The sequence below is a fragment of the Peromyscus californicus genome, unplaced genomic scaffold (assembly GCF_007827085.1).
Source record: "Peromyscus californicus insignis strain IS unplaced genomic scaffold, ASM782708v3 Scaffold_4__1_contigs__length_199733344, whole genome shotgun sequence".
NCBI classification, from domain to species: domain Eukaryota; kingdom Metazoa; phylum Chordata; class Mammalia; order Rodentia; family Cricetidae; genus Peromyscus; species Peromyscus californicus.
The window spans coordinates 173,345,516-173,406,477 of NW_026294562.1; the positions used below are offsets into that span (position 1 = coordinate 173,345,516).

Below are 60,962 nucleotides of genomic sequence, written 5' to 3' on the forward strand. Positions count from 1 at the left end.
GTGGCAGCAATCCCAATTTCCTGTTACCCCTTGGTTGTTAAAAGATCACCCATCTGTATCATTGGTGTAGTCATTTATATCTAGTTTTTGAGACAAGGTCATCCTACTTTTCCCAGGTTAATCTCAAACTCATGATCCTCCTTCAAGTTTTATTTAACATTTAATCTGATCTGTGTATTGATAGTTCATTGTTGCTTAAGTTTCCAAGTTGTGACCCGGCCTAAAAACATGAGTAGGTCAATATCAAATTTGTGTAGAGGTTTTCCTTAGCATTGTCCCCTAAACTACACTGGACACTGACCGTTTTCATAGCCTTTCATTTCTATTAGCTGCATTGTAATCTAGAGTGAGTTAAAGGTTATGAGAGGACGATGTGGATTATGTGCAAACACTGCACCATCTCTTAAGGGCTTTCAGCACTTGAGGGTTGTAGTATTCCTGGGATCAATTCCCTGAAGATGCCCAGATGGTTGCATTGTCAGGTATTTTCCAACTGTGTGTGCTGTAGTCATGACTCACATTCAGTTCTACCATCAGGTGACTAGCACTTTCCCTTCCCATGTAACCCAGTGGGTGAATCAGGACCATTCTCTAGATGTTGTCAGAAGGCACCAAACAGGTTGTCACTGGGTCACAGGAAGCATGGTTCAGCTGGCCAGACTGGAGGGTGTGGGCATGGAGCCACATGTATAGCTGAATCCATAACTATATATTTTTAGAGACAGAATTTTATGTAGCTGAGGCTGGCTTCCAAATGGATGTGTAGCAAAGGATGACTAGTGATTCTCTGGCGTCTGCCTCTACATTGCTTGATTATAAACGTGAGTTGCCCTTCCTCCCTACTCTACAGTACTGCTGTACTGATCAGGAAGCCCAACCAATCAATGCAGACCCTGACTGTGTGTGGAATTAAGCCTTCTATCTTAGGTTCCTAGAAGGGAAAGGGTGGCTGTATGAGAGGTTCCTATTTTCCATTCTGTATGTGTTTTCATAGTGTAACATCATCATCTGCACTGACTAACAACCCTGGTGCCCTTATGTTTGGCAGTTTCGAGAAAAATATGGAGATGTGTTCACAGTGCACCTGGGACCAAGGCCCGTGGTCATGCTGTATGGGACAGAGGCCATAAGGGAGGCGCTGGTGGACCAAGCTGAGGCTTTCTCTGGCCGGGGCACAGTTGCTGTGGTTGAGCCATTTCTACAGGGATATGGTGAGATATGGGACAGGGTGGCATGGAGGATGTGGTCCAGGAAGGTGGAGCCAGAGCTGTGTTGAAGGACTCAGGTTCTCCGACCTTCCAGTGTAACCTACCCATACATCCCCTACTTTCTAAGGTGTGATGTTTGCCAATGGGGAATGCTGGAAAGTCCTTAGGCGATTCTCTGTGGCCACCATGAAGGACTTTGGGATGGGGAAGCGGAGTGTGGAGGAGCGGATAAAGGAGGAGGCCCGATGTCTGGTGGAGGAGCTCCGGAAATCCCAGGGTGAGTCTCTGAGAATGGGCATAAAGGAAGATGACGATACAGAGACCTGAGTGCACAACCAAAGAAAGAGAAAGAGACATATAGGGGTAGATAAAAAGGCAGACAAACTGACAGACCAACACACACACACACACACACACACACACACACACACACACACACACACACACACACAAACACAGACACACAGAGTATGGGGAGGATGAGGTATGGACATAGGTGGAAAGAGAGAAAAAATGCAAGGGCAGGGAAGAAACATGAGGTATATTGTGTCCAAAATAACTCAGAAACTGATACTGATAATAGCTGCAGTGTTTCTCCAGAAAATCAGTCTGTGAATTAGCTTTGTTTGCCTTTTGGGTATGATTGGTGCATACTTGTCCTCTCAGAATTCAGAAAGTGAGGCAAGATGCTCAGGAGTTCAAGGCTGGTCCTATCTACATTGTGAGGCTCTCTTTTTGATATGACTGTGGCTGAGTGAAGGTTGCTTCCAGCACCACATACATGGGGCACGGTCCTACACGTTTATAATCCCAGCACTCTAGGGGTGGAGGCAGGAGGCTGAGATTTCCAAGGTCATCTTCTACTGCATATAGAGGTCAAGACTTAGCCTTTGTCACTGTCACCCATCATGGTCTTATCAAAGACAAACGCAGACCCTAGGTAACTGAGAGGGACGGGGGCAGGAGGAACTGCAGACACGTTCTCAGCAGGGAACTGTGTTTTCTTCCTTGTGGTTGTGCTGGTGAGCAGCAGTGAGCACAGAGGCTGATGGGAGTTTGACTCTGGGTGAACTCAGAGGCACTTCTGGGGACTGGAGGGGTCTTTACATCAAGGGCGTATTGGTGACATGACTGTTGTTTGTACCTCCATTTCTATACACGGGACATTTGCCATCCCTTATTGACCTTTCTCTGGAGATCTGAGAGGTCAGGGCAGAGGCAGGAGGGAAGAAAGGTGCAGAGGCTTGGAAGAATGACTGGAGAAAGCAGTCTAGATGGAGGGACCCAAAGGAGGAGAAGTGAGCTCTAAGGCTGAGAGTGAAGGTGATGAGCCCCAGGGAAGGATCTATATCTCTGTCTGTAGACCAGGCTCCAGGCAGCTTCAGACTCAAATGGAAATTCACAGTGTCAGCACACTGGACTTTTTTTATCTGAGGAGGTTAGGGGAAAAGACACTCACACACCTTCTTGATGGTTTCCTTTCCTCTTCCTCTTCCTCTTCCTCTTCCTCTTCCTCTTCCTCTTCCTCTTCTTCTTCTTCTTCTTCTTCTTCTTCTTCTTCTTCTTCTTCTTCTTCTTCTCTCTCCTCCTCCTCCTCCTCCTCCTCCTCCTCCTCCTCCTTCTCCTCCTCCTCCTCCTTCTGCTCTCCTCCTTCTCTTTACCCTCCTTTTCCTCCTCCTCCTGCTCATCCTCCTTCTTTTTGCCTCTACAACTTATATTCCTCAACAAAGTCTTTTAAGCAATACAAGCTTCACAACGTGGTTACATTCAAATTTTCAAGTGAATGATTATAATGAATATAGGTAAAAACATGTTTTCAACTCCCTTACATGATTAAAAACAGAGTCACCCTAATAACTCACATACATACATTATAACATCTAAGCAACTTGTTAAGATTAATAGAATATGAGAAAACAAGGACCATTTCATCTCTTCAAACTCTTTTGTTGGCAGGCTGCATATTGCTGTTACAAAAAAAAGAACCAACCACTTTATTATCTATTTTGAATGGTAATCTTATAAGGAATTTTAAAGAGGTCGTAAACCCAAACTTTTATACATAAAAACCAATCAGTTAGCTGATCTTTGAATCCTCAGAGTACATACTGATTTATCAATAATATCTAATATCAGAAAATTAAGGTCAGGAGTGGGTGAAAGGAATTAATCATCACCTTTGATCACCAACCAGACCTAGCATGGAAAGTACTTCAGCTAGCAACAATCAGGCTGCTCTGTATTTTTGACCCTATCCTAATGAATCTATAACTCAGCTGTGTGCCCTTGTGAACTTCAGATTATTTTCTGTGGTTCTTTGTCTTAAAGCTATTCTCAGAGCATCTGGTCTAACCAAAATTATTTTGAAGCTTTGTTTGAGCTAATGGTGCAAACAGAAAACTGTGACAGCATCTTTCAGCATTAAGAGAATTAGAACCAGCCTGGATCCTGGGGACTCAATTGTTTCCCTTAATCATTATCCTGAACTGTGATCTAAAGCAGCTCCTCAGGTGAAACTGATAGGCCTTAGCTGTAAAACTCATAAGCCCTAACTGTGTAACATTTCCTTCCATTTATTTTTATTCATCAAAACTCTGTATAAACTATCATTATTATTATCAACTTGGCAGTACAGTTTAGGTAGGAATCATTTCCATGACAATCCACAGATAAAAATGCCCATGATAATGGTTCCCATGAAATAAACACACTGCATCACAGGCTGGGATGTCTCCCCCATCCATTAACACCATGCCAGATCCCAGAAGAAGATGGCCGTAGAAACATGTAAAGGCACAGCAGAATCAAAAGACATTCTGGGGTTCTGGGACTTGTGGTCTTGTCAAACCAAGATTGACCCAGCAGAGTGTTTCCTCCTGGTGGGCTGACACCTTGGACTCCAGTTGCCACCTGTTGCTCCTCTGACACAGCCACCAGAAGATCTACATGGGATCAGAGACCACAGACAAGCCAGCCTCAGGGTGAGGGGCAATGGTAGCCCAATGGTAGCCCACTAATCACCAGGGTCCATGACTGAACCTGACATAGGAAGGTGGCAGGGAGCAGGTGCTGATGGCTTCTGGAACACCACAGAGCCCAGAAGTCAGAGAAGGGATGGCAGATTGGCATGCAGTGTTCAGGGACTGTAAATTCACACAGGCATTCCCTGAATCCTTCTCTGCACCATTCGAGCCAGTGGGAGTTAGCTACCAGCTCAGAGTCAGAATGTTGTTCTGGGAGAAGGTGTAGGTTGGAGACTGAATATATACACTCTTCTCTCCACCCTAGTATCCTAGTCCCAACCATAGTTATCTGAGTTGCCTTAGTGAAGGTAGCCTCCCTTTTGGTGTATATGAATAGTATCCCATTTTCTGTATAGTATTGAGGGAAGTTGAATAAAATGATGCATGCAATTCTAAGTGAAGGGCCTAGATTCATATGTACATCATATGTGCAAATGTGGTAGCCACTGTTGTTGTACTTTGATTAGTGAGTGGTAGGGGCAGCCTCATAGGATGGGGTTGAAGCCAAGTGTTCCATGGTTTTTTATCCCCTGCCTCCTGTCCTGCATCCTCCTCCTCCAGGAGCCCGCATGGACCCCACCTTCCTCTTCCAGTGCATCATAGCCAACATCATCTGCTCCATTGTCTTTGGAGAGTGCTTTGACTACAAAGACCACCAGTTCCTGCGCCTCCTGGACCTGATCTATCAGACCTTCTTGCTCTACAGCTCATTCTTCAGCCAGGTCAGTGGTGGGAAGAGAAGAGTATCCAGGGCAAAGGAAAGAAGACACTGCTCTGTGGGTGAAGAAGGGAGTGTCTTTGGGCTGGAAGAAAGGCAGAGACTAGATGGAGAGGCGAGGAGTTTGAGAGCAGGATGAAAAGAAGGATGGGGAGCAGGGCAGAGACCTGAATGTAGAAATACAGAGCCATACACACATGCAGAAAATGGTGATGTTGGTGATGTAGCTGTAGCTCAGAGGGTAGAGGACTTGGTTTTCATGCCTGAGGCCCAGGCTGTATATCCTGGGTGTGGTGGTATACAACCCATGCAATTCCTGCACATGAAGTCAGGGGGATGAGAAATTCAGGGTGATCTTTAGCTACATAATGAGTTTAAGGCCAGTCTGGCATGCATGAGACCTTGTGTTCATAAAGCAAAACTCCCAAATTAAAAGAAACAATGACAATTCAGCTCAGGGTATTGGGAGAGAGAGCAGAGGAGAGAAAAGGGAGATACAGAGAAAGGCAAGGTTTATTGCAGCCTAGGAGAACAAGCTCCAAGGCTGGACACAGGGCTTGCAAGGAATGCAAGGTGTTGCGAAGCTAAGACCTTTTTATCTGAGGAATTTTTCGGAATAGGGAAAAAACTCACACCATGTTAAAGGTTACTTTCTTCTCTTCCAATGAATCTCTCTTTCTTTCTTTTTCTACATAGCGATATATACCCAACATAAATCCTTCAGGCAATATAAAAGTTACATTTGAAGGTCACATTTCACTTGATAAGAAACAGAATCATCCCTACAGCAACACACTTGTAATACATCTTAGCTTTCTAATTGGTGTGGTTATAATCTGAAGCTGCAGTGTAAAGAAAGAACTGGTCATTGTTATCTAGTTAGAGAGACAGACTTATAAAAGATTTTAGAACAGTTAAAAACCTAAACTATTGAGGAGTCTAAGAAAAATAAAATCATCAACTATCCTATATTTCTGAGTGTAATAAACATTTTAAACTAACATTTTGTGATTGGGTGGCTTTCTTGAATTCTCTATACTAAATGCTTTGGTTGGGACTCAGGTTTACCTTAAATCTCCTAATATAAGCCTACTTGATATTTTCCAAGGCACAGTGACAATAAATACATTTTAATTCTGGAAATATATTTTTCTGTCCTGCTTGTAACTTTAGATCATAAAAAGGAAACTTATAACTCTTTTTCACCTGTGCAATTTTAGGACTCAACATAAAAACAGCTAGTTGACTGAACTTTGAGTTTTCAGGTGTATGCCTGTATCATAAAACTGAGATTAGGAATTTGTGCAGAGAGTTAATCACTGGCCTATGATATCAGCCAGACTTAGCAAGAGAGACTGGCATAGCAATTAGGTTGCTATGTACCTGTAACCTTGGTTCAACAAATCAGAAAGCTGCTATTTTGTCCTTGTGAATTTCCCTGGGAAATGTTTATCTTAAAACCCATTAGCAAGGCACCTGGTCTAATTTGAAGTTACTTTGAAGCCTAAAACCAGCTGATAGTATACAGCTGTCTTAGTAACTGGAAATACAACAATTTTCCAATATCAGCCTGAGCTATGGTATAGAACAGGTCCTAAGTATATGACAGTCCTCGTGGAACAATAGACCTAGTTATGAAAAATATCCTAATATTATTTCTATTCACCAAAATTATACAGCTCAAGAAGAAATCAACTTCCTAACAACCCACAGATATAAATGTGCCCAGTAGGGAGAATATATTCATGAGATGAGCATGTTACAATATAGGCAGTGAATGACTTACAGCACCATATACACAGTAGCAGCAAGCATGCAGGGACACAACAGAAGCAAAATATATTATGGAGTCTGTTTTCTTTCAAGCCTTGCTTGAGTGAGACAATCCCATCAGAGAGTTGAACTTCTGGTGGGCTGACACTTTGAATATTAATTGCCATCTGCTATTGCTGTGACATGTCTATTGGGTACCTGTAAAGATTAGAGTCAGATTTAGAGACAAAGTTCAAAATCCTGAATGTGTATGGTGTACTCTATGAGAGGGTTGTGTGTGTGTGTGTGTGTGTGTGTGTGTGTGTGTGTGTGTGTGTGTGTGTGTATGTGTGTGTGTGTGTTTTGCATGTTTCTTCATGACATCTGGGGACCTAGAAGCAAGTGGTGGTTTGAATGAGATTGGCTCACATAGACTAGTGTCTTTGAATGCTTGAGATCTAGTTGAAGAGCTGTTTGGAAGGATTAGGATCTGGGACCTCGTTGGAGATGTGTTGCTTGAGGTGAACTTTGAGGTTTCCAAATCCCATGCAAGGCCCAGTGTTCCCTCTAGTTCTGCCTGCCTGTATATCATGATGTCAGCTCTCAGGATTTGCCTGTCTGCCTGTATAACATGATATCATCTCTCAGGCACATGCTTGTTTGCCTGTATAAACATTATATCAGCTCTCAGGCACATGCCTGTCTGCCTGTATATCAAGATGTCAGCTCTCAGACACATGCCTGTCTGCATGCTGCCATGCTTGCTGCCATGATGATAATGGACTAACCTTCTGAAATGGTAGACAAGCCCTCAAAATTACCTTTTTTTTGTAAGAAATACCTTGGTTGTGATGTCTCTTCATAGCATAGAAGAGTGACTAAGTTAGAGCACTGTCCATTTCCTGAGACCTGCTAGCTCCAGGCGACCTCCTGGGTCCTTCTTTCTTGCAGGTGTTTGAGTTCTTCTCTGGCTTCCTGAAGTACTTTCCCGGTACACACAGACAAATCTTCAAAAATCTGCAGGAAGTCCTCGACTACATTGGCCAGAGTGTGGAGAAGCACAGGGCAACCTTGGACCCCAGCAATCCAAGGGACTTCATTGATACCTACCTTCTACGCATGGAGAAGGTAAGTCCTGCAAGAATGAGAGAAGTGATGGGTGAGAGTGAAGGCTGGGGATGTGAGCCGAGGAAAAGGGGGCAGAGGATGGGGAGGAGAGATAGGAAGTGGAGTGGAGGAGATGCAGAAGAATCTAGAAATTGAAGACTAGAGAAAGTGAGGAGAAAAAGAAATAGGGAGGAAGAAGGCTGTGGAAGAAACACAGGGCAAGGGACAAAAAGCAGAAAAGACCTCAGAGGAAGAAAGAGACTGGGGGGAAAATCATGATAAATACCAGAGAGCAAAGTTGAGAGAGAAGACAGAACAGAGAGCAAGGGACATTATCGAGGACTGAGAAATGCCGTGTGGGCCATACAGTGTGAGACAGAAGGACAGTTCCCAGGATGTATGAGCATCTCCCTGTAAGGACCCAGTGACTCTTGACCCTCTCTTCTTTCTCCCATCTGGAACCAGGAGAAGTCCAACCAGCATACGGAGTTCCATCACCAGAACCTCATGCTCTCCATGCTGTCTCTCTTCTTTGCTGGCACCGAGACCAGCAGCACCACGCTCCGCTATGGCTTCCTGCTCATGCTCAAATACCCCCATGTTACAGGTGCACCACAGGCTGCCCGTTGGGCGATCTTTTATATCTCTTTTGGCTGTGGAGATTTGTGTGGATGAGTGAGACATGGGTCTCTTACATCAGGAGCTCTGAAGGCTTTCATTTACTTCTAAACTAGGGCACTGTTTTGGGTGAATGAACACTGAGCTGGCCCATTTTCTGTTATCACTTAAAGGTTGATCCATCCATCCATCCATCCATCCATCCATCCATCCATCCACCCACCCATCCATCCATCCCTCCTTCTTCCCTTCTGTCTTTACTTCCATCCATTCACTCATCTTTATGTCCACCCACCTCTTGACCCATTTACCCATCCATTATCCACCCATCCATTTATCCATTGTTCTATCCATCCAGCTACATACCTATTCATGCCTATCTGTCATTGAGTCATTCATTTATTCATACACAAATCTTTTCATTCCTTAATTTTTCCAACTGGCCTTTGAATTTATCCTTCATGTGTCCATTCATTCCTCCATGTATCTTTTTAATGATTCACTCCTTTTCCTGTGGTTTATTTATCATTCAATACCTGTGGTGATATATTGTGTACCCTAGCAAACTTATTTGGGGATCACAGGACAGAGCCAGCCATTAGATTAGACATAGAAGCCAGACAGTGGTGGCACACACTCTTAATCCTATCACTTGGGAGGCAGAGATCTGTCTGGATCTCTGTGGGATCAAGGCCACATAGGGAAAAGGGTCAGACAGTGGTGGCACATGCCCTTAATCCCAGCAACTGAGATCTCATGCCTTTGCTTGGAAAGCACACAGGCCTTTAATCCCAGGAAGTGACATGGCTGTGTGGAGAATGGTATATAAGGCGTGAGGAGACAGGAACTAAGCAGCAGTTCAACTGAGACCATCAGGGGTGAGGACTCAGAGGCTTTCAGTCTGAAGATTTGTGGAAACAGGATCAGCTCAGGAGTTGACAAGGTGAGGTTGGCTGTGGCTTGTTCTGTTTCTCTGCTCTTTCAGCTTTCATCCCAATATCTCGTTCTGTTTTTTTTAATTAATAAGACTATTTAGAAATTCATGTTAGACCTACCTGTTTATTCCTATATTTACTCATTCATTCATTCATTCATTCACATATTCCTCTGTGGAATCTACATTTGCTTGACCATTGTGTGGTTGTGTGCATTGATTTATTTATGTAGGTACCATTTATTGATTCATTAATTGTTTAATATAACAAGTAAAAGTAGAATACATATATCCAGGTTTTAGTTTGCTCATTTCATTCGCTCAGCAATCTTTCCTTCTATTACCTGACTCATTCATTGCTTTGTTGACTCACACACTAACATTCTAAAAGTTTTAAAATGATTTACTGTTACTTTGAGTATGCCTGCTGTAGCTCATGTGTGGAGGTGGAAGGACAACTCTGTGTAGCTGGGCCTCTCCTACACCTTCATGTGGGTTCTGGATGTCAAAGTCAGGCTGTCAGGATGCAAACCAAATACATTTACTGGTTGAGTCATTTTATCAGCCAACATACTCACCAACATATCCATATTTTGTATTCAAGTATGCATTGATTAATGTACTTCCTTTATTTCTGAGGATATAGCCTCAGATTCTTAGCCTGGATTTTTAAATTTATTTTACTAATGTGCATTATTGTTTTGCCTGAATATATGTCTGTGATGTTGGACCGGGGAGTCAGAGACAGTGTGAGTCACCATGTGGGTGATGGAAATTGAACCTGGAACCTCTGCAAGAGTAGTAGTCAGTACTATTAACTGCTGAGCCATCTCTCCAGCCCACTAGATTTTTAAACATAAATTCCATGCAAAGACGTCTGTCTGTCACTCTTGGTGTGTTTGTATATCTATGTGTGTATGTATGATTGATATACAGAAATACAAATTATAACATTACATTTCAAAAGGAGAAAATTCTTACAATCTCCCTCTCCAGTCATTACTCCAGATTGATAGATTAAAAATATTCATGTGCTGTAGGTTTTCACTTTTTCTATTTACAAGCAAGGTTGGAGCTTTTGAGAGAGACTCTACTATAGATCTAAGTGTGGCTGGAGAGACAGGTGACTTAGGGAAGCACAGGTGTGCATGACCAAGAGTGCACTGTGTCTTTCTCAGCAGAGTCTCCTTGCTCTGCACTGTTCCTAGGCTATTGGCTGGCAGAAAAGAGGGTCACTGTGCATTGCCTGCGTGATAGGGGGGAGGGCATTGTCTATTGTCTCCCTTTTCTGTGCAGAGAAAGTCCAAAAGGAGGTCGATCAGGTGATCGGCTCACACCGCCTACCAACACTTGACGATCGCACCAAAATGCCTTACACTGAGGCTGTCATCAATGAGATTCAGAGATTTTCAGATCTCTCCCCGATTGGTGTCCCACACAAAGTCACCAAAGACACTTTGTTCTGAGGGTACCTGCTCCCCAAGGTGAGACCAGCTGCCATTCCACATCTCTACTCCACGATCACCCTTCATCTTCCTAATCGCCAGCCTCAGACTGTTGTGGCTACCTAGCATTCTGTGTTTCTTAGGAAATGACTGTCTGAAGATGGGAGTCAGGGTATGCTAATATCGTTGTGTCTCATAATGTCTCCTAGAACACTGAAGTGTACCCCATCCTGAGTTCAGCTCTCCATGATCCATGGTACTTTGCACAACCAGACACCTTCAATCCTGACCACTTCCTGGATGCCAATGGGGCACTGAAGAAAAATGAAGCTTTTATGCCCTTCTCTATAGGTGAGACCCACTTGTGCTCCCTTTTCCAGACACTAGAGGGCAGGCTCATCCTCCAGGATACAGACAGGTCCAGGTCCATGTTTACTGATTTATTCCAGCTGCTTTGCCTGAACCATTCCATTCACCCTGGCTACAGTGCCATAAGAGGACTCTTGAACTAAAGGAGCATTCTGACCATCATGACTTTGGGAAATTATTTAAAAGCTTCTAAACCTGAGCAAATGCATTTTCTTAAGAAACTACAGCAAGAACAAGTGACGTCTTCGATGAACACTGCTGTGAACTGGGTAGGGTCTTGATGGCCAGGGAAGCATTGAGTTTAGCTGTGAGCACTGGGGAGATGGGGCATGTCTTGACATGCTTGTCTCTGTTTGCAGTAAATACTCTTGCTTGGCAAATTGTAAGAGAAATCAAAATTACTACCATCTATTTCAGAAAAAAAAAAATCCATGATGGATAATATCCTGAACCAGAGAAAGTTCAGGGTTACAGCAGCCATCAGTGCCAGCACTCGGTGTCTACAGACAACGGGGAGCTGGGCATGGACACACAGCTTGATTGGTGCCAGCTCAACTTTTGCCTTACTTGGCCATGCTGGAATAGTTGGCAGCCTGGGGTGGGTCCACTGCTATGAGAGACTGAGACTTGTTCTTCATTGGAAGATATAATCTCAAGCTGTCTACTAGTTCAGTTGCCTATTGTGTTTGGTTAGTTTGTTACATACAGAAGGTGCCTCCAGCCAAATTTAATTCAGTTTTTTTTTGACTCTATGGATGGAAAATTTGTGTTCAGGTTTTTATCTTTTGGAGAAAGGGGCGTTCTAGAAACAATTCCTTAGCTTTTAGTTGTGTCCCCCTCATGATAGGGATAGAATCCAGGGTTGAGTGTGTGTCAAGCAAGTTCTCATCAAATGAGCCCATACTCTGGCCTCTCCCTGGTTAATTCTAGAAGATGTTCTGCTATTCCTCCTCTCTGTTCTCATCCCTCACTGAGGGATTTCAGGCAAGTGTTCTCTTACTGAGCCATGTCTCAGCTAAGAATTGTCTAGTGTTGAGTGTCCAAGTGACTTCAAGACCCTGGGCTCAGCCTTGCACCTGGCTCTGTCCAGTATAAGGGCTTCCTTTCATTTTCATCTTCAGAGTTGTAGACAGGTACGGTGTGAGGTAAAAGTGAATTGTCTGTATAAGAGTCTCATGTTTAGAAAGGCAGGGTTGTGGGGAAAGGGGTTGTGAGAAGAAGACATGGAAGAAATACATGACCAGATGTGGTTGGACAGAGAAGGTGGAGGGGTTAGGATGTTGGCTAGGAAGTTTAGAAAAAGCAAGCGTAAGAGAATAAGAAATAAGACACGTGGTGATGGGTGGTACAGACACAGGTTCACGAAGACTGCTGTGGGATGCAAGCAAGCAACCAAACAACTAATCAATCAAGCCAGCAAGCTAGAGATTGAGCAAGCAAGCAAGCCAAAAGGATATTAGAACCAAAGAGACATGAACGGTGTCTGATTCGCCAGCTCCAGGCATGGGAACATTGTGTTGAGAGTGAGATCAGCCATTAAAAGCTGCTCTGGAAAAATTTGGGTCATGAAATGAGTTCCAGGAGAACCATCTCAGAGATCTACTCCATGAATTTCTAAGCTCATGTTACTTAAGTTCAGGAAATGGAACACTCAAGGGGATAGAGTGCTTTCCCTAGACACCTCTACACCTGCACGATTTCCCAACAACTGGAGGGCACAGGGGTTGCTGGGAAATCCCTCTTTTATCTGGAGGCCTGAAGTGGTCATTTGCAGATTAAGAATCTCTGAGGTACAGGGCAGGAGGTGGAGCCTCTGCCTGGACTTTCAGGCTCCCCTTGCTCTGTGGTGCTCCGTGACCCCGTGACAAATCAACACGGCTCCTTATGTCTCTGAGAATCCTGTGGGTGCCATAGGCCCTATTCATGTGCCCCTGCCCATTCTCAATGGTGTGAACAATTGTCTTCAGGAACTTGTTGAAGTTCATTGATCACAAGCAGGAGAAACAAAGGAGGCAGAGAGAAAGAGAGAAAGGTGGAGGAGAGGATGAGTGACAGAGGGGACAGAGACAGAGAGAAAGGTGGAGGAGAGGATGAGTGACAGAGGGGACAGAGACAGAGAGAAAGGTGGAGGCGAGGATGAGTGACAGAGGGGACAGAGACAGAGAGAAAGGTGGAGGAGAGGATGAGTGACAGATGGGACAGAGAAAGGGGAGAGACAGAGACCATGCTCTGTAGTCTATCAACTTCCTGCCTCAGTCTCCCAAGTGCTGCACTTGCACACATGTGCCTCCATGTCTGGATCATATAGGGCCCTTAACACCATCCAGTTGTTAATCTAAGAGTCCTTGTAAACAGTACCTTCACCCTCAGGGCAGCCAATGAGATGGGTACCAATCCCTCACATGAGAAAGAAGGGAACACTAAAGATGTTGCATTAAACATGTGTACACATACACACTTGGTTCCTATTCTAAGTGGGTTCTTACAGTTCTGGAACAAAGGACACTGATAATCCATTCTTACAGTTCTGGAACAAAGGACACTGATAATCCATTCTTACAGTTCTGGAACAAAGGACTCTGATAACCCAACAAAAGCTAGAAATCTGTCAGAAGTGACCATGAGACACCCACCAACAGTCTGTCCTGAATTTTATGACTAATTTATTGTGTATATGTTTGCATGCATATACATGTGTGCCATGGTGGAGTGTATGTGTTTATATCAAAGGACAGATTTTGGGGGTCGGTTCTCTCCTCGTAACATGTGGGTCTAGGGGGTGAACTCATGTCTTCAGGGTTGACAACAGGCTCCTTTCTGGGCTAAGAAGTCTCACTGGCCCTTGCACCAATTCTTTAAGGTTTTGGGAATCTCTTAACATTTTTGAATTGCAGGTTGAGGGTCAAACTCATTCTTATTCTTCGCAATAGCCTGAGTTGTCTGAGCTTAGGGATGGGAAACTCTGGAGGTTGTATACTGCCCTAGGGCTCACATGGTTCATCCTCTGTGCCCACAGGAAAGCGCATTTGTCTTGGCGAAGGCATTGCCCGCAACGAATTGTTCCTTTTCTTCACCACAATCCTCCAGAACGTCTCTGTGTCCAGTCCCGTGGCTCCTGAGGACATTGACCTCAGTCCCAAGGAGAGTGGCCTCGCCAAAGTGCCCCCAAAGTACCAGATCTGCTTCTTGGCCCGCTGACTGGGCTGAGGTGGCCAGGTGACCCCACTCCTGTTGAGAATGGCCCCATCTTTCTGCCTCTGAGAGACCTGCTGGAAACCAGGCACTAGGTCACTGCTCATTTCATAAGACCTCACTGCAGCTTCTGCAAAGCTGGAGATGTGTCTTTCTGCCCTGTGAATGGCATTGGTGAAATCAATCAAGTGTCTTTCTTGATGTGTGAACAGAGAGATTTGGAGGCCACATCTCATGCTGAATCACTCCCAACAGCCACAGTCCCCATGTATCAGCTCCTGGTGATCCATGATCTATGCTGATCGACTCTGTTCATGGTCTGAATTCTGTGTCTGTAAGCTTGCCTAATATGCATGGTTCACATAAAGAGAATCATATAGTGTGTGATATTTGGTGTCTGGTGTCTTTTACTTCACACAATATTATCTAGGTCCCTATGCTGCTTTGCAGGCCACAGTCACAAACCTTCATGGGCTTTTCTCATGATAATTCTCATCCAAAAGCATAATTACCTTCTTTCCTGTGTTCTGCCAGCAGAAGATGTGGTCCAGATTTAGGCTGGGTCTTCCTGCTTCTAAGAATCTGATAAGAAATCCCTCAGAGCATGCCCAGCAGCTTGGGTTTTAGTTGGTGCCAGATGCAGTCAAGTCAACACTCAAGAGCAGTCATCACAAGGCACAGTCCCTTGACTTCCTGGTTACTTTTACATGCACCCTCTTGAATGTCTTGTAACTAAGATTCTTTTCAAACGGCTTCTGGGTGCACACTCCATCACATCCAGGCCACGTTTGTAAAGGGTCAATCTGTTGCCTTGTTCCCTGCCGCATTGTGAGAACCTGGAACAGCAGGTGGTTGTGTAATATAGTAGAAGTATTATCAATCAATCAATCAATCAATTTCTCAATAAAGTGACAACATGAGTCACTCATTATACTTGCCCGATATGCAGCCAGACCTCGTCTCTCTAATCTCTGTCACTCCCTTCAGATGACCAGAGTAAATCCTCGTCCCCAAGTCTCCAGACTGACCCAGTTCTGTGAGTCATCTGCTCTTGCTGTCTTGTCACCTTCTGACAGAAGTGTCTGGGAGCCACCCTTTGAGCAGTGTCCCCTGAAACTCAGCCTCTACACACCACACTGCTGGGACAAGCAGGTATTTGTGGGAAGTGTCATTTATTTAACATCATCACCTAGGAAGGTGTCTCTAGGCAGCCTTTGGCCAATCAGCAGGCAGCTCTCAACTCACCTCTGAGATTCTAAATTTCCACCTTAGTTACCAAGCTCCCTGCAGCCTAGGGTGAATTATCAGGAACTTTGCCAAGGTAGATTCCTGGTTCACTCTCTTCCACCAACCACAGGAATAGGACAACAAACAGAACAGTCTGTCTTCAAGAAAAACAGGAATGTGCAGCATGCTGAGGTAGGATCATGGCACTCTGGCTTTCCCTGAATCTTGCTAGTCTGGATATTAGGGTGGCTCTTGCTCAAGGACTGTCTCTCTCCTGGACAATGGCTTCTGCCTTTGCTGGAGAACATTTTGCAAACAGACCTCATGAGCTACTCAAATCTTTCCAAGAGGTGAGATATGGAGAAGATCAGGGTGAGGAGGCAGGAGATGAGAGGAAGGAATGATGCTCACAGGGAGCAAAGAGTTGCAAGTCCATAGTTAAACAGGCATCTCCAGATCAGGCTGGGAATTCTCTTTTTCCAGCCCTGTTATGGCACTAGAGAAGCTTTTAGAATTCTTATGAGAAGGAACAGTTTGAAGGTAGGTAGGTTCTGGTAGACATATTGTGGAGATATCCTGGAGAGCAGCATTTTCATGAGTGGAGTCTGTGAAACTCATAAAGTCCAAAGCTGGGAAATTTCTCAGAAAAGCTGGGACCAGGGCCCTCAGAGAAGTGTATGATAGAGATAGTGATGTGAAACCACAGAACTCAAGTTTGGTTTCCTCCCTGCTGAGACCCAGAAAACACCAGGGAGTATGATCCAGAGAGAAAGGACCCATCACTATGGTCAGCTTGTGAGGTCTGGGTTTTGACTCTGCACCTGAGGGGGAAATACAGAGATACTGTCATGCTGCAAGCTACAAAAATATATGAGGTAGTATTTCAGCTGATTATGACAAGCTAATACCTGGAAGAAGCCAAGGGCCTTCAAAAGGTCACACTAAGGCTCAAGGAGTCTTGGTGATATTGGCTTTGGATTGTTAGTCATTTCCAACTATGAATTTCTTATGTGCTACTGTAGCTTTTCCATCATTCATTGGGCACCATTTCCCCTCTACTAATGGAATATTCAGATAACCTTCTGCACTGACAGCTATGCACAGGCAGAACCCCACTTCAAGCCTCCCTGTAATTATCATCATTGGCAGCATCCGGCAAGGACCATTCCTGGAGGGACAAAAGTATCTTATCAGAGATACCTCTGTACTCTCTAAGAACAGACTTAAGCATCCAGACTATCTGTTTGAGAAGGCCTGGCAGATGTGCTAATTAAGGTTAACTTTCTCCTTTCCAAAGTCTTATCTCTAGTTTTAGATACACTCTTAACAATTAACTCATAACTAAAGGGTTCCTACTTACATGTACATCTAGCTGTGATGGAAGTTGCTTAGCCAAGATGCCAAGTGATTGAGCACAGTTCCTCCCCACCTTGCCAGAAACTGTGGGAACAAAGATAACTTGGAGAGATAAGAGCCAAAGGGATAAAAGGCAGTTATATTTTCAGAGCAAGGACTAAATGGAGAAGAGAAAAGAGAATGGAAGAACTAGATGGGTAAGAACTGGAGAGGAACTAGCTGAGATGGGGAAGAACTAGATTGAAGGGGTGGAAGAGAGTACTAGAGGAACAAGATGGAAGATGAGGAGGAGCAAGATGGGGAAAAACAAGATGAGAAAGGAGATGGGAGAGGAGCTGAGATAGGAAAGAACAAGATGGATGAGAACCTAGATGGGGCAGAACTAAGAACAGAGAATTAAGATAGAACTTAGAGGGGACAGCAGATAAATGTAGAGAGAAATCAGGCAAGAAAAAAGCGAGGCATGAAAACAGAACTGAAGCTGTGTAAGTAGGATTTTATCCCAGAGGAGTAAGGTAGACAGATAAAAGAGCTCAGGGTACTTAATTTCTTTTCCTGAAAATATTTCTTGCCATTTGTAGCCTTTCTTCTGAGACCCTGAGAAGAAGATTATTAAGGCTGGTCCTGAATAATTTTTGAGACTGAAATAGCCTATATGGGCTTCAGCATATTCTTGTCCTGGGTGGACATGAGACAATATGGGAGGCCACAGAGGATCAGGCTGAGGCTTTCTTTGACCAAGGGCTCATGGCCATCATTGATCCATCCTCCAGGAAGTGGTGAGTGGGGGATGGTCCTGAGGTTAGTGGGAGGGAAGAGCCCACCCACCTTACTCTTAGGCATGCTGGTTTTTATTTTATTCTTTGGCCAAAGAATGACTTGGAGCTCCCTCTAGGGGTTCTGTCTGACCACCATGAAGGACTTTGTTGCAGAAAATGGAGCATGGAGATTGAAATTAAGGTGGAGGCTTAGGGTCTGCTGGTGGAGCTCTGGAAAACTTGTGTTGAGTCCCAGGTGTGTGTGCAGGAGGTCAACATGTTGGAGACACAGAGATGGAGAGTGTGATTGTTAACGATTCAGAAGAGTGATGTAGAGACATGTTCAGGCATAGGGGTAAGGATGACAAGTTAAAGATCCAAAGATACATTTTGAAATAGAAGTTTCTCAGAAGAAAATTAGAACTAAGATATGTGATACTAGAAATAGTTAACAGAGACACAAAATTTCTGGGTGGGAAGGACAGATGGATGTGAGACAAACCAGGATGTGGTAGTTTGAGTGAGAATAACTCCCACTGGCTCATATATTTGAATACTTGTTCCCCACTTGGTGGAAATATTTGGAAAGGATAAGGAGGTGTGTCACTGAGGATGGGCTTTGAGGTTTCCAAAGCTCAAGGCTTTCCCAGTTAGTTTTCTCTCTGCCTCCGACAGGGATGAGATGTAAGCTCTCAGGTACTGCTTCAGCACCATGACTGTCCACCTGCTTTCATGTTCCTGACGTGATGGTTATGGTCTCAACTCTGAAACTGTAAGCCCCAGTAAATTCTGTTTTTCCTCTCAGCTGAGCTGGTCACGGTGTCTTAGCAGAATAATAGAAAAGTAATCAAGACAAAGGGTATGAAATGAGGCCAGACTCTCAGAGAGTCAGAGATGAGACCAGAGAGACACAGATGCACAAGGAGTCACACCATGACTAGAGAATAATAGACACAGCAAGGTTTCAGAAGTACAGGCAAACCAGGAGATGGCACCAGCCTTGTGAGAGTCAGTCAGAGGGACAACGTAGGGGAATGAGACCAAGACAGAGGGTACAGTACAGGAAGGTGGATACAGTGGAACAGAGGATTAAACCAGAACTCTGTGCATGCTAGGCAAGGATTCTACCAACTGAGAGACATCTCCAGCCAATTTTGTCCTATGGTGCCTCTGTAATTTGAGAGATTGCTGTAGATGCCAGTGTTGTTTACATGGTTCTCTCTGTTCCTCCCCCATCCTCCTCTGCAGATGAGTCAACATGATCTTCCAGTTCTTCATTTGTCCTCAATTCTTTTGTAGATATCAGGATAAGGTACAAGTTACCACAGGGAGAAGATAAAATTCTCATTTGAGGTGTAGACATATGTGCAGTCTTCCATGATCCTATACATGAACTATACATGTTTATACCAGTTTATATTTCCCCATGTAAATGATGAATAATAACGTCCACAAAGTATATGGTTGTGTGAAATATTGTCGGCAAAATAAAACTTATTGGTATGGAATGAATGTTATTTTGTGTGTGAAAAGGCATGAGGTGTGTGTGTGTGTGTGTGTGTGTGTGTGTGTGTGTGTGTGTGTGTGTGTTGGGGCAAATAGGGCTGAAGACTATAGATTGAATGTCATTTCTAAAACCCATGTTGAAATTTAAATGTCATCATAACAATGTTAAGAAGTGAGATCTTCAAGATATGATAAGGCCATAAATCTTTTGCCTTGATGTTATAGATTGATTTTGAATATTGCCCAAAACATATGCTTGAACACTTGATCCACAGCAGGTGGTTCTGTTTTTCAGCAGGCCAAATTCCTGCTACAAAGCAACAGAGAGGAGAGGGTTTGTTTTCTCTTAGTTTCATGGCAGGTTAGGTGTGGCACTTGGGGCTTTGGTCTAAATGTGGATGTTTGTGGTTGTTCTTATATATGGCAGATGGAAGAAGAGGGAGGAGGATGAAGAAGAGGAAGAGGGCACACACACACACACACACACACACACACACACACACACACACACACACGGGGTGGTGGTGGTGGTGCATGTAGTGGCGTCTTGACCCATCAGCTTACTTCCAACAACCTAATTCTTACTTGCAAGCTTTACCTCTTAGGTTATCCTGCCACCTCCCCAAATAGTGTTATCAAGTTCGGTACAAAGTGTTCACATGTGAACCTATGACAAGGATTTCACATTCAAAACATAACAGTGAATGGATCAACATTAGTGATGGGCTAGCTAAGAATGTCCAGTTTTCTTTTTAGGTCTCTCCTTCAGTCTTAGGCACATTTGCTGACCCCTGTGTCACGTTATAGAGCAACAGCAAGAGCCTCACCAGATACCAGTGCTGTGTTCTTGGAAATAACTGCTTCCAGAACCACAAATGAAAAAATTCTATTCATATAATTACTGGATTTCCAGTATTCTGCTACTGCAGAATACAGATTAAGAAGGTCTCTGCATCTTTCAGCAGAGTCTATGGGAGGGTGTGGGGGTGAACAGAGACACTGTCAGAGAGAGATAGCAAGAGAGAGGGTCCGAGAGCTTCATGGCCTCTGAAGATAGCCAGGAGGACAAAAGGAACCATTTGTCATTAGTCACAGCAATCAGAGACTACTTAGTTAGGGTTTCTATTTCTGTGACAAAACACTGTGACCAAAAGCAACTTGGGGAGGAAAGGGTTTATTTTGCTTGGATTCCCACTTTACAGTTCATCATCCAGGGAAGTCAGGGTGGGAACACAAGGCAGGAACCTGGAGGCAGGAGCTGATGCAGAGGCCAGGGAGGGGTGCTACTTACTGGCTTGTTCCCCATGGCTTGCTCAGCCTGCTTTCTTATAGAACCCAGGACCACCAGCCTAGGGATGGCATCACCTATAGTGGGCTGGGCCCTCCTCATCAATCACTAATAAAGAAAATGCCTTTCAAGTTTGCCTGCACTGTGATTTTAGGGATGCATTTTCTCAACTGAAGTTCCTTCCTCTCAAATGACCCTAGCTTGTATCAAATTGTCATAAAATCTAGCCAGCCCAGACACCCAGAGGCCCCAACTTCTCCTCTGCCAGGTTTCAGCCTCTCCTCCTAGCTCCCGAGCCTTCCCACTCCTGAATCTCTTGCCTCTCCTTTCTTCTCCTTCTTTCTCTCCCATCTGTGGCTGTCATGGGCCAGAGAGTGCAATAGGGACTCTGGAGAAATTACATCTGCAGCCCCTCAAGGACTCGGGCCGAGGAATGCATAGACACACAGAGATGTGCACAGTCCATGTGACACTGTTCTTGTCACTTAAATGTAATCACATAGAGAAAGGCCTCCACAATTTAAGATTATACATGCAAACACACCCCAGACATGCAAGAGTAGACTAACAAGCACATCTAGACACAAACACACAAACACATATCTGCATATTTATATTAGAATGACCTTTCACATATAAAAAGCACACAGTGAACACACACAGGTCCATGCCTAAAAAATAAATAGACAAAACTGAGCTGACATGTGTATACTCACCCCCAGAAATCGAGACGCATTATTCTCTATGCCTTTTTCCCCTATGTATCTGTTTCATGGTTATTGAGAGCTGCTGGTAGCAAAATTCATGGGAGTATATACAGCAGGTGACAACTAGAGTTCAGAAGGTCAACCTATCATAATTAAGGGTTCTGTCAGAGGAAACCACCATGAAAGGCGTGATGAAATTACTGCCTTTTGAATGAATTGGCTGTTTCTTGTAAATTTCTTGTGCAATAACAGCTATGATTCTCCCCATTTACCGTGCATCTCCATGTTATGTGTTCATGTAATCTCATGACTGCATCTCAATCTTGGGCACAACTTCCCTTATACATTTGGGCTAATGGATAACTGTCCCCAGCTGCATTTATTTTTCATTAACATAAATCTGGCTAGGGCCATTCTTCAGACAAAAGTATTTGAGCTAAGATACTTTTTTTTATCCTAGGACAAAAGCAGATATATAAACATTAGCTCATCTCACCCACAGATAGAGAAAATAATCACTAGCAATTAGATCCTCAACTCCTTACCTTCACACTGGGTTATTTACACAAGATCCCAACTTAAGAGATTTATTGCTCACTTTCCTGGGATGTTTTAACCACTGGCTAATTACTAAGTTAAGGTAATTATTTCCCACTGACCTAAGGAGATTTCTCACAAGGCCAGGCTGGCAATAGGTGCTAAATTTTGTTTGTTGTGCAAATTAAGTTTTAATCATCCTTGGCAACCAAATGCTACATGCTAAGAAGTAGGTTGCCTAGCAACCGAGCATAAGTCCCCCGCCCTTCCAGAAGGCAGCAGCAACTGGCATGAGCAGGGACAACAGCGGCACCAAAGACAGTTTTACTTTTCTAGTGACTTATTGACGTTTATAGACCCCTAACAGTCTACCTAGACACTTCTAGATTATAGTTTGAGCACAGAAATTACTCGTTAGAATTCCCTAATTGATCTTAGCCTTTAGTTGACCTTACCAGAAAGCTCCCCTTTAGTCACTCCACCTTTTGGGTTGTACCTGGAAGCTGACATTTATTGCTTTATGTGTGGATCCCTATCACCTCTCTCTGCAACCCTGAAACTTCAAGCTTCTCATTGCTCAATCTTATCAGAGTTTGAGATTAAAAACATCAGGTCAGGCAAGTGGTATATCTTGGCAGCTGCTGGAAAAGGAAGGTGGGTGAGAGAAATAGAGGAATCTGTGCTGTTTGTCAGCACCCATGTGGTGGAAAATGAGTGGGCGAGCTTCTGAGAAAGAGAGGGACTGCTGTGGGATGGTCTGTATGTCAAATGTGTTGGTCTGATTGGTCAATAAATAAATCACTGATTGGCCAGTGGCCAGGCAGGAAGTATAGGCGGGACAAGGAGGAGAATAAAGCTGGGAAGTGGAAGGCTGAGTCAGAGAGACACTGCCAGCCGCCACGATGACAAACATCATGTGAAGATGCCGGTAAGCCACGAGCCACGTGGCAAGGTATAGATTTATAGAAATGGATTAATTTAAGCTGTAAGAACAGTTAGCAAGAAGCCTGCCACGGCCATACAGTTTGTAAGCAATATAAGTCTCTGTGTTTACTTGGTCCGGTCTGAGCGGCTGTGGGACTGGCGGGTGTCAGAGATTTGTCCTGACTGTGGGCCAGGCAGGAAAACTCTAGCTACAAGGGACAGCTCAGAGTGTAGGGAAAGCACACCCAGCCTTTAGTTGGTATCTGAAAAACAAGAGATAGAAAGGAAGTTTTGAAAGAGTCATGATTTTCTGAGTCAGGACTCAGAAGAGGAGGTGGATCCCATGATACAGGCACTACAGTGCTTCCTTACGGAATTTCTGTAAGTGGCTGCCTAGAATTTAGAATGAAATGCAATTAATTATTGTTATTATTATCATCATCATCACTATTATTGTTATTGTTATTATTACTGTGTGTCTGTTTGAGTGTATGTGTACTTTGTGTGTGGATGCACACACCTACTATACATGGAGGCCAGATGGGGGCATTGATTGTCCTCTATCATTTTCTGTCTATTCCTTTGAGGCAGGGTCTCTCCCTTAACCTGGGCCTGGCATTCTCTTAACTAGGCTGTAAACCAGCAAATTCCACCATCCTCCTGTCTCCACCTCTGCTGTGGGATGTCTTTCTGTATGCTGTGAATATGTGTTGCTCAGATTGGATAACAAATAAAGCCATTTGGCCAATGGCAAGGCAGGTTATAGCTAGGTGTGAAATTGAAGAGAGAGACAGGAAGAAAGGCAGAGGTGAGAACAGATGCCAGATGCCGCTGAAAGAGAAGCAAGATGTCGGCAGACCAGTAAAGCCACGGAATTCATTTCAAAACACAGACTAATAGAAATGGGTTAATTTAAGATATAAGAGTAGCTAGCAATAAGCCTGTCATAGGCTCTGAAATTGGTAATTAATATTAAGCCTCTGAATGATTATTTTATAAGCGGCTGTGGGAACATGGGGGCCTGGCAGGACAGGAGAAACTTAAGGCTATACACCTCCACTTTAGAGATGGGATTATGGGTGTGCTTAGGATGCCAGGGTTATAATTGGGACTGGGATGCAAATCCTAGTCATCATGTTTTAGCAGCAAGTGTTCCAGACCACTGAGCTACCTTTCCAGCTTCAGTTATACCTTAAAAATGATTTCTTTTAGATTTATTTTTATTTTGTGTGTAAGAATGTTTTGCCAGCACGTATCTGTGCACCATGTGTGTGTGCCTGGTACCTGCAGAGGTCAAAAGAAGGCATTGGATCCCCCCAGAACTGGAGTTAAAGTTAGCTGTGAGCTGCCATATGGGTGCTGGGAACCAAACCCATATCCTCTGCATGAGATTTTTAACCTCTGAGCCATCTCTCCAGCCACTCCAGTTCTAACTTTTGAGCTGTGATATTGTTGACCATCAGCCTTCCTAATTCTGTGGCCCTTTAATACAGTTCCTCATGTTGTGGTGACCCCCAACCATGAAATTACTTTCATTGCTACCTCATAACTGTAATTTTGCTACTGTTATGAATCATAATATAAATATCTATGTTTTCTGTTGGTCTTAGGTTACCCTGTGAAAGGATCGGTCAATCCACAGAGGGGTTGAGACCCATAGATTAAGAACCACTGCTCTAAAAGTCCACAGCTCAGTGAATTTTCAAACTGAACACATTCTTAACATCGATGTGAAGATCAGCTGCATGGTAACTTTGGCTGTTGACTCTGCCCCCCTTAGCTTCCCAATGTGGGAGAGTTACGTTTACCACCAGCTTTGGGATCCATGCTCACCACTGAGTCTGGGAAGCAGTGGGTCAAAGCCTCTATTAAGCAGTGTGTAGCCCAGAATCCCCCCTTTTTTGTCTGTACTAGCAAAAGCTAAATCCACCATGCAGCATGCTATACAGCTTGGAGATACCTCTGTGTACCGGGAGAGGAATCTGCCATACTGTAGCTCAAGCCCACATGTCACTGTGTCTCTGTATCATGACTTACCTGAGAGACATATCTAGAAAGACACACTTGGCTCCATTTTAGAACCCTTTTTTTAAAGCTTTCAAAGGTTTTTAGTGGAAATTCTTGTCACAGGTTGTGTGCCAAAACGTAGCCATAGGTTTCTCCAGTCATGCCCGGCTCCACGGTCAGGACGAATATTTCCCACCCACATCCCACAGCTACTCAGTCCCAAGTAAACACACAGAGGCTTATATTACTTACAAACTGTATGGTCAGGCTTCTTGTTAGCTAGCTATTATAACTTAACACAACCCATTTCTATTAATGTATATGTTACCAAGTGACTGTGGCATTACCAGTCTGCAGGCATCTTGTTGCTCCTTGAGCAGCAGACTGGCACCTCTCCCATTCTGCTTTCTCTTTCCTGTATCTCTTTGGATTTCCTGCCTGCCTCTAAACTGCCTTGCCATAGGCCAAAGAAGCTTATTTATTAGCCAACCAGAGCCACACAAATTCACAGTGTACAGAATGACACCCCACAGTACATATCAGGGTCTATATCCATATCCATATCTGAAGCAACACGTTAAGTACCACCCCAACATTTACTCCAAATACTCGGGAAATAAGAATAAAGCTCTTTAATAATGCACATCTGGTTCTGGCCAACATCATAGAGAAACTAGACTCAAAGAGACATTTTTAACAGCTTGTGTAGGTATTCAGCACTAGCAATCCATATGTGTTGTCCTCTGTAAATATCTTGTAGGTTCCATCAGACTTTGAGCAGTTAAACATATCTCACAGAGATAGGAACTACAAGCCTGGCTATTTCAGATAAGTGGAGATTTATAGCAAAGATATCCTCACCATTACTTTTAAAGTAGACCAGTGGTTTTTTTTTGTTGTTTGTTTGTTTTTTTAATCACATTGCTTGTGTCTCAGTCATTGTTCTGTTGCTCTGAAGAGACCCGATGATCAAGGCAGCTCTAATAAGAAAGCATTTAATCTATAATCACCATGACAGGAACATGACAGCAGGCATGGCAGGTGCTGGAGCAGTAGCTGAGAGCCACATCCTGATCTGTAGGCAGAGAGAAAAACTCTGGGCTTAGCATGGGCTTTTAAAACCTGAAAGCCTACCCCTAGTGACACACTTCCTCCAACAAGGCCACACATCCCAATCCCTTTAATCTTTTCAACCTGGTGAGCAAGTATTCAAATATATGAACCTGTAGAGGCCATTCTTATTCTAACCAACACACCCAGGGCCATCCTGCCCACTTGGCAGAATTACACTCTTCCTGATAAGAGAACCAGGACTTAATGGTGGTTGTTAGCCAGTGCTATCCCCTTTGAACTGCCCAGTAGAGCCATATTCTTTGATGTGGGAATGGAGTCTAATTCACAACTGTCTTAATAAACAAATATTAAGAGAACTATATTCTCAGAAGCCTAAAGTACAATTACGTTCAGGGTACAACTATCTTCCTACGGTTTCTAACAAGTCTGACTGTCTTACTACTTATCAACCAGTCATATGAGAGGCAGCACTGCCTTAGCTAAACCCTACCTTGTGCAGCTTAGTATTTCCTGAGCAAGTTTACCGCTGAATCCTCTGTAATGTCAAATCATCACTCTCAGTTTTCCTACAGCATATCTATATATTGTTCATTCTTTTGAAACAAGGTCTCATGTAGCCCTAGGCTGGCCTCCAGCTCAACAGCAGCAAGAGATGATCTTGAATTCTTAATCCACCTCATTTACTTCCCCAGTGCTGAGATATAGCATGAGTGGTGCACCTACAGCCATACTGTAATGCAGGACTGCTCAGATCATCTAGGCACCCATGCAGACTTCCATGGTGGTGGATTGACCCTGAAATTGCTAGGTCCTCAGACGGGGAAAGGTGGCCAGGGGAGGTCTTTCTATGTATCTCTCTGTGTCTAAGTGTGTTCACAGGGTAGCAACAATGTCTGCACTGACTAACAACAACCCTGATGCCCTTATGATTGGCAGCTTTGAGAAAAATATGGAGATGTGTTCACAACGCACCTGGAACTGAGGCTCATGGTCATGCTGTGTGGGGCAGAGGCCATAAGGGAGCCTCTGGTGGACCAAACCGAGGCTTTCCTCTGACCAGGGGAGAATTGCTGTTTTTAAACTGGTCTTCAAGGACTATGGTAGGAGTCTCAAAGTTTGGGATGAGGTGGGCTAGAGAATGGGCCCAGAGAGAAGAGAATCTGATGGAAGGGAGGGCAAGGGGTAGTAAGGACCCAGGTTTCTTTGAACTTCCTCTATAACTCCCCCATGCTTCTCTTATTTTCTTAGGTGTGATCTTTGCCAATGGGGAACACTGGAAGACCCTTAGGCGATTCTCTCTGGCCACCATGACAGACTTTGGGATGGGAAAGCGGAGTGTGGAGGAGCAGATTCAGGAGGAAGCCTGATGTCTGGTGGAGAAGCTTCAGAAATGCCAGGGTGAGTCCTGGAGAATGCATATAAAGGAGCATGGTGATACAGGGACCTGAGTGCACAGACAGAGAAGGAGAAGAGACATCCATGGGCAGAGAAAGAAGCACACACACACACACACACACACATAGAAACACACACAGACATACATACACAGAGACACACACACAGACATACACACACACACATACAAAGACACACACACACACACACACACACACACACACACACACACACACACACACTGGTGAGAGGATGGAGGATGAGACAGGGGGAGAGAGAAATACAGAAAGACAGGGAAAGAGATGTGAAGTTCACAGTGTCCAAGAATGGCTCAGAGACATAGATTGAGAGAATTGCATGCAGGCTACCTATGTTCAGGGAAATTGATGCCTGGGTTAAGAATATGTGTCATCTGGGGTGATGGCACAAGCCTGTCATCCCAATACTCAGGGGGCTGAGACAGGAGGGTCATAAATTCAAAGCCAGTTTGCCTACATCATGTTATCTTGTCTTAAAGATAAACCATGGTGACATGGTGGGTGCAGGTCAGGCATGCTGGGCTTGCCTGGCACGCACACAGTACCCAGCCTGATGCCTAACACCACAACATTGGCATTGTGCCAAATGCTGGTCACCATGGTATACCTGAGGTGGAGGCAGGAGCTTAGAGGTTTGAGGTAATCCTTGACTTTATACAGCGTTCAATGGCGTCTTTATCTCGTTATCCAGTCTCAAAACACGGTCTATGTCCAAGGCAGGTGTTAGAAACAGGGAACGTGTTCTTTCCTTGAGGAAGTCCTGATGAGTGGGGCAGTGAGCAAAGATGGGGTGTTTTACTTTGTGGCAGTCCTAGGCACTTCTGGGTACTTATAGAAACTTCACATCAGGGGCATCCTGGTGACCTAGTCCATTTTTTACCACTTCATTCCTTTATATCCGTGTTTGTCATCTCTTTTAAGATTTCTCAGGAGACTCTGAGATGTCCATGCAGAGACTGGAAGGGAACAGAAGGAAATCAAGAGACTAGGAAGGAGAAAGCAGAGTGACAGAGACTGGGAAGCTGAGGTTGAGCTTGAAGGACCAAACAGAAGAGAAAATACAGGGGAGCAGGAGTGAGGGGAATAGAGGGGGGAGGAAAAAAGGTAGGGGGAGGGAAAAGAGAAAGACAGAAATGCTGAGAGACATTTAGACAGGAAATCACAGAGACAGATAAAGGCTGACAAGCACCATGGAAAGATCTGCAGAGGAATCAGAGACAACAGACAGGCGAGACCCAGAGAGATGGGCAACAACGGCCCAATGTTGCTGGGCTGACAACATCCCTCCTACCATGAGGGCCCATGAAGGAACCCAGAACTAAAGGCAGCAGGCACTGGGTGTTGATGGTTCTTGGAACACCACAGAGCCTAGAATCAGAGAAGGAATGGAGGAAGACTCAAAGATGAGACTTCTAAATCCACACAAGCAACCCCCACATCGTTCTCTGTACCATTCCTGCCAATGGGAGTCAACTATGGGCTCAGAGTCAGAATGTTTTCCTGGGAGGAGATTACCTTACACATGCTCTGCTTCTCAGCTCCCTGGGTCTGATCCTGGTCCCAGTCATGAGGAGCTGTGTTACCTTGGTAAAGTTAGCAACCATCTCTGTGTATACTAATAGCATTGCAATTTATATGTAATTTTGAGAGGAAATTTAATAAAATGGTGTATGCAATCCTGAGTGCAGGACCTGGTTCCATATGTCCAAATGGGGGTAGCAGTTGCTGGTATTGAGTAGAGAGTAGTGGGGACAGGTTTATAGAGATGCGGGCCAACACCAAATGTTTCCCTGATGCCATGTCTTGACGCCATGTCTCTGAAATGCATGTTCATTCTCCAGGAGCCCCCCTGGATCCCACCTTCCTCGTCTAGTGCATCATAGCCAACATCATCTGCTCCATTGTCTTTGGAGAGTGCTTTGACTACAAAGATCGCCAGTTCCTGGGCCTGCTGGACTTGTTTTATAGGTCCTTCTCTCTCATCAGCTCATTCTCCAGCCAGGTCAGTGGATGGGAAGAGAGGAGCATCCAGGGTAGAGGAAAGAAGAGGCTTCTCTGTGGGTGAAGAAGGGAGTGTCTTAGGGCTGGAAGAAAGGCAGAGACCACATGGAGAGACAAGGAGCCTGAGGCCTGGAGGGCAAAGGATGGGAGGCAGATGTTAAGTAGGGTGGAGAAACCCTAACGCAGAAATACCAAGTCATCCAGACATAAGAAAATGATGACATGGCGGGGTGGGGGGGGGCTGTGGCTGTCGCTAAGAGGGCAGAGGACTTGTCTATCGTGTATGAATCCTGGGGTTCATCCCTAGCACCAAATAATCCAGGTATGGTGGTACATATGTGCAGTCCCAGTACATTGGAGATCAGAGTTCAAGGCCATCTTTGGATAAATATTGAGTTTGAGGAGAGTCTGAAAGACATGAGACGCTGATTGACAAAAAAACAAAAACAAAATGATGGCTTAGGAAGGAGTGAGAGAGAATACAATACAAGTGCCTGAGAAAGGACTCAGAGAAACAGGCTGAGAGCATGCTGTGTGTGTATGTGCATGAGAGGGGAAATGAAGGAAAGAGAAGATGAGCAAAGGAGTGGAGGAGGGGAGGGGAGAGGATGGAAGGAGATAGGGCAGATCCTTGTGAAATATGGGGACCTAGGAACATAGCCTGCTCCTTGAGTCCTGATAGCTCCAGGTGACCTCCTGACCTTCTTTCCTGCAGGTGTTTGAACTCTTCTCTGGTTTCCTGAAATACTTTCCTGGTGCCCACAGACACATCTCCAGAAACCTGTAGGAAATCCTCAACCATATTGGCCTGAGTGTGGAGAAGCACAGGGCAACCTTGGACCCCAGCAATCCAAGAGACTTCATCAATACTTACCTTCTACGCATGGAGAAGGTAAGTCCTGCATGAATGAGAGAAGTGATGGGTGAGAGTGAAGGCTGAGGATGTGAGCAGAGGAAAAGGGGGGCAGAGGATGGGGAGGATAGATAGGAAGTGGAGTGGAGGAGATGCAGAAGAATCTAGAAATTGAAGACTAGAGAAAGGGAGGACAAAATGAAATAGGAATATAGAAGGCTGTGGAAGAAACACAGGGCAAGGGACAAAAAGCAGAAAAGAGTTCAGAGGAAGAAAGAGACTGGGAGACTAAACATGAAAAACTACCAGAGAGCAAAGTCGAGAAAGAAGGAGTCAAAAGAAACAGAGAGCCAGTGACATTGTCGATGACTGAGAAATGCCAGGTGGTCCATATAGTGTGAGGCAGAAGGACAGTTCCCAGGATGTGTGAGCATTTCCCTGTGAGGACCCAATCACCCCTGACCCTCCCTTCTCTCTCCCATCTGGAACCAGGAGAAGTCCAACCCACATGGATTTCCATCACCAGAACCTCATGCTCTCCGTGCTGTCTCTCTTCTTTGCTGGCTTGGAGACCAGCAGCACCACGCTCTGCTATGGCTTCCTGCTCATGCTCAAATACCCCCATGTTGCAGGTGGGCCAGAGGCAGCTAATTGGGGGATCTCCTAGGTTGCTTTTGTCTGTGGAGGTTTGTGTGGATGAGAGAGACATGGGCCTCTTACATCTGGAGCTCTAAAGGCTTTGGTCCACTTCTAAACTAGGGCAGTGCTGTGAGTAGTATGTGAATGAACACTCAGCTGGCCCATTTTCCCTACATTTCTCCTATCACTTTAAGGTTGATCCATCCATCCACTCATCTCTGCATCCATCCATCCATCCATCCATCCATCCATCCATCCATCCATCCATCCCTCCATCCACCCATCCATCCATCTAACCTTCCAACCATCCATCCATCCAACCTTGTTTCCTTCCTTCCATTTTTCTATCTTTACATCCATCTATTCATTCATCTTTCTATCCATACACCTCTTTATCCATCTACTCATTCTGTTCATTTACCCACCCATCTCTCCACCCACCAACTCATCTGTCATCCACCTATCCCTTCATTCATTTTCCTATTCATGTAAGAATCTAGCTATCTAAACACCTATTTACTCAACCATCCTTCTATCTACCCACCTATGAACACTTATTCACACACACACACACACACACACACACACACACACACACACACACACCTAGTACCCACCTAATCAACCATATATCAATCCACTGTCTAATTTTTAGTGATAACCCAACTGGCCATTTCATTCACTTATTTTAATTCATCAACTTAGTTTCTTTTTTTTCAGTAGAATTGAATAAATTATTTGTCATTGACTATGCATAAACTCATTTATCCTTCTATCAAAAGTTTCATTCATTAATCCAGCTGCTTTGCATGAACCATCCCATTCACCCTGGCTACAGTGCCATAAGCAGACTCTTGAACTAAAGGAATATTCTGGCCATCAGAAATTTGGGAAATTATTTAACAGCCTCTAAACCTAAGCAAATGTATTTTCTTAGGAAACAGCAGCAAGAACAATTGATGTCTTCTATGAACACTGCTGTGAACTGTGTAGGGTCTTGATGGCTGGGGAGATATTGACTTCAGCTGTGAGTACTGGGCAGATGGTGCATGTCTTGACCTGCTTGTCTCTGTGTGTAATAAATACTCTGGCTTGGTAAATGTAAGAGAAATCAAAATTACTAGCATTTATTTGAGCAAAGAAACCATCCATGATGGATGATATCCTGAACCAGAGAAAGTTCAGAGTTACAGCAGCCATCAGTGCCAGCACACGGTGTCTACAGACAATGGGGAGCTGGGCATGGACACACAGCTTGATTGTTGCCAGCTCTACTTTTGCCTTACTTGGCCATGCTGGAGTAGTTGGCAGCCTGGGGTGGGTCCACTGCTATGTATTGGTGAAGTTATTAAGGCCACTCCACGTAGTTAAAAGGAGATTTATTTAATGGCGTAACTTACAAGTTAAGGGAAAGGTAGGTCGCGGGGTCTGGGGAAGGTGTATCGCAGTCCAGCGGTGGTCTCTGGAGCTCTGCTTGGCCCACCTTCACCGTCCAAGGTCCCGGAACCGAGTGAGTGCACCGCCCATCCAGATTTCAGGTCTCCAGGCGCCTCCCTTGGCCCTGCCTTGTAGGTGTGACAGTTGCCGAAGTCTCAATGGGGGTTGGAACTTCCAGATCAAAGCTGGAATGGCTACCCACTACAGCTATGAGAGACTGAGACTTGTTCTTCAATGGAAGATATAATCTCAAGCTGTCTATTAGTTCAGTTGCCTATTGTGTTTGGTTAGTTTGTTACATACAGAAGGTGCCTCCAGCCAAATTTAATTCAGTTTTATGGACTCTATGGGATATAAACATGGAAACTTTGTGTTTGGATTTTTATCTTTTGGAGAAAGGGGCATTCTAGAAACAATTCCTTAGCCTTTAATTGCCCCCCCCCCAACACTGTGTCCTCATAATGGGGATGGAAACCAGGGCTTAGTGTGTGTTAAGCATGTTCTCTTCAAAAGAGTCCACACCTCCAGCCTCTCCTGGGTGCATTCTAGAAGATGCTTTCCTGTTGAGCCTCTCTGTTCTCATCCCATTACTGAGGGATTTTAGGCAAGTGTTCTCTTACTGAGCCATGTCTCAGCTAAGAATTGTCTAGTTTTGAGTGTCCCAGTGACTTCAGTGACCCTGGACTGAGTCTGGTTCCTGGCGTTGTCCAGTATAAGGGCTTCCTTTCCTATTTGAGCTTCAGAGTTGTAGACAAGTAGGGTGTGAGATAAAAGTGAATTGTCTGTATAAGAGTCCCAAGTTTAGAAAGGCAGGTTGTGGGGAAAGGAGACATAAGAAGAAGACATGGAAAGAATGCATGACTAGATGTGGTTGGACAGAGAAGGTGGGGAGGGGTTAGGATGTTGGTTAGGAAGTTTAGAAAAAGCAAACTGAAGAGAATATATCATAAGACACGTGGTGATGGGCGGTAGAGACACTGGTTCAGGGAGACTGCTGTGGAATGCCAGCAAGCAAGCCAAAAGGATATTAGTGCCAAAGGGACATGAATGGTTGTGGAATGTTCCTTACCAATCAGTTGTTCTTTAGTTGGTGGAGATTTTTTGGGAGTTGTAAAATAATTAAAGGTGTAACAAGTTATTTAGATTGGGTTAATGTTCAGAGCCAGTCTCTCTCTCTCTCTCTCTCTCTCTCTCTCTCTCTCTCTCTCTCTCTCTCTCTCTCTTTCTCTCTCTCTCTTTCTCTCATGAATTTCCTTTTTGCTAGTGATATGTTATCCTTCCTATGTCAAAGCTGGGGCCCAAATTACTAAAGAATTTCAAACTGGGAACTCATTGGGGAGTTTTATCACATAACAACTCTACTCCTGGTACTGATTTTCTGCATTAGCTGCTTCATCATGTGATTAAAGAAATATCTGCTCAGAAGGAATATGAGGAAGGATTTACTTGAGGTCAGTTTCAAGAGAGGAACTCAGGGCAGCTGGGCCTCTAGGTTTGCTGTGGGAGTATATGGCAGGTGGGAAGGTGAGAGAGGAGGGTGTGGGGAAGAGGTTCCCTCAAATAACCTACTTCTTTCTGTCAAGTCTGAGAACATCCTGAAAATACTGTTAGTTAGAGATCAAGCATTCAAAAAACCATGGATTCTCAGGAGATATTTTACACTCTAACCACGATTCTTTGTGAATGGATTGGTGTCATTATCACAGGATTGTGTCCTCTGTGGCAGTGTTTAGTCTCCTTTTTAGCTCTGTCAGTCTTAGTCACACTTGATTGCCCCATGTCATGTTATAATGCAGCAGCAAATGCCTCACCAGACATCAGTGTGATGTTCTTGGATGTCTACTAATTATAAATTCCCAGCCTCTGGTATTCTGCCTCAGTAGAAAACAGAGTAAGAGAGTCTGAGGATGCTGAGGTCAGAGTCTACAGGGGACACAGACACTGTCAGAGAGAGAGAGAGAGATGGGTCAGATTGAAGGTCAGAGAGCTTCAGGCGCTGAGTCAGCCAGAAGGAGGAGGCAGTCATCAGTCTCAGTGACCAGAGACTCAGAGGCTCCAACTGCTCCTCCGCCAGGCTGACACCTCCCTCTCCACCTGACTGCTGAGCCTGCTCACTTCTGTGTCTCTGGTCTCTGGACTTCTGCATTTTCTGCCATCTGTGGCTGTCACAGGCCAGAGAGTGAAAGGCAACTCTCGAGAAATCACACTGGCACTGGGGTTGGTGTATGTACACACAGACAGAGATTCACACATTATCATGCACCTCTACTCCTGTCACTCAAGTCACACCTGAAACTAAGAACATACAGAGGAGCCCCACAATGCAGCGATGTACTTGTGAACCACATGTGTTGTCTCACACTTTAATCTCAATATTCGGGAGGCAGGAGGAGGAGGTTTTCTGAGTTGGAGGCTGCTATAGTCTACAGAATCAGTTCCAGGACAGCCAGAGCTACACAGAGAAATCCTGTCTTGAAAAACCAACCAATACACATCCACTCACATGCACACACACACATGCATGCACCATCACAGACACAAAACATATCTGGAGGAACACACAAAAGCTCACATATGCACATTCACATAAGAAAAATCCCTTCACATATGCAGCACACACACAGGTCCATGGCTGAGTAAATTAACAGACAAACCTGAGCTGACAAGTCACACTCACCCCCAGAAATCAAGATGCATTACTCCCAATGTTTTGTCCTGTGTTCTGTTTCATTGTCCTTGCCAATATCTATGGACTAGAGAGTGAGCAGGTCACCAGCAGCCCAAACAGGAACTATGGCTGCTCAAACTCCTGGACAATGATGAAAAAGGAGGCAGGAACAGCTCAAGTTGCTCAACTGGTTGGAGAGGCAGGCTCAGCATAAAATACCTTGCTGGAGTGTACAGTGAAATCCACAGTGGTCAGACCATGATCATGGATCCCAGTGTCCTGCTCCTCCTCACTCTTCTCATCAGCTTTTTGCTACTCCTGGTCAAGGGACACAAAAAGGCTCATGGTCAACTCCCTCCAGGACCACGTCCCCTACCCCTCTTGGGGAACCTCCTACAGATGGACAGAAGAGGCTTCCTCAACTCCTTCATGCAGGTGAGACATGTCCATCACTGTACCCTATGGTCTTAGCCCCATATTTGCTCCTGGAGATCATTCAGCAAGATATTCAAGGGACTCTTCCCAGGCAAAAAAGTTCAGGTGGGAAGGTCGCTGAGTGAAAAGTGAGGTGTTGATTGGTGATGGATGGTACCCAGATCAACAGTTGAGTCCTCACTATGTTAAAATCATGTGGGTTACAGTGCTTGGAGTGTGAAAGGTGTTGGGGTGTTGAGGTGTGTGCAAAGGTTTTCAATTTTCCTCTTTGGTGCTTCTTTGTTCCAGAAGAGAAAGAAAAATGTCAGAGGCATCCACAGATAAGGTTTGCTTCTGCCAGCACAAGGGATTAGCCTGCCTTGTTCAGGAGCAAACTGGAGAAGAGGCAGGTCAGGTGGTGGGGTAGGTAGGGAGTGCTTATCAGTTATAAATACTATGGACCCTCCAAGCAGCTGAGCCTGGCACCATCTTTACCATCCTTCACAAGTGAGATATCATGTTTAATTACCACTTGTTTATTAATAATCAATTAGCATCCTTGGCTGCACTTCCCATTTAGAGAGCTGATTTAGTGGCAACAACCCCAACTTCCGGTACCCCTTGGTTGTTATCAGATCATCCTTCTGCATCATTTGTGTATTCATTTATTTTTATTTAGCTTTGGTGACTCATGATCCTCCAAGTTTCATATAATACCTTTGATCTTATCTGTGTATTGATAGTTCATTGTTGCTTAATATTCGATGTTGTGACACAGTCTAAAAACATAAGTAGGTCAGGCTGGCTTCCAACTGGATATGTAGCCAAGGAAGACCAGAATTTCTCTGGCCTCTACCTCCACAATGCCAGGATTATAAACATGAGTTGCCCTTCATCCCTACTCTACAGTACTGCTGTACTGATCAGGAAGTCTAACCAATCAGTGCAGACCCTGGCCATGTGGGGAATTAACCCTTCAATCTTAGGTCCCCAGAAGAGGAAGGGTTGCTAGAAGTTGAGGTGCCTATTGACCAGTTTGTGCCTAAGTGTTTTCACAGTGTAACAACAATACCTGTGTGGACTAACCACAGCCGTCATGCCCTTATGCTTGGCAGCTTCGAGAAAAATATGGAGATGTGTTCACAGTGCACCTGGGACCGAGGCCTGTGGTCGTGCTGTGTGGGACAGAGGCCATAAGGGAGGCTCTGGTGGACCAAGCTGAGGCTTTCTCTGGTCGCGGGACAGTTGCTGTGGTTGAGCCAATTGTACAGGGATGTGGTGAGATATGGGACAGAGTGGAGTGAAGGATGTGGTCCAGGATGGTGGAATCTGAGCTGTGGGGAAGGACTCAGGTTCTCTGAACTTCCAGTGTATTCTACCCATGCTTCTCCTGTCTTAGGATTGATCTTTGCCAATGGGGAACGCTGGAAGACCCTTCGGAGATTCTCTGTGGCCACCATGAAGGACTTTGGGATGGGGAAGCGGAGTGTGGAGGAACGGATAAAGGAGGAGGCCCAATGCCTGGTGGAGGAGCTGCAGAAATCCCAGGGTGAGTCTCTGAGAATGGGCATAAAGGAAGATGGTGATACAGAGACCTGAGTGCACAGCCAAAGAAGAGAAAGAAGCACTAAAGGGTAAAGAAACAGACAGACAGACAACATACACATACACAGAAACACACACAGAGTATGGGGAGGATGAAATATGGACAGAGGTTTAAAGAGAGAGAAATACAAGAATGGGAAAGAAACATGAGGTATATTGTGTCCACAATGACTCAGAAACATGTACTGACCATGATGATCATGTTTCTTCAGAAAATCAGTCTATGAATTAATTTTCTTTGTCAATTGTTTATGACTGGTACACACTTGTCCTCTCAGAACTTAGAAGGTGAGGCAAGATGGACATGAGTTCAAGGCCACTCCCATCTACATTGTGAGGCCCTGCCTTTGATGTGTCTATCACTGAGTGTAGGTTGCTTCTAGCACCATATACCATGGACATGGTCATGCGTGTTTGTAATCCCAGCAATTCAGAGGTGGATGCAAGAGGCTGAATTTTCCAAGGTCATCTCTACTGCATAAAGAGTTGAAGGACAATTTGGCTAACCTTTGTTGTTGCCCCCCTCCATGGTCTTATGAAAGACAAATGCAGACCTTAGATATGAAAGAAAAGGGAGCAGGAGGAACTGCAGATGTGTTCTAAGCAGGGAACTGTGTTTTCTCCCTTGTGAATGTGCTGGTGGGCAGCAGTGAGCACAAAGGCTGATGGGAGTTTGACTTTAGTTGAACACAGAGTCATTTCTGGAGACATTAAAGTTCTTTTTTTTATTAAGAGATTTTCTATTCATTTTATTTACCAACCACAGATTCCTCTGTCCTCCCCACCCCCATTCTTCCCTCCCAATGCACACACCATTTCCACCTCCTCCTAGGCAAGGTCTCTTATGGGGAGTTAGCAGAGCTGGGTACATTCAGTTGAGCCAGGTCCAATCCCTTCTTCCCCGCACCAAAGCTGGGCAAAGTGTCTCCCCATAGGCACTAGGCTCAAAAAATGCCTGTTCATGCACTAGGGATGGGTCACCATTCCACTTTCTGGGGGCCCCCTACACAGTTGAAGCTAAAAAACTGTCTCACCTATCCAGAGGGCCTAGTCCAGTACCATGGGGGCTCCTCAGCAATTAGTCTACATTTCATGCATTTCCACTAGTTTGGCTAGTCGTCTCTGTACTTTTCCCATCATGGTCTCAATGTCCCCTGCTAGGAGAATCCCTCCTCTGTCTCATCTATTAGAGCTCTGTCTCATCCTAGAACTCGGCCTGGCACCTGGCCATGGATCTCTGCATCTGCTTCCATCAGTCACTGGATGAGGGCTCTATGATGACAGGGTATTCAGCCCTTTGATCACCAGAGTAGGCCAGTTCAAGCACTCTCTTGACTCTTGCCAGTAGTCTAATGTTTGATCATCCTTGTGGATTTTGGGAACCTTCCTAGCACTCTATTTCTCCCAATTCCCATGATGTCTTCATTTATCATGGTATTTCTTTCCTTGCTTTCCCACTCTGTCCCTGTTCCAGCTCAAACCTCCCATTCCCCTATGTTTTCATTCCCCATCCCTTTTCCTCTGTTTCTTCCCTCACTCCCATTTGACTCATGTAGATGACATCTATTTCTCCTTTGCTGGGCAATCCATCCATCCTTCCTAGGATCCTCCCTGCTAGCTAGTCTCCCTGGAGCTATGGGTTGCAGTCTACTAGATGTAAAACAGTCCCTTGTTTTACATCTAGTATCCACTTATGAGTGAGTACATGCCATGTTTGTCCTTTTCAGTCTGGGTTACCTCACTCAGGGTGATATTTTATTGTTCCATCCATTTGCCTGCAAATTTCATGATGTCATTGTTTTCAGTGCTGAATAGTACTCCATTGTGTATATGTACCACATTTTATTTATCCACTCTTCAGTTGAGGGATATCTAGGTGGTTTCCAGGTTCTGGCAATTATGAATAGTGCTGCTTTGAACATAGTTGAGCATGTGTCCTTGTGGTATGATTGAGCATTCCTTGGGTATATGCCCAAGTGTGGTATAGCTGGATCTTGAGGAAGACTGATTCCCAATTTTCTGAGAAACCACCATACTGATTTCCAAAGTGACTGTATAAGTTTGCACTCCCTCCAGCAGTGGAGGAGTGTTCCCCTTGCTCCACATCCTCTCCACATAAGCTGTGTTCAGTGTTTTTGATCTTAGCCATTCTGACAGGTGTAAGATGGTATTTCAGAGTTGTTTTGATCTGCATTTCCTTGATGACTAATGATGTTAAGCAATTCCTTAAATGTCTTTCGGCCATTTAAAATTCTTCTGTTGAGAATTGTCTGTTTAACTCTGTAACATTAAGGTTCTTTATATAAAGGGTGTATTAAGTCTCATGACTGTTATATGCACCTCCATTACTTTTTTATTTATTTTTACTTTTTTATCAAGAAAATTTTTTATTCATTACACATTCCAATCAAAGATCCCCTCTTCCCTCCTCCTGCCTGTAGCTAGAGTTTTCCTGCCGGGCCCACAGTCAGTACAAATGTCTCTCACCTGCCAGTCCCACAGCCACTCAGAACTAACCAAGTAAACACAGAGACTTATATTGCTTACAAACTGTATGGCCGTACCAGGCTTCTTGCTAACTGTTCTTACAGCTTAAATTAATCCATTTCCATAAATCTATACCTTGCCACGTGGCTTGTGGCTTACCAGCATCTTCACATGCTGCTTGTCATCACGGCAGCTGGCAGTGTCTCTGACTCAGCCTTCCACTTTCCAGCTTTATTCTCCTCCTTGTCCCGTCTATACTTCCTCCTGCCTGACTAGTGGCCAATTAGTGTTCTATTTACCAACCAATCAGAGCAACACATTTGCCATACAGAACATCCCACAGCACCTGCCTCTCCAGCCTCTCCCTCCCAACCAAAAAACCACTCCCCATTCCCTCCTACAAGAATATAAGGCCTCCCATGGGGAGGAACATTTTGTAGAGGCAGGTCCAAGTCCCTCCCTCTGTCTCAAGGGACAGTTGTGTGAGGTGTGCCATCATAAGTAGTGGGCTCCAAAAAGCCTGCTCATGCACCAGGGATGGATTCTGATCCTACTGTCAGGGGGGCCCTTAAGCAGGTCAAGCCACACAATTGTCTCACTATGCAGAGGGACTAGTCTAGTCCCATGCAGGCTACACAACTGTTGAACTAAATTTCATAAGTTCCCACTAGTTTTGTTTGGTTGTCTCTGCAGGTTTTCCAATCATGATCTTGATGCCTTTGCTCATAGAATCCCTCTTCTCTTTTTTTGACTGGACTCCTGCAGCTCAGCCTGGTGTTTGGCTATGGATCTCTGCATCTGCTTCCATTAGTTCCTGGAGAAAGTCTCTATGATGACAGTTAGGGTATTTACTGATCTGATTACTGGAGTATTCCAGTTTAGGCCCCCTCTCCACTATTGCTAGTGGTCTAAGGTGAGGTCATCCTTGGGGATTCCTGGGAACTTCCCTAACACCTGGTTTTTCCCTATTCCCATGATGTCTCCCTCTATCATGGTATCTCTTTCATTGCTCTCCCACTCCATTCCATTCTCTTATGTTCTCATCCCCCATCCCCTACCCTCCATTGCACATCCATCATCCCCAATTTACTCATGGAGATCTCATCTAATGCCCCTTCCCAGGCCAATCCATGCATCCCTCTTTGGGTCCTCTTTGTTAGTTAGCTTCTCTGGAGCTGTGGGTTGTAGTCTGATTATCCTTTGCTTTACATCTACTATCCAATTACGGGTGAGTACATACCATGTTTGTCCCTTTGAGTCTGGGTTACCTTACTTAGGATGACATTTTCTAGTTCCATCCATTTGCCTGCAAATTTCATGATGTCATTGTTTTCACTGCTGAATAGTACTCTATTGTGTATATGTACCACATTTTCTTAATCCACTCTTCATTTGAGGGGCATCTAGGTTGTTTCCAGGTTCTGGCTACCATGAACAATGCTGCTATGAATGTAGTTGAGCATGTGTCCTTGTGGTATGATTGAGCATTCCTTGGGTATATGCCCAAGAGTGGTATAGCATAGTCTTGAGGAAGATTGATTTCAAATTTTCTGAGAAACTGCCATACTGATTTCCAAAGTGACTATATAAGTTTGCACCCCCACCAGCAGTGGAGGAGTGTTCCCATTGTTCCACATCCCCTTCACATAAGCTGTCCTCAGTGTTTTTTATCTTAGCTATTCTGACAGGTGTAAGATGGTATCTCAGAGTTGTTTTGATCTGTATTTCCCTGGTGACTAAGGATGTTGAGCAATTCCTTATATGTCTTTCCGCCATTTGATATTCTTCTGTTGAGAATTCTGTTTAGCTCAGTAGCCCATTTTTTAATTGGATTGTTCATTATTTTGATGTCTAGTTTCTTGAATTCTTTGTATATTTTGGAGATCAGCCCTCTGTCAGATGTGGGGTTGGTGAAGATATTTTCCCATTCTTTAGTGTGTCTTTTTGTCTTATTTACTGTGTCCTTTGCCTTACAGAAACTTCTCAGTTTCAAGAAGTCCCATTTATTAATTGCTGTTCTCAGTGCCTGTGCTACTGGTGTTATATTTAGGAATTGGTCTCCTGTGCCAATGTATTCAAGACTACTTCCTAATTTCTCTTCTATCAGGTTCAGTGTAACTGGTTTTATATTGAATCTTTGATCCACTTGGACTTGATTTTTGTGGGTGGTGATAGATATGGATCTCTTTGAAATCTTCTGCACATTGACATCCTGTTATGACAACACCATTTGTTGAAGATGCTTTCTATTTTCCATGGTACAGTTTTGGAAACTCCGTAAAAAAAAAATCAGGTGTTCATAGGTGTGTGGGTTAAAGTCAGTGTCTTCAATTCAATTACATTGGTCAACACATCAGTTTTCATGCCAATACCAAGCTGTTTTTATTTCTATAGCTCTATAGTAGAGCTTGAGGTCAGGGATGGTGATGCCTCCAGAGGTGGCTTTATTGTACAGGATAGTTTAGGTATCCTGTATTTTTTTTCCATATGAAGTTGAGGATTGTTCTTTCCAGGTCTGTGAAGAATTGTGTTGGGATTTTGATGGGGATTGCATTGAATCTGTAGATTGATTTGATAAGATTACCATTTTTATCATGTTAATCCTACCTATCTATGAGCATCAGAAATCTTTCCATTTTCTGATATCTTCTTCAACTTCTTTCTTCAGAGACTTAAAGTTCTTATCATACAGGTCTTTCACTTGCTTAGTTAGAGTTACCTCAAGGTATTTTATATTATTTGTGGCTATTGTAAAGGGTGGTGTTTCTCTGATTTTGTTCTCAGCCCATTTATCACTTGTATATAGGAGGTCTACAGATATTTTTTAGTTCATCTTGTATCCTGATTACAATTAATCTTGTACCTGAAGGTGTTTATCAGCTGTAGGAGCTCTCTGGTAGAACTTTTTTGGTCACCTGCAAATAGTGAAGGTTTGACTTCTTCCTTTCAACTTGTGTCCCCTTGTCCTATTTTTGTTGTCTTGTTGCTCTAGCTAGAACTTCAGGTACTATATTTAACAAATATGGGGAGAGTGGGTTCCTGATTTTAGTGACATTGCTTTGAGTTTCTCGCCATTTAATTTCATGTTGGCTGTTGACTTGCTGTAAATTGCCTTTATTATGTTTAGGTATGTTCCTTGTATTACTGATCTCTCTAGAACCTTTATCATGATGGGATGTTGGATTTTGTCAAAGGTTTTCCAGCATCTAATGAGATGATCATGTGTTTTTTCTTTCTGTTTGTTTATAGGGTGTATAACATTGACAGATTTTCATATGTTGAACCATCCTTGCATCCCTGTGATGAAGCCTACTTGGTCATGGTGGATAATTTTTTTGATGTGTTCTTGGATTTTGTTTGCCAGTATTTTATTGAGTATTTTTGCATCAATGTTCATGAGGGAGATTAGTCTGTAATTCTCTTTCTTTGTTGCCTATTTGTGTGGCTTGTGTATCAGAGTAACTGTAGCCTCATAAAAGGAGTTCAGTAAAGCTTCTGCTATTTCTATTATGAGGAACAACATGGAGAACATTGGTACTAGCTCTTCTTTGAAAATCTGGTAGAATTCTGCACTGAAACCATCTGGTCCTGGGCTTTTTTTGTTGGGAGACTTTTAATACTGTTTCTATTTCCTTAGGGGTTATTGTTCTATTTAAATTGTTTATCTGGTCTTGATTTAACTTTGGTATGTGGTACCTATCCAGAAAATCATCCATTTCTTTAAGATTTTCCAATTTTGTCAAAGTTTTTGAAGTGTTACCTGATGATCCTCTGGATTTCCTCATTGTCTGTTGTTGTGTCTCCCTTTTCATTTCTGATTTTGTTAATTTTTAGTTACATTGGATAAGAGCTTGTCTACCTTGGCTTTCTCAAAGAAACAACTCTTTGTTTCATTGATTCTTCATATTGTTCTCTTTGTTTCTGTTTTATTGATTTAAGGTCTCAATTTTATTATTTTCTGGTATCTATTCCTCCTGGGTGAGTTTGATTCTTTTTGTTCTAGAGCTTTCAGGTGTGCTGTCAAGTGTGAGAATTCTCCAACTTCTTTATGTGTGCATTTAGAGCTATGAATTCTCCTCTTAGCACTGCTTTCATAGTGTCCCGTATGTTTGGGTATGTAGTACATTCGTTTTCACTGAATTTTAGGAAGTCTTTAATTTCTTTCTTTCTTTATTCCTTGACCCATTGGTGATTCATTTGGGCATTATTCAGTTTCCATGGGATTGTAGGCTTTTTGTAATTTTTGTTCTTTTGAAATCTAACTTTAAGCCATGGTGGTCCGATAAAATACAGGAGGTTTTTCCAATGTTTTTTTATCTGTTGAGATTAGCTATGTGACCAAGCATGTGGTCAGTTTTAGAGAAGTTTATATGGAGTGCTGAGAAGATCTATTCTTTTTTGTTAGTGTGGAATGTTCTGTAGATAACTATTAAGTCCTTTTGAGTCATAACACCTCTTATGTTCCTTATTTCTCTGTTTAGTTTCAGTCTGGCAGATCTTTCCATTGGTGAGAGTGTTGTGTTGAAGACTCCCACTAATAATGTGTCTGGTTTGATGTGTGATAAGCTTTAGTAATGTTTATTTTACATATTGGGTGCCCTTGTATTTGAGGCATAAATGTTCAGAATTGAGACTTCATCTTGGTGGATTTTTCCTGTGATGAATATGTAATGTCCTTCCTGATCTCTTTTGATTGATTTTAACTTGAAATCTATTTTGTTAGATATTAGGATAGCTACACTAACTTGCTTCTTAAGTCCATTTGATTGGAAAGTCTTTTCCCAGCCTTTTACTTTGAGGTAGTGTCTGTCTTTGAACTTGAGGTGTATTTTTTGTATGCAGCAGAAGGATAGATCCTGCTTTCATTATCCATGCTGTTAGCTTGTGTCTTTTTATAGGTGAATTGAGTCCATTGATATTAAAGGATACTAATGGCCAGTGATCATTAATTTTTGTTATATTTTGGTGGTAGTGTATGTGTATTTCTCTTCTTTGAGATTTACTGCTGTCAGGTTATCTATTGACTACATTTTTGTGGGTGCATCTGACTTCCTTAGGTTGGATTTTTCCTTTTAGTGCTTTCTGTAGGGCTGTATTTGTGGATGGGTATTGTTTAAATCTGGTTTTGTCTTGCATTGTCTTTTCACTCCATCAATGGTGATTGAAAGTTTTACTGGGTATATTAGTCTAGGCTGGCATCTGTTGTCTCTTAGTGTCTGCATTACATATGTCCAGGACCTTCTGCAGTCTTGGAGGATGGGTGGGTTTGTGGGATGGGGTGGGGTTTATAGGTTACAGGGTTTGGTGGGGGATGGTGGTAGTCCAGCCTGCCTGTAGAAGTCCTGCCTGCTGGTCAGCAGCTTTGACTTCAATGTGTGGGGTTTGGGGGCCCAGGTTGTGCCATTGGGCCTAAAGCCTAGAGGCTGGGGTGATAGGCTAAGAGAACAAAGACTCCAACACCTTGAGCTTCAGTTGCCACCCTGCTTTTCCTCTGACACATCCACTGGCAGATATACATGGGATCAGAGACCACAGACAAGCCAGCCCCAGGGGGAGGGGCAATGGTGGCCCTATATTGTTGGACAGACAACACCCTCCAACCACAAGTGTCCATGACTGAACCTGACATACCAAGGCAGCAGGCAGCAGGTGCTGATGGCTTCTGGAACACCACAGAGCCCAGAAGTCAGAGGGGTGAGGAGTGTGCAGGACTTGTAAATTCACACGGGCATTCCCTGAATCCTTCTCTGAACCAATGCTGCCAGTAAGAGTTAGCCATCAGCTCAGAGTCAGAATGTTGTCCCGGGAGAAGGTACAGGGTGGAGACTGACTATACATAATCTTTTCTCCATCCTTGCATCCTCATCCCAGCCATGATTAGCTGAGTTGCCTTGGAGAACGTAGCTTCCCTTTCTGTGTACACAAATAGCATCCCATATTCTGTACAGTATTGAGGGAAGTTAAATAAAAAGATGCATACACCTCTGAATAAAGAGCCTAGATTCATGTGCAAATGTGGTAGCTGCTGTTGCCATTCTTTGAGTAGTAAGTGGTGGGGGCAGCCTCACAGAGATGGGGCTGAAGCCAAATGTCCCTTTGTTCTATATCTCCTGCCTCCTGTCCCTCATCCTCTTCCTCCTCCAGGAGCCCCCATGGACCCCACCTTCCTCTTCCAGTGCATCACAGCCAACATCATCTGCTTCATTGTTTTTGGAGAGCGCTTTGACTACAAAGACTGCCAGTTCCTTCATCTGCTGGACCTGTTTTTTCAGACCTTTTCTCTCATCAGTACATTCTCCAGTCAGGTCAGTGGATGAAACCAGAGGAGCATCCAGGGCAGAGGATAGAAGAGGCTTGTCTGTGGGCAAAGAAGGAGTGTCTTAAGGCTGTAAGAAAGGCAGAGACAAATGGATAGGCAAGGAGGTTGAGAGCAGGAGGGAGAGAGAGATGGTAAGCAGGGTAGAGACCTAAATGCAGGAGTACAGAGCCATTGATACACGCAGAAAATGGTGATGTGGGTGATGCAGTTGTAGCTCGGAGGGTAGAAGACTTGGTTTTCATGCCTGAGGCCCAGACTGTGTATCCTGGGTATGGTTGTACACCACCCATGCCATTCCTGCACACGAAGGCATAGAGATGATAAATTTAGGGTGATTCTTAGCTACTTATTGAGTTTAAGGCTAGTCTGGCATGCATGAGACCTTGTGTCCATAAAGCAAAACTCCCAAATTCATAGAAACAATGATAATTCAGCACAAGATATTGGGACAGAGAGCAGAGGAGAGGAAAAAGGAGACACAGAGAATGTAAGGAGAGGCATAGAGACAGATTTAGAGATAAAGTTCAAAAGCATGCCTGTGTATAGTGTACACATACGAGGTGTGTGTGTGTGTGTGTGTGTGTGTGTGTGTGTGTGTGTGTGTGTGTCTGTGTATGTGTTTTGTTTTTCTTCATAAAATATATGGTCATCCTGGGAGCATGTGGTGGTTGGAATGAGATTGGCCCACATAGACTAGTGGATTTGCATGCTTGAGTCCTAGATGAAGAGCTGTTTGGAAGGATTAGGATCTGGGCCTTGTTGCAGGAGATGTGTTGATAGGGGTGAACTTTGAAGTTCCCAAATGGCCTTGCAAGGCCCAGTGTTCCCTCTAGTTCTGCCTTTCTTCCTCTATATCATGATTTCATCTCTCAGGCACATGCCTGTCTGCCTGTATATCATGATGTCAGCTCTCAGGCACATGCCTGTCTGCCTGTATATCATGATGTCAGCTCTTAGGCACATGCCTGTCTGCATGCTGTCATGGTTCCTGCCATGATGCCAATGGACTAACCTTCTGAAATGGTAGGAAAGCCCTCAAAAATACTTTTTTTTGTATAATTGCCTTGGTCATGGTGTCTCTTCATAGCAATAGAATAGTGACTAAGTTAGAGCACTGTCCACTTCTTGTGACCAGATAGCTTAAGGTGACCTCTGGGTCCTCCTTTCTTGCAGGTGTTTGAACTCTTTTCTGGATTCCTGAAGTACTTTCCTGGTGCCCACAAGCAAATCTTCAAAAACATGCAGGAAGTCCTCGCCTACATTGGCCAGAGTGTGGAGAAGCACGTGGCAACCTTGGACCCCAGCAATCCAAGAGACTTCATTGATACCTACCTTCTACGCATGGAGAAGGTAAGTCCTGCAAGAATGAGAGAAGTGATGGGTGAGAGTGAAGGCTGGGGATGTGAGCAGAGGAAAAGGGGGGCAGAGGATGGGGAGGAGAGATAGGAAATGGAGTGGAGGAGATCAGAAGAATCTAGAAATTGAAGACTAGAGAAAGGAGGAGAAAATGAAACAGGGAGGAAGAAGGCTGTGGAAGAAACACAGGGCAAGGGGCAAAAAGCAGAAAAGACCTCAGAGGAAGGAAGAGCCTGGGAGGAAAATCATGATAAATACCAGAGATCAAAGTCGAGAGATAAGAAGGCAGAACAGAGAGCCAATTACAATGTCGAGGATTGAGACTGGCAATGCAGTCCATACAGTGTGAGACAGAAGGTCAGTTCCCAGGATGTGTGAGCATTTCCCTGTGAGGACCCAGTCACCCCTGACCCTCTATTCTCTCTCCCATCTGGAACCAGGAGAAGTCCAACCAACACACGGAGTTCCATCACCAGAACCTCATGATCTCTGCGTTGTCTCTCTTCTTTGCTGGCACCGAGACCAGCAGCACCACGCTCCGCTATGGCTTCCTGCTCATGCTCAAATACCCCCATGTTGCAGGTGTGCCACAGGAGGCTGGTTGAGGGATCTTCTAGCTCCTTTTGGCTGTGGAGGCTTGTGTGGATGAGAGAGACATAGACCTCTAACATCTGGAGTTCTGAAGGCTTTGGTCTACCTCTAAACTAGTGCAGTGCTGTGGGTAGTGTGTAAATGAACCCTGAGCTGGCCCATTTTCTGTTATCACTTAAAGGTTGATTTATCAGTCTGTCCATTCATCCTTCCATCCTTCCTCCCTTCTTTCCTTACGACTTTACATCCATCCATTCACTCATCTTACTGTCCATTCACATGCGCACCCATTTACCCATTCTATTTATTTACCCATTCATCTAGTACCCACCCATCCATTTGTCTATTTTTCTGTCCATCCAGATACACACCTATTCACATACTCATGTAGTCATCTGCCCATCTTTTCTATATCCATAGATTATTAATCCTAGATTCTGCTTCACCCAATGACAAATATTTCACTCATTTATTTTGATTAATCAACTCATGAATTTTATGAGTGAGCTGTCTGTCATTGATTCATTGGTCCATTCATATACAAATATTTTCATTCCTTAATCGTACCAACTGGCCTTTGAATTCACCCTACATGTGTCCATCCATTCCTCCATGTATTTGTTTAATAACTCACTCATTTATCTATGAATTTTTATTCTTCAACACACCTTCCTGTTTATTCTTATATTTACTCATTCATTCATTCATTCATTCACTCACATGTTCCTTTGTTATATCTAACATTTGCTTGATTATTGGGTAGTTGTGTTTGTTGATTTATTTATGTAGGAATCATTTATTGATTCATTAATTGTTTAATATTATGAGTGAAAAGTAGTATTTATACATTCACTTGATTATTGGCTAGTTGTGTTCATTGATTTATTTGTGTATGATCATTTATTGAATCACTAATATATTAATATAAAGAGTCAAAAGTGGAATACATATATCCAGTGTTTAGCATGAACATTTAATTCACTCAGCAATATTTCCCTTCTATAACTGACTCATCCATTGCTTGGTTGACTTAAACACTCAAATTCTAAAAATTTACAAATGATTTGCTGTTACTGTGAGTTTGCCTGCCACAGCTCATGTGTGACGGTGGAAGGACAACTCTGTGTAGTTGGGCCTCTCCTACACCTTCACATGGGTTCTGCGAGTCAAAATCAGGCTGTCAGGATGCAAGTCAAGAACATTTACTGGTTGAGCCATTTTACCGGCCAACGTGTTCACTCATGTATTCATATTTTCTATTGAGTTATACACAGATTAATTTGCTTCCTTCTATTTCTAAAGATATAGCCTTAGATTCTTAGCCTGAATTTTAAAGTTTATTTCACTAATGGAAATTGTTGTTTTGCCTGTATATATGTCTGTGTGAAGGTGTTGAATATTTTGAACCTGGAGTCACAGACAGTGTGAGTCACCATGTGGGTGCTGGAAATTGAACCTGGGTCCTCAGATATAATGACCAGTGCTCTTAAACAATGAGCCCCCTGGATTTTTAAACATAAATTCTATGCTAGGATGTCTGTCTGTCTGTCTGTCTCTCCGTGTGTGTGTGTGTGTGTGTGTGTGTGTGTGTGTGTGTGTGTGTGTGTGTGTTGCGTGTGTGTTATGCAGGAACACAATTTATAACATTATATATATTTCAAAAGGAGGGAATTCTTACCATCTCCCCATCCAACCCTCACTCCACATTGATAGATGAAACAGCCCTTTGCTGTAGGTTTTCCCTTTTTCTATTTACAAGCAAGGTTGGAGCTTTTGAGAGAGACTCTTATATAGCTCTAAGTGTGGCTGGAGAGACAGGTGCCTGAGAGAAGCCCAGGTGTGCATGTCCAAGAGTGCACTGTGTCTTTCTCACAGAGACACTTGGCTCTGCACTGTTCCTATGCTGTTAGTTGGCAGAAAACAGGGTCACTGTGCATTGCCTGCATTATAGGGAGGTGGGCATCATCTGTTGTCTCCCTCTTCTGTGCAGAGAAAGTCCAAAAGGAGATCGATCAGGTGATTGGATCACATCGACTCCCAACCCTGGAGGACCGCGCGAAAATGCCTTACACTGAGGCTGTCATCAATGAGATTCAGAGATTTTCAGATCTAATCCCAATTGGTGTGCCACACAGGGTCACCAAAGACACTTTGTTCCGAGGGTACCTGCTCCCCAAGGTGAGACCAGCTGCCATTCCACATCTCTACTCCACGATCACCGTTCATCTTCCTAATCGCTAACTTCAGTCTGTTTGTGGTTTCCTAAATTGTGTTTCTCAGGGACAGACCCTCTGCAAATGGGAGTCAGGGTATACTAATATCGTTGTGTCTCATAATGTCTCCTAGAACACTGAAGTGTACCCCATCCTGAGTTCAGCTCTCCATGATCCACGATACTTTGAACAACCAGACACCTTCAATCCTGACCACTTCCTGGATGCCAATGGGGCTCTGAAGAAAAATGAAGCCTTTATGCCCTTCTCTATAGGTGAGACCCATTTGTGCTTCCTTTCCTGGACACTAGAGGGCAGCCTCATTCTTCTGGACACAGACAGGTCTAGGTCCATGTTTACTGTGTCTGTTACAGCTGCTTTCCCTGAACCATTCCATTCACCCTGGCTACAGTCCCACAGGGGAATCTTGAACTAAGAGAGCATCCTGGTTGTGTACCCCACAAAGGTTTCCTGGTGAGATCTGAGCTTGCTTTACACAACAGGGCTGCATTAGGGGATACCTGGACCATGTGCATGGTCCCCAGGTGACTGGAATGGTCTGCACTTGTCTGTGCTGTGGGGAGGTCTTTTGCTCCAACCCTTGGCCTTCCTTTAAAAATCCCTTTAGTAGAGACAAAAGAGGCTGGTGGATTTGGACCCAGGCCCTCCCGAGGCTATCCTATGTTCTCTCTCTCTCTCTCTCTCTCTCTCTCTCTCTCTCTCTCTCTCTCTCTCTCTCTTTCTCTATGCTTGTATCTAAAATTTCCTCATTTCTCCTTGCTCAAGAGTACCCTGGGGAAATAAGAGGGAGCTGGTCTCCCTCACCTAGTCAGGAGGATATTGGAGAGGTATTTAAAAGCCTCTAAACTTAAGCAAATTTTACAGAGAACAAAATGTGCTAAGTGCAAAACCAGGCTTCTACTGCTGCTCCCTACAATAAATAACAGATTAATTAATAGAGGAGATGGGAGTGCAGATATTCCCATGGCAAGATGTTCAAGACATCTTTAAGGCCAATGTAGTAATTCCCATGCAAAGTCGTCAAAAGATAAGATGACAGTGTCTCTACTTTAGAGAGTGTGATGATCAACTTAATCTATCAGTTCCCTTTCAGTTGCATCAAATCTTTCAATAGAGTTGCTTTTCCTGTTAGACATCTGTTTATTATTTTTTCTCCTTTTTAAAAGTAGATTCTTTTCTCATACAATATATACTGATTACAGTTTCCCCTCCCTCTACTCCTCTCATTCCCTCCCCACCTCCCCAACTCTCCTGATCCACCCTATTTCTGCCACTCATTAGAAAAGAACAGGCTTCTAAGAGATAACAAACAAATATGACAGAATAAAATATAAGATAAAACAAAAACCATCACATGGAAGATTGTACAGTGCAAACCCACAGAAGGAAAAGAGCCCAAGGGTAGGCACTAGAATCAGAGACCCACTCCTTCACACACCCAGGATTCCCATGCAACACTCAACTGAAAGTTATAATACATGCCCAGAGGACCTGGTGCAGAACTGTGCAGGCTCTGTGCATGCTGGCTCAGTCTGTGAATTCATATGAGCTTTGCTCAGTTGATTCAGAGGGCCTTGCTCTTCTGATGTCCTCCATCCCCTCTGAGGATGAGACTGGGACGAGGGTGGAGCTGGAGGAGCAGAAGGAGAGGTGGGGATCCTTTGTCAGTCTACCTGCTTCCTTGGTAGGAATGGTCTTTGGGTTAGTAAGGAGTGTCTTCTGGGGAAGTTCTGGGGGATCCACAGGGGATGGAAGAAGGGGGGCCGGGAAGGATGCAAAGTTGGGATGAAGGCTGGGGATTGGGTCTTGGGGAACCGAAGAAGAGGTGAAGATCTGCAGTCAACCGACCTCCTACCTGGCAGGAGTTGCTTGTGGGTTAGCAGAGAGTGCAAATTCATTTTCTTAAGAAATAACAGCAAGAACAAATGACATCATCTATGAATGCCATGAGCTTGGTAGGGTCTTGGGGCTAGGGTGACATTTATCTGTGAGCACTGGGGAGATGGGACATGTGCTGGCACAGTTGTCTATTTGCATTAAATACTCTTTGTCTTGTTAAATTGTATGAGAAAGGAAAATTACTAGCATGTATTTGAGCAAAGAAACCATCCATGATGGATAATATCCTGAACCAAAGAAAGCTCAGAGTTACAGCACCCATCAGAGTCATTCCATGGTTTCTACAGAAAATAGGGAGCTATGCATGGACACACAGCTTGATTGGTGCCAGCTCTGCTTTTGCCTTACTTGGCCATGCTGGAATAGTTGGCAGCCTCGGGTAGGTCAACTGCTATGAGAGACTGAGACTTCTACTTCATTGGAAGATATAATCTCAAGTTGTCGATTAATTCAGTTGCCTCTTGTGTTTGGTTAGTTGGTTACATACAGAAGGTGCCTCCAGCCAAATTTAATTCAATTTAATGGACTCTATGGGATATAAACATGGAAACTTTGTGTTTGGGTTTTTATCTTTTGGAGAAAGGGGCATTCTAGAAACAATGCCTTAGCCTTTCGTTGTACCCCACTCCACGTCATGCTAGGGATAGGACCTAGTGCTGAGTGTGTGTTAAGCAAGTTCTCTATGAAATAGCCCATACCTCCAACCTCTCCATGGTGCATTCTAGAAGATGCTTTCCTGTGGAGCCTCTCTGTTCTCATCCCCTGGCTGAATAATTTTAGGCAAGTTCTCTCCTGCTGAGCCATTTGTCAACTAAGAAGTGTCAATTCTTGAGTGTCCAAGTGACTTCAGTGACCCTGGTCTCAGCCCGGTTCCTGAACTGTCCATATAACAGTCCCAAGACTAGAAAGGCAGGGATGTGGAGAAAAGGGACAGAGGCAAATAAACAGTACAGTGGTAAGGATGTTGTAACAGATCCCAATAAAGAGAGGCACACAGAGGACACAAGGAAACTGCAATAGGCGGAGATATGTGGAAGGATTCAGAGTGGACATGAGACAGTGAAGAAGTGTGAGGAACCAGAGGTGAAGGGGGAAGACCCAAAGAGAGGAAGAGGAGAGAGAAGGAAGGGGGAGGAACCAGAGATGAGGGAGTAAGACAGGAAGAGAGGAAGAGGGAGAGAGAAGGAAGGATGAGGAATCAGAGGTGAAGTGGTAAGACAGGAAGAGAGTAGGGGAGAGAGAAGGAAGGGCAGGAGACACAACTTAATAGACAAAGGAACACAAGGAAAGACACAGAAGGAACACATGACAAGGTGTCCTTAGACAGAAAGGGGAGGGGCTAAGATGGTATCTAGGGAATTTAGAAAGACACAAGTAGGTGGAATAAATCAAAAGTCTAATAGAGGTAATAGGAACAGGTTCCGGTAGTCCACCAATGGACGAAAGGAGAAAGAGAGAGGGAGAGAGAGAGAGAAAGAGAGAGAGAGAGAGAGAGAGAGAGAGAGACAGAGAGACAGAGAGACAGAGAGACAGAGAGACAGAGAGACAGAGAGAGACAGAGACAGAGAAAGCCAAAAAGTGTTAGAGCCAAAGAGACACGAACAGTTCCAAATGTCCAGCTCCAAGCATGGGGACATTGAGTTGAGAGTGAGATCAGCTGTTCTGAAAAAATCTGGATCATAAAATGAGTTCTAGGAGAACCATCTTAGAGAGGTACTCCATGAATTTCTAAGCTCATGTCTCCTAAATTCTGGAAAGGCAGTGCCCAATGGGATATGGTGCTTTCCTTAAATACTCCCACACAGGCACAATTTCCCAGCAACTGGGGTGCACAGGGATTGCTGGGAAATCCCTCCTCCACCTTGAAGCCTGAGGTGGTCAGTTGCAGATTAAGAATCTCTGAGGTACAGAGCAAGTGGTGGAGCCTCTGCCTGGTCTTTCAGGCTCCCATTGTTCTGTGGTGCTCCATGCCTGAGGTGACAAACCTTATGTCTCTGAGAATCCAGTGGGTGCCATAGAATCCTTATCATGTGCCCCGGCCCATTCTCAATTGTATGAACACTTGTGTTTGTGAACTTGTTGAATTTCTTTGATCTCAAGCTGAAGAAGCAAAGGGGAGAGAGGGAAAGAGAAAAGGAGGGGTGTGGGGACGAGAGACAGAGAGGACAGAGAAAGAGGAGAGACAGAGATTTTGCTCTGCAGCCCATCATTTTCCTGCTGTAGTTTCCCAAATGCTGCACTTGCACACATGTGCCTCCATGTCTGGATCATACAGGACCCTTAACACCATCCAGTTGTTAACCCAACATTCTTTGTAAACAGTGCCTTCACCCTCAGGGCAGTCCTATGAAATGGGTACCAATCCCTCACATGGGAAAGGAAGGAACACTAAAGATGTTACATTATACATGTGTACACATACTACTATCCTAAGTGGGTTCTTACCATTCTGGAAAAAAGGACTCTGGTAATCTAACAAAAGCTAGAAATCTGTCAGATGTGACCAAGAGACATCAAACAACAGTTTTTCTTGCATTATGATTGATTTATTGTATAAATGTTTCCGTGCATATACATGTGGTATGGTGGGTGTGTATGTATTTATGTCAAAGGATAGACTTTGGGGGTTGGTTCTCTCCTTCCAGCATGTGGGTCCAGGGGTTTGAACTCATGTCCTTAGGACTGACGGCAGGCTACTTTCCATGCTAAGAAGTCTCATGGGCCCTTGAACCAATTCTTTAAGGTTTTGGTAATCTCTTAATGTTTTCAAATTGCAGGTTAAAGGTCAAACTCATTCTTATTTTTGCAATGTGCAGGGTTGTCTGGGTTATGGGATGGGAGAGTCTGAAAGCTGTATACTGCCCTGGGGCTCACATGGCTCATCCTCTGTGCCCACAGGAAAGCGAATTTGTCTTGGTGAAGGCATTGCCCGCAATGAGTTGTTTCTGTTCTTCACCACCATCCTCCAGAACTTCTCCGTGTCCAGTCCCATGGCTCCTGAGGACATTGACCTCAGTCCCAAGGAGAGTGGCTTTGGTAAAGTGCCTCCAACATACCAGATCTGCTTCTTAGCCCGCTGACTGGGATGAGGTGGCCAGGTGTCTCCTCTCCTGTTGAGAATGGCCCCATCTTTCTGCCTCTGAGAGACCTGCTGGAACCAGGCCCTGGGTCACTGCCTCCTTCCTCCTTCCTGTAGCTTCTGCAAAGCTGGAGGTGTGTTCTTCTGCCCGGTGAATGGAACTGGTGAAATCAATCAGGTGCCTTTCTTGATGTGTGAGCAGAGAGATTTCAGGAGGCCACATCTCATACTGAATCAATCCCAACAGCCACAGTCCCCTTATGTCAGAGCTCCTGGTGATCCATAATCTACAGTGATGGACTCTGTATATGATCTGAATTCTGTGTCTATAGATTTGCCTAATATGCATGGTTAATGTCAATAGAATCACATGGTGTGTGATCTTTTGCGTCTGGTGTCTTTTATTTCACACAATATTTTCAAGGTCCCTGTGCTTTGCAGGCCAGAGTCACAAACCTTCGTGGACTTCTCTTATGATCTTTCTCACCCAAAAGCACATTTACCTTCTTTCATGTGTTCTACCAGCAGAAGGTGTGGTCCTGATTTAGGGTGGGTCTTTCTGCCTCTAAGAATCTGATAAGAAATCCCTCACAGCATGCCCAGCAGCTTGGGGTCTAGTTGATGCCAGATGAAGTCAAGTCAACACTCAAGAGCAGTCATCACAAGGCACAGTCCCCTGACCTCCTGGCTACTTTTACATGTGACATCTTGATTGTCTGGTAACTAAAGTTCTTTTCAGAAGGGCTTCTGGCTGGAAATTTCATCACATCCAGGCCAGGTTGGTGAAGGGACAACCTGTTGCCTGCTCTGGTGTGAGAACCTTGAATAGCAAATGGCTAATGCCAGGCATTTAATATAATGGAAGTGTAACAAATAAGTAAATAAACAACTCAACAATGTCACAACATGATTCACTCCATAAACTTGCCCAATATGCAGCCAGACCTAGTCTCTCTAATCTCTGTCACTCCCTTCAGATGACCAGAATAAATCCTTGTCCCCAAACTCTCCAGACTGACCCGGTTCTGTGAGTCATCTGCTCTTGCTGTCTTGTCACCTTCTGACAGAAGTGTCTGGGAGCCACCCTTTGAGCAGTGTCCCCTGAAACTCAGCCTCTGCACACCGCACTGCTGGGACAAGCAGGTGCTTGTGGGAAGTGTCATTTATTTAACATCATCACCTAGGAAGGTGTCTCTAGGCAGCCTTTGACCAATCAGCAGGCAGCTCTCAACTCACCTCTGAGATTCTAAATTTCCACCTTAGTTACCCAGCTCCCTGCAGCCTAGGGAGAGTTACCAGGAGCAATTGCCATGGAAGATTCCTGGTTCACTCTCTTCCACCAACCACAGAAACAGGACAACAAACAGAACAGTCTGTCTTCAAGAAAAATGGGACTGTGTTACAGGCCAAGGTAGGACCATGGCACTCTGGCTTCTCCTGAATCTTATAGTCTGGATCTGGGGTAGCTCCAGCTCAAGGACTGTCTCTTTTCTGCCTTTGCTGGAGAACATTTTGCAAACAGACCCATGAGCTACTCAAATCCTTCCAAGGGGTGAGATTTGGAGGATGTCAGGATGAGGAGGTAGGAGGTGGGAAGAAGGAAGTGATACTCACAGGCAGCAAAGAGTTGCAAGTCCATGGTTCAAAAGGCATATAAAAAGCAGGTTGGTAATTCTCTTCCAGTTGTGCTGTGGCACTAGAGGAGCTTCTAGGATTGTGATGAGGAGGAAGAGTGGGAAGGTAGCTAAGGACTTAGGTTCTGGTAGACATAGTGTGGTCTCCATCCTGGAGAGCAACATCTTCATGTGTGGAGCCTGTGAGTCTCATAAAATCCAAAGCTGAGAAGGTTCTCAGAAAATCTTGGACCATGGCCTTAAAGAAAGAGACATGAGAGATGGTCGCATGAAACCACAGAACTCAAATTTGGATTCTTCTCTGATGAGACCCAGACAACACTGTGGAGTGTGATCCATGATAGGAAGGACCCATCACCAGGGTCAGCTTGTGAAGTCTGGGCTCTGCCTTGTAGCCATGAGGGGAATATGGAAATACTGTCACAGCCTACATGGGTCTCAGCCTGTTCTAGTCCTGCGTGGATATGAGGCAATAATGGAGGCCCTAGGGAATCAGGCTGAGGCTTTCCCTGGCCAAGGGCTCATGGCCATCATTGATCCTTATTCCAGGAAATGGTGAATGGGAAATGTTCCTAAGGATACTGAGAGGGAAGATCCCACCCAAACCCATTCTAAGGTATGATTTTAATTGTTATTATTTTATTTTGTGGTCAAAAGACTTGGAGTTTCCTCAAGGGGTTCTGTCTGACCACCACAAAGGACTTTGTTCCAGAAAATGGAGCATGGAGGCCAAAATCAAGGTGGGGGATCAGGATCTGCTGGTGGAGCTTTGGAAAATCTGAGCTGAGTCCCAGGTGTGTGTAGGAGGTCAAAATGATGAAGACACAGAGATGGACAGTGTGGTTTCTAAAGATCCAGAAGAGCGATGTAGAGACTCATTTAGCGGTGGGGGTCGGTTTGACAAGTAAAACATGCAAGGGTACATTTCAAAGTAGAAATTTCATTGAAAAAAATAGAACTAAAATATGTGATACTAGAAATAGTTATCAGAGACACAAAGTATCTGGGTGAGAATGACAGATGGATGTGAGCCTAACCGGTGTATGGTAGTTTGAATGAGAATAACCCCCATTGGCTCATATATTTGAATACTAGGTTCCCATTTGGTAGAAATGTTTGGAAAGTATTAGAAGGTGTGGCCTCGTTGGAGGAGGTGTGTCACTGGGGATGGGCTTTGAGGTTTCCAAAGCTCATGCCTTTCCCAGTTAGCTCTCTATCTGCCTCCGACATGGATGAGATATAAGCTCTCGGGTACTGCTTCAGCACCATGACTGCCCACCTGCTTGCATGTTCTCGGCATGATGGTTATGGGCTCACCTCTGAAACTGTAAGCTGCCGGGGATGGCATATAAGATGGCTGATGTGCTGCCAGTAGAGACTGGAGAAAAGGGGACCCAAGATTGTGGACCATCAACCCTCTGTGTTTTCCCTTCTGGATCTTCTGCTTAGCATGCCTCTAGAGAGCCAAGGCAAAAATGCCTACGTGTCCCAAGTTCATGCTTTATGGCGTACACATGTCATGTCCTCCTCCTTATAAATACTTCTTGTAATACTAGTCTTTTTCTTCTATCTGATCTTCATGTTCTGTGTTCCTAGATCAATGGTGATTTCTGTGATGCAGGAAAGGAGTGAAGTAAATTTAACAGGAAATTATACAGAGATGATCACACACTCTGGGGTTAAAGGCATTTATGTAGTTCATGGAAAAGAACCTGCAGCCTGGGGAAGCTTTTTAGGCTTGGATAAACTGTACCAAATGTGTGGTCAACTATAGCACATGATATGATGTGTATCAACACACTGGACTTAAATTGGCCATGATGAATAATTCAGTTTCTGAGGATGTTCCAAGGACATTGTGTAAAACTTGAGACCCTAAGGGATATTGGCTGAAGACTGTGGATGGAGTAACATATAGATGGGATGACAAACTAAAAGTGTGGGAACCTAGAATAGGAGGAGAATGGTGGCCTCCACCAAGAAAGGGAGATGGCAGCTTTAATCCAGATATTTTTATTCCTCCTGAAGGAGTGTGGAGATAATGTGACAATTGATGGAGTGATTGCTCTAAGTTTTAATGGGTTCCTAGATTGAAAAGAGCTGCCAGGAAAGGTGAGCTTCCTTTCATGGAAACTCTATAAATTAGATTAAGTCTTCCTTGGAATTGTTGGGATATAGAAGGACAGAAGTTCTGACTTGCAGGGACAGATTTCTTGTCTGAGGTCATTGTAGCCCACCAGTCATGGGGCTTGGTGTTTGCAGAGGGCTGAGGAGGAACTTAGGCGGCTACAGGGGTCTTGAGGTTGGAGCAGGCTGTGTGAGAAGGAAATGACTGTCTGGTACGTTGACCGCTGTTCTTATTTTTACCATTTTTGTGAAATTGCATGTTGCTAGCCTTTGGGTTAAGTGCTCAAAAGATTGTATAATCATTAATAATAAAAATAGATTATGCTTGCTTTGGTGTTGAGTCTGGGATAATTCCTGTGTTTAGTAAAAGATGATGAAGAATATATTGGTGAATTTCTAAGAATAACCTTTGGAATCATGAGAACATTTTGTACTGGGTGATTTCCCCTTTTCTTTCTGTTCCCCCTTTACTTGTGATAATAAAAGACTGAGGTTACCAGGGCAAAAGCAGAAGATAAAGAAAGAGAAGCTAAGAGAAGTTAGAGAAGTTGGAGAAGCTTAGAGAAGCTAAGAGAAGTTAGAGAAGCTAAGAGAAGCCAGGGAAGCAAAAGAAACTTAGCAACTGCAGAAGCCTGAAGTGACCTGTCAGCTTGCATGAACATCGTCTCTGAGTTGTTATTGCGCCTTCCAGGTATCCCACCCTCAGACCCCCGAAACTGCTGAGGCTGATGCCCGGCAGTAAGCCCCAGTAAATTGTTTCTCCTCTCTCAGCTGAGCTGGTCACGGTGTCTTAGCAGAGCAATAGAAGAGTAATCAAGACAAAGGGCATGAAAGGAGGCCAGACTCTCAGAGAGTCAGAGATGAGACCAGAGAGACACAGATGCACAAGGAGTCACACCATGACTAGAGAATAATAGACACAGCAAGGTTTCAGAAGTACAGGCAAACCAGGAGATGGCACCAGCCTTGTGAGAGTCAGCCAGAGGGACAATGTAGGGGAATGAGACCAAGACAGAGGGTACAGTACAGGAAGGTGGATATGATGGACCAGATTGGAATAGACACACACACATGAAAAAGAGAGACACAGAGTGATAGAAATAGATGAGAGAGACACACAGTGAGATTAATACTGCTTGTATTGATGAGTATAATAGAAAAAGAAAAGTACCATGTGAATTTATGCATATTGCATGCAGATACTGTTGTAGTTTGGTTAAAAAAAATGCTGGAAGGGAACTTTGATGGGTTGGAGCAAAGTGCACAACAAAATTACACCATTCAACAGAACTCACCTGGGAAGTTTATTGGAGAGGAGGAAGGGAGAGGAGTGAAGGAAGAAAAGGGTGTGCAGAGGCAGCCTCCAGAGACAGGAAGAGGAGGGAAGGAGGGGGAGATGCACAGAGTTTGTGTCTTATACGGGGATTTAGTGTATGAGCTTTGGGAGAGCTCTACATAGTGGTATAGCGGATAACATATTCTGGCAGGACCCTGAGCAGGCCAGTGTAGATCCCTGAGTACTAATGTTCCTCCCTTTCATTTAGTTTAAGAAGATGAGGAGGTAGGAAGGGGGCAGATGAGGCAGGACTGAGGGCACCGTGTTCTCGAGACTGCTTCCTGCTGACCTGGGTGCATTGGCATCTTTGGGGTACCTGAGAAAGCTGGGATGCTCGTCATGTCCTGGGGTGGTTGGGATGTTCCATTTCACTGTCCAGGCTCTGTGGAACTTTCCAGTGATGCTTGGACTTGGCAAGATGCTTAAGCAGAAGATAAAGCTAAGTTTAGGGGAAAGAATTGTTTTCTTAGGTTCTGGTAGTTGAGGGAGGGGAGTCCCAAGGCCAGGAAAAGGTAGGAACAGTACTTATCTGGAGTGCATCTGACCTGTTTGATGTGGATCCAAGTCTGAAATCCACACTGTAGAAAAGGTAGTATAAGAAAAGTGATAAGTTTTAGACACATTAATGTAGAGGGGATCTTAACAGGTCTTATTAATAAAATCAAACCTAAGGCCAGTTATTGGAGTGAACACCGGAAGATCAGAGAGGCAGAACAAGCCATAACTAACCTCACCTGGGCAACTTCTAAGCTGATCTTGTTTCCTCAGACTGGAAGCTTCTGTGTCCTCATCCCAATGGCTCTCAGCTGAACTGCTGCTCACAAGCCTGAAGTTTAACCAGCCAAAAGCTTCTAGTTTCTGGTCCTCATGCCTTATATACCTTTCTGCTTTCTGCCACCACTCCCTGGGATTAAAAGTGTGTGTCACCATGCCTGGCCATTTCCAGTGTGGCCTTAAACTCACAGAGATCCAGAGGGATTTCTACCCCTGGAGTGCTAGGATTAAAGGTGTGAGTGTCACCATTTTCTAGCCTTTGTATCTAGTGGCTGTTCTGTCTCTGACCCCAGATAAGTTTATTAGGGTGCACAATATTTTGGGGG

At 44.2% G+C, this 60,962-nt stretch overlaps 1 protein-coding gene and 1 pseudogene across 1 annotated transcript; both read left to right on the plus strand.

The window, feature by feature from the left end:
* LOC128125520 (cytochrome P450 2B1-like) overlaps positions 1–14,519 on the plus strand; it is a 15,260-nt pseudogene extending 741 nt beyond the window's left edge.
* A 20,526-nt stretch (positions 14,520–35,045) lies between these two features.
* On the plus strand, positions 35,046–55,058 carry LOC128125501 (cytochrome P450 2B1-like). The gene is made up of 9 exons (XM_052762959.1): positions 35,046–35,216; positions 36,311–36,473; positions 36,595–36,744; positions 45,432–45,592; positions 46,780–46,956; positions 47,403–47,544; positions 49,544–49,731; positions 49,900–50,041; positions 54,585–55,058. The coding sequence occupies exons 1-9, from the start codon at positions 35,046–35,048 to the stop codon at positions 54,764–54,766; spliced, it is 1,476 nt and encodes a 491-aa protein (XP_052618919.1). The 3' UTR covers positions 54,767–55,058.
* Positions 55,059–60,962: the final 5,904 nt, after the last annotated feature.

What these genes read in the sequence shown, in the direction of transcription:
- LOC128125501 (XM_052762959.1), top strand. Translation starts at nt 35,046, where the DNA reads ATGGATCCCAGTGTCCTGCTCCTCCTCACTCTTCTCATCAGCTTTTTG. An exon ending in ACCTTCTACGCATGGAGAAG is followed by an intron (nt 46,957 to 47,402) that starts GTAAGTCCTGCA and finishes ATCTGGAACCAG; the next exon opens with GAGAAGTCCAACCAACACAC. An exon ending in GAGGGTACCTGCTCCCCAAG is followed by an intron (nt 49,732 to 49,899) that starts GTGAGACCAGCT and finishes AATGTCTCCTAG; the next exon opens with AACACTGAAGTGTACCCCAT.